Below are 62270 nucleotides of genomic sequence, written 5' to 3'. Positions count from 1 at the left end.
GTGTTTTGTTGTTGCACATGTCCTCATGGTTGTTTGTTAAGGACGGCGTCAATTCACAATCACTGGCCACACTTTGTGCTATGATGCAATTGCTCACAAACATTAAACAAAATGTAAACGTATTCAGACATCATAATACACCATCAAGGTGTCACGCACCACGCGTGACCATGCTGGAGAATGACCGATCAGACTGTGATGGGCAGCCACCGGCCCCGTCATGATTTCGTGATGAGCGCGGGTTGACTACGTAGGGTGCGAAAGAAGTTCAACGTAAAAAAAAAACCCACGGAAATACTGGGCGCGCCACGGAGATGCTGACTACTGCATTGACCTGCAGATGTGTTCGGCGGAAATGCCACCTCAGATATATTTGTATAAATGTATCAGAATATTTCTGAATACTGGAGGAATCCGATGAGCTATGAAGCTCTCTTTTCACAAATGGCCATATATATATAGCTACGCAGATAACACGAATTGCTTTCATTGGAAAGTATAACTTTTACACATGGTGCTTTGACAAATACTGCATTAGAAAGCAAACAAAAAAGGCCAATATGTGTTTATTATAAAGTAGCACCCCCAAGGCAAATAACACGATGCACCTTCGATGATGACCACTCGACCCTGGCGTGACAACGGTGGCCTCCAACAAATCCACGCGCTCGCAATAATCAGGATGCGATTGTACAACAACAACAAGCAGCACACACACAAACACTTACACGCAAACACACAAACACACACGTGAAGCGAGCTTGAATTGCACTCGGCCTTTCGGGATGGAGTGGGAAAGTGGGGGAGGTTGTATCATGCATTGCATACCAAACACAACATCGCTCCGATTTCCTCTCCCTCACTATCTCTCGCTCCCCTCTCCATCTCTCTCACCCCCTCCATCTCTCTAGCCCCCCCCCCTCTCTCTTGTCTCACCCCCCCCCCCCTCTCTCTTGTCTCACCCCCCCCCTCTCTCGTCTCTCACCCCCCTCTCTCTCTCGTCTCTCACTCCCTCTCTCTCTGTCACCCCCCTTCTCACCCCCCTCTCTCTCACCCCCCCCTCTCACCCCCCTCTCTCTCACCCCCCACTCTCACCCCCCTCTCTCTCACCTCCCCCCCCCCTCTCTCACCCCCTCTCACCCCCCCCCCCCCTCTCTCACCCCCCCTCTCACCCCCCCCTCTCGTGTCTCACCACGACGAAGACCAAAAAATCCTCTCCGCCGTTCATCCGCCACGTGACGGCGGCCCGGCCAATGCAGGCACGAGACCAATAAAGCGTCCGTCAATGTCAATGTCAGGCCGCTTTATTGGCACATTCCGACACTGCAACCACCACCCCCCGCACCACCCCACACCCCCCAACGCCTGCCTCTCCCTTTTGCTGCTGCTGATGATGCTGCTGCTGCTGCTCCCTTCCTCCTCGTCTCAGCAGCCAGCGTCCGGCAAAGCCAAGCTCGCACAGACAGCCAGCCAAGCCAACCCAAGCCCGTCCAGCTAGCCACATAACCATGACCTTCACCACATAGCCCCCCTCCCCTGCACAGACACACACATCCCCACGTGCCCCCCATCCACCCCTCCCCCCTCGCTCCCGCCCCCCCCCCTCCTCCACCCCCCCTCCCCCCCCGGGTTCACATGTGCAGATCCCGCGCTCAAATAAACACCGCACGGCACACGGAGGCGCAGAAACATGGAGGCGCTCGGCACCGCGTCGTTCCCGGGCAGTGGCCAATACCGCAACTGGGTGAGCCACTCGCCCCTCTCCTACTCCATCGCGGCCGCCGCTGCCGCAGCAGCAGCGGCGGCCGCTGCCGCGCAGCAAGCGCCGCCTCCGGGCTCCTTCTCGGAACGCTCCTCGGCGGGACACCACCAACAACACCAACAACAACACAACGACCACGACCACGGCGGCGGCTGCTGCTCCCCGGAGCCGGACAAGGCTCTGGGCTGTGGCCACGGAGGTGCAAGCCACCACCACCACCACGGTGGAGGGGGTGGTGGTGGTGGTGGAGGCCAACTCCTGCGGCCAGGCCACCCGCACGCGCCGCTCCACGCGTCCAACCCCGTGCACGGCAGGGCCGCCGAGTCGCCCGTGGCGGCCGGAGGGGTCGGTTCGTCGTCCGCCGCGGACGACGTGTTCTGGGCGAAAGATTACGGCTTCTACCACCAGTACCACCAGGGGTACGCGGGCGGGTACCACCACCACCAGCAGCAGCAGCACCAGCACCAGCCCGTGTCGCCCTACCTGGACGTGTCCGGCAGGGCCGACGCCGCGTTCCTGCACGCTGCTCACGACCCCCATCAGGCGTGGGCACCTCAGCCCGGCGCGTTGTGGTCCCCGCAGCACGCAGGTAACCGTGGGTGGGTGGTGGGTGGGGGACTTGGGGAGGGGTGGTGTGGGGGCTTGTGGGTGGGGGGGGTGGAGGGGGGGGGGCAGTGTGATGGTTCAGGGTAGTAGGGAGCTCGCTCCCCCTGCCACTCATCCACCACCACCAACATCACCACGCGTGCACTCTGAGTAGTCCCCCATTGCATCTGCATGGAGTCTATGGGGGTTTTCTTTTGCTCTCTTACCCGCAAGTTTCCTATAACCCCGCTCGATTCGTATAAACACGTATTCGCTTTTTAAACTATTACAATTTTAGTTACTTTGACTTTTGTTGCTGGGCGTTTTAAGTGGCGGCGGGGGCTGTCGCAACACTCCGTAATGCTGCCAATTATTAGTTTTTTTGTTTAACAAAAATAACATGAAACTAAATTTATAACCACGAGGCTGACGACGGGCGAACGTGACATCAGAGTCGAGAGCGATATTCTGTGGCAGGCCGGCGACTAATTGTAGACGCTAAGACGAGGCCGAGGCGGAGAGTCTGAAAGCCGAATTTGCACCATGAACGTGTGGACAATTAATTGAGCTGACCAAGCCGCATTTAGTGAGAGAGAGAGCGAGGGAGTTATTCGCCGAATCACGGAGCTTTGAGTTAAACTTGTCTACAACAGGATAAGTAACATTGACCTCCGGATGCATTCACTCGTGGGTGTGTTTGTTGTTGTTAAATCTTCGAAACCTTTATTACGCGTAATAATCCTACGTCGAATAGTCAATGCGTACAGCATTCACGTTTCAATGATTGACAAATTAAACTCGAATTTATAACGATGTTTCGTCCAAGTCAAATGTGTGTGTGTATATTTCATTTGAAATTTCTACGTTGTGAGTGTCTCGTAAAGTGTTTGTGTGTATATATATAGCGCGTTAACAGAATACGCTTCGTTAACAACGAATGATTAACTCCAATTTAGCCCCGTAAATATTTTCATGATATATCCTTAAACTAGTATTTTGTTATTGTTGCAATTATGCAATTTTAAGTCAAAATCTCACTAATAATATTGCGCAAATAATCCTCCACACTGAATTCATAAAACACCTGAGTTACAAAAAATCCCACAACACATATCCTGGACCTGTTCGTATTATAGAGGCAGCATAAGTGAGTGTGGGTTCGAATAAACGTGGGGGGGGGGGGATCAGTAGTGTAGTGGTTAGCGCACTACTGTACGAACCCGGCGACCCGAGTTCAATTCCAATTCCCGCTCACGACCAATAGCAATGGAGAATACAAGCAGCGGTACTGGGGCTCGCCAACGACGCTTGCCCCAACAGTCTGTCCAAGGCTATACAGGGGGATCTTTGTATTTGTATATATATATGTACGTGTGAAAATTACATCTTCCTACAAACTTGGCTCAGCCGAATGACCAAAGTGCACGAGTATGCTTCCGAGTGAACGTTAAAGACCCTTTTGTGTAAGAGTCGCGAACTGCAGAGGCCCTAATTTGCGTGTTCATTCATTTAAGAGGTCACTGCTGTCCACGACATTTGATGAACTCCGAAACAAAATTACTATTTGGCAATTTTTAATACGTATAAAAAAAAGAGATTCACAATTTTTATTCAGCTGGATATTTTATATAGGCGTTTCCGCTGTAATAACATCGCTTTCCAAGTAATTCGAAGCGCTCTATTGCGCAATGTTTCCACTCGTGAAGTAGTGTATCACTCGCATTGTTTGAGTTATAATGTTAGCATTTTTAACAATATGGTGTATATTTGAACAAACAGAAAACGCATTAGCACTGTAACCCATAACACCAAGTGCAGATGTTAATACATGACGAACGATTTAAACAGTGACTAGTGTTGTATACATTGCGTGAGTAGTGTGGGTATACCATGGTAAGTCCTGTTCGCGAGCATCCTATGAATGTCGGCACGGCACACGATGGCGTCGGTAGCCAACACCAAGCCCGGCCGCCTTTGTCTCCCTATTGGCGATGTTTACACACCGCATCGGGTACTCGTTTGAGGCTGAGTCGACCTAGGGGAGGCCCAGGACCGGTTCACATAACCGTCACTGTTGTTGGCCGTGAACGGGAATCGAACTCGGCTGGCCGGGTTCTTAGCGCAGTGCGCTAACCGCTCCCCCACCGCTCCCCACACACCCACATCGGTCCATGCACTGCGTTACGAACCCGCCGGCCCAATTTCGATTCCTGCTCGCGGCCAAGAACGGTGGCGAGCATCTGAACCGGTTCTGGGCCTCCTCTGGGTCGACTCAGCCTCAAATGAGTACCTGGTGCGGTGTGTAAACATCGCCACTGGGGGAGACAAAGGCGGCCGGGCGTGGTGCTGGCTGCTCCTCGCGAGGAACACTTGCCCCAACATTCTGTTCAGGCTATAGGCGGGAGCGGGATCTTTGTCTTTGTGATTATGTACACATATACTGCATATAAAACGTTAAGATTGCATTGTAGCCTGTAGAGTATATATATATAATTTGGATATTATTTGGGTCTTTCGGTGAAGGCACGTAGATAGGTTGAGTTTTTTGTTATTTTATTTTCTTTGAACCTATCTACGTGATTTTACCAAAAGACCCAAAGCATATGCATTCCTGCCGTCGCCAAAGCTTCAGGTCAAGATTATAATTTGGATGTTCACCAACACGTCAACGGTCTACACGCGCTCAAGCAAAAAACAAACAAGATAAATACGATGTCTAAAAAACAAGTTATGAACGCGTTCTTTCAAAATATTATTAGACCCCCCCCCCCCCCCTCTCAAATATGTGTAATTAAATGCACATTTCACATCGCATGTCCGGAAAAGGAGAGCGAGAGAAAGATATTGTGCCAAGCATTGCCGTCCCGTAGGCCTGGGCGCGTGGCTCTGGGTGTTTAAGACAGCCTTGACGAGTAAACATCTCTCTCTGTCTCTGTGTCTCTCTCTGCGTCTCTCTATGTGTGTCTCTGTGTCTCTCTCTCTGCGTCTCTCTCTCTGTGTCTCTCTCTCTCTCTGTGTCTCTCACTGTGTGTCTCTCTGTGTCTCTCTGTGTCTCTCTCTGCGTCTCTGTCGGTGTCTCTCTCTGTGTGTCTCTCTGTGTGTCTCTCTGTGTGTCTCTCTGTGTCTCTGTCACTCTCTCTGTGTCTCTCCCTGTGTCTCGCTCTCTGTCTCTGTGTCTCTCGCTGTGTCTCGGTGTCTCTCTCTGTTTCTCTCTCTGTGTCTCTCACTGTGTGTCTCTCTGTGTCTCTCTGTGTCTCTCTCTGCGTCTCTCTCGGTGTCTCTCTCTGTGTGTCTCTCTGTGTGTCTCTCTGTGTCTCTGTTACTCTCTCTGTGTCTCTCCCTGTGTCTCGCTCTCTGTCTCTGTGTCTCTCGCTGTGTCTCGGTGTCTCTCTCTGTTTCTCTCTCTGTGTCTCTCACTGTGTGTCTCTCTGTGTCTCTCTGTGTCTCTCTCTGCGTCTCTCTCTGCGTCTCTCTCTGTGTGTCTCTCTCTGTATCTCTCTCTGTGTCTCTCTCCGTCTCGTGATGGTCTCTCGGGGTAGCCCAGAGACGAACGTTGGGGCGCCTGTATCCTCTGCAACGCCAGAGACGAACACCCCCCCCCCCCGTGTCGTCTCAACAGACTGTTGGGGCAAGTGTCCCTGAGCGAGCGGCGCGATCGATACGCGCCGGGGTTGGTGGGCTGGTCAACTCCCCACCACGCCCGCGGGGAAGGCTTTGCCTCCTCCCCTCCGTGGAAGTGAAGTTAAGGCTGAGTCGACCTAGGCGAGGCCCTGTCTTGAGACCCAAGCGTCATCGCAGTGATTGACGTGACCGCCGCCAGGATGTTGGTTGCAAGCGGGAATTTGAGAGAGAGAGAAGAAATCTCGGAGCGCGAGTCGGCTCGGTCCTTGACATTGACTGTGGCCTTGTACCCCGTTTGTTCTCAGTAGTTACACAATCGACACGAACATGTATGATGTCGATACACACGTGGCTTCGGTAAAGTAAGTTGTACTTACGGGGCCGTGCTTCATTTGTGTTTTCGATTATTTAACTTCTATAAAAAAAAAATTGATCTGGCTGGGTCACGTACCCCAGCTTAAGCAGAAGAATACGAGCCACTGCCCTACACTACCGCTCCCCAATACCAAGACCCCCTGACGAAGCCTTCTATCCAAATGCCGAAGCCTCCACCAAAAGCCACGCGTTTGTTATTTACATTCAACACAAACGACGCTCATGATTATTACGAGTTATATATTTATTTTTATTTAATAAATCAATTTCCGCTTCTCATTGGGACTCCAACGGCGGAATGGGGGAAGGCTCCTTTAGTAGCACGGTGGGCGTTAGTTCACGAGGGTTCGTCCAAGCGAGCCAGACTCGAGCCGAACCGACACCGCGGGTCATCAAACCGCGTGCATCCCAGAGTCTACATTCGTCCCTGGGCCGTTCCCCGCGCTCCTCGAAGGACGCGCGGATCAATCGGGGTTCGTCAGGCGCAGACGTGGACATGCAAATGAATATAAATACAAATACACACATCTCTCTATATTTGTCAGCGTCTTTATTCTGTTGGTGCAAGTGCTGTTAGCGAGTGGCAATTCAAGGCGGGTACGGCTCACGAAGCGGTTGGGTTTCAAGTTCCACGCCCGGCCGCCTTTGTCTTCCCCCCCCCCCAAGTGGTGATGTTTACACATCGCGCCAGGTACTCATTTGAGGCTGAGTCGATCTAGACGAGGCCCGGGACCGCGTCATATAATCGGCACTGGTGTTTTGGGCCCGTGGGCTGGAATCGAACTCGGGTCACTGGGTTCGTGGCGATGTGCGCTAACCACTGCACGGCCGCTTCCCACAATACAAAAGACAAACATTGTGTGAAGATCCCCCGTATAGCCTTTACAGACTGATAGGGGCAAGTGCTGTTAGCGAGCACCTATTAAGGCCGGCACGGCACACGAGGGGGGGGGGATGGACGGCCAGCACCGCCCCCGGCCGCCTTTGTCTCCCTATCAGTGCTGATGTTTACACATCGCGCCAGGTACCCATTTGAGGCTGAGTCGACCTAGGGAAGGCCCGGAACTGCGTCACATTATAATCGGCACCGTGTGTCTGTGGGTCCGGAGCGCGGCACGCTGACCGCATCCCCACGACACAAAGACCCCCCACGCCCACTGCACGGCTTTGGCCGCGCTTTAGGTCGACTCGGACTAAAATCTAAAGAGCTGGGGGGGCCTCTGTTCATGTCGCGGACGCGTCGGCGCGCGTGGGAGAGTTTCCCCGTCGGAGTCGAGCCCGCGGCGTGCGTCCGAACTCACATTTGAACGCACGCGGCCAACGCGGTTGACGTGACCTGTGTGTGCACGCGCCTACCACGTGGAGTCAGCGCGCGTGCACATCGCACACACGCCGCGCGAGGTGCACGCGCGTCCCGCCTACCCTGTGGCCACGCGCCTCCAACCGGGAAGAGGCGACGCGTGGCGCCTGCTTCTGGTAGCGGTGTTGGGCCGCGCAAGTCGAGAGGGTGGTGGTTGTGGTTGTGGTAGTGTGGTGGTGGTGGTGTAGAGAGGGTGGTTGTGGTGGTGGTGTAGAGAGGGTGGTTGTGGTTGTGTGGTGGTGGTGGTGGTGTTGAGAGGGTGGTGATTGTGGTTGTGGTTGTAGTGGTGTGGTGGTGGTGTAGAGAGGGTGGTTGTGGTTGTGTGGTGGTGGTGTAGAGAGGGTGGTGGTTGCCGTGGTGGTGTAGATAGGTTGGTGATGGTGTAGAGAGAGGAGTGGTGGTGTAGAGAGGGTGGTTGTGGTTGTCGTGGTGTAGAGAAGTTGGTGGTGGTGGTGGTGGTGTAGAGATGGTGGTGGTTGCCGTGGTGGTGTAGAGAGGGTGGTGATCGTGTAGAGAGGGTAGTGGTGGTGTAGAGAGGGTGGTAGTGGTGGTGGTGTAGAGAGGGTGGTGGTTGTGTGTTGGTGGTGGTGTAGAGACTGTGGTTGTGGTGGTGGTGTAGAGAGGGTGGTAGTGGTGGTGGTGAAGAGGCCGTAATTAACATATATTTTGGGGGGGGACACATCTCCCCCCAATATTCAAATATGCTCAATGTCCCCCCTGTAAAGAATATAAAAGTAATCATAATTGCTATGCTATGTAAATTAAAATAACAATTTTCTAAACCTTGGCTACAAAATCTGGACTTGTCATCGTATAAATCAATGCATAGATTTATATTTATATGATTATGGTTGTACTTTATTAATCCCTAATCTCAAACATTACTTACAATGAAACAAGAACTGGTAAAAAAGTAAAAACAGAGCAATGTAATACAATACACTATTAGACATTATTGTAAAAAATAAATAAAAAATCCATCACATATGTTAGTGAATTTAGAAATATTTTTAGGCAGGAAATGGCAGGAAGTGAGTTTTCAAATTTAGATTTTTTTTCTGGGTTGGGACCCCCAGACCCCCTTGAAGATTTGGTGCCCCCCAATGTTGACTCCATGGTTACGGCCTTGGGGTGGTAGTAGTGGTGTAGAGAGGGTGGTAGTGGTGGTGTAGAGTGGTGGTGGTGTAGTGAGGGTGATGGTTGTGTTGGTATAGAGTGGGAGATGGTTGCGGTGGTGGTGTCGAGAGTTTGATAGTTGTGGTGGTATAGTGAGGGTGGTGGTTGTGGTGCAGAGAGTTTGGTGGATGTGGTGGTGTAGAGAGGGCGAAGGTTGTGGTGTAGAGAGGGTGGTGGTGTAGAGAGGGTGGTGGTTGTGGTGGTGTAGTGAGGGTGTTGGTTGTGGTGGTGTAGTGAGGGTGGTGGTTGTGGTGGTGTAGTGAGGGTGGTGGTTGTGGTGGTGTAGTGAGAGTGGTGGTTGTGGTGGTGTAGAGAGGGTGGTGGTTGTGGTGGTGTAGTGAGGGTGGTGATTGTGGTGGTGTAGTAAGGGTGGTGGTTGTGGTGGTGTAGTGAGGGTGATGGTTGTGGTGATGTAGTGAGGGTGGTGGTTGTGGTGGTGTAGTGAGGGTTGTGGTTGTGGTGGTGTAGTGAGGTTGGTGGTTGTGGTGGTTTAGAGAGGGTGATGGTTGTGGTGGTGTAAAGAGGGTGATGGTTGTGGTGTTGTAGAGAGGGTGATGGTTGTGGTGGTGTAGTGAGGGTGGTGGTTGTGGTGGTGTATTGAGAGTGGTGGTTGTGGTGGTGTAGTGAGGGTGGTGGTGTAGTGAGGGTGGTGGTTGTGGTGTAGTGAGCGTGGTGGTTGTGGTGGTGTTGAGAGGGTGGTGGTTGTGGTGGTGTAGTGAGGGTGGTGGTTGTGGTGGTGGTGTAGAGAGGGTTGTAGTTGTGGTGGTTTAGTGAGGGTGGTGGTTGTGGTGGTGTAGAGAGGGTGGTGGTTGTGGTGGTGTAGTGATGGTGATGGTTGTGGTGGTGTAGTGAGGGTGGTGGTTGTGGTGATGTAGTTAGGGTGGTGGTTGTGGTGGTGTAGAGCGGGTGGTGGTGGTTGTGGTGGTGTAGAGATGGTGGTGGTTGTGGTGGTGTAGAGAGGGTGGTGGTTGTGGTGGTGTTGTGAGAGTGGTGGTTGTGGTGGTGTAGAGAGGGTGGTGGTTGTGGTGGTGTTGCGAGGGTGATGGCTGTGGTGGTGTAGAGAAGGTGGTGGTTATGGTGGTGTAGAGATGTTCGGTGGTTGTGGTGGTGTAGTGAGGGTGGTGGGTGTGGTGTAGTGAGGGTGATGGTTGTGGTAGTGTAGAGAGGGTGGTGGTTGTGGTGGTGTAGATAGGGTGGTGGTTGTGGTGGTGTAGAGAGGGTGTTGGTTGTGGTGGTGTAGTGAGGGTGGTGGTTGTGGTGGTGTAGTGAGGGTGGTGGTTGTGGTGGTGTAGTGAGGGTGGTGGTTGTGGTGGTGTAGTGAGGGTGGTGGTTGTGGTGGTGTAGTGAGGTTGGTGGTTGTGGTGGTGTAGAGAGGATAGTGGTGATTGTGGTGGTGTAGTGATGGTGATGGTTGTGGTGGTGTAGTGAGGGTGGTGGTTGTGGTGGTGTAGAGAGGGTGGTGGTTGTGGTGGTGTCGTGAGGGTGGTGGTTGTGGTGGTGTAGTGAGGATGGTGGTTGTGGTTGTGTAGAAAGGGTGATGGTTGTGGTGGTGTAAAGAGGGTGATGGTTGTGGTGGTGTAGTGAGGGTGATGGTTGTGGTGGTGTTGTGAGGGTGGTGGTTGTGGTGGTGTAGTGAGAGTGGTGGTTGTGGTGGTGTAGTGAGGGTGGTGGTGTAGTGAGGGTGGTAGTTGTGGTGTAGTGAGCGTGGTGGTTGTGGTGATGTAGAGAGGGTGGTGGTTGTGGTGGTGTAGTGAGGGTGGTGGTTGTGGTGGTGGTGTAGAGAGGGTTGTAGTTGTGGTGGTGTAGTGAGGGTGGTGGTTGTGCTGGTGTAGAGAGGGTGGTGGTTGTGGTGGTGTAGTGATGGTGATGGTTGTGGTGGTGTAGTGATGGTGATGGTTGTGGTGGTGGTGTAGTGAGGGTGGTGGTTGTGGTGGTGTAGTGAGGGTGGTGGTTGTGGTGGTGTAGAGCGGGTGATGGTTGTGGTGGTGTAGAGAGGGTGATGGTTGTGGTGGTGTAGTGAGGGTGGTGGTTGTGGTGGTGTAGTAAGGGTGGTGGTTGTGGTGGTGTAGTGAGGGTGGTGGTTGTGGTGGTGCAGAGAGGGTGGTAGTTGTGGTGGTGAAAAGAGGGTGGTGGTTGTGGTGGTGTAGTGAGGGTGGTGCTTGTGAGGGTGTAGTGAGGGTGGTGGTTGTGGTGGTGTAGAGAAGGTGGTGGTTGTGGTGGTGTAGTGAAGGTGGTGGTTGTGGTGGTGTAGTGAGGGTGGTGGTTGAGGTGGTGTAGTGATGGTGATGGTTGTGGTGGTGTAGAGAGGATATTGGTTGTGGTGGTGTAGAGAGGGTGATGGTTGTGGTGGTGTAGAGAGGATGATGGTGATTGTGGTGGTGTAGTGAGGGTGGTGGTTGTGGTGGTGTAGTGAGGGTGATGGTTGTGGTGATGTAGAGAGGGTGGTGGTGGTTGTGGTGGTGTAGAGATGGTGGTGGTTGTGGTGGTGTAGAGAGGATGGTGGTGATTGTGGTGGTGTAGTGAGGGTGGTGGTTGTGGTGGTGTAGTGAGGGTGATGCTTGTGGTGATGTAGAGAGGGTGGTGGTGGTTGTGGTGGTGTAGAGATGGTGGTGGTTGTGTTGGTGTAGAGAGGGTGGTGGTTGTGGTGGTGTAGTGAAGGTGGTGGTTGTGGTGGTGTAGTGAGGGTGGTGGTTGAGGTGGTGTAGTGATGGTGATGGTTGTGGTGGTGTAGAGAGGATATTGGTTGTGGTGGTGTAGAGAGGGTGATGGTTGTGGTGGTGTAGAGAGGATGATGGTGATTGTGGTGGTGTAGTGAGGGTGGTGGTTGTGGTGGTGTAGTGAGGGTGATGGTTGTGGTGATGTAGAGAGGGTGGTGGTGGTTGTGGTGGTGTAGAGATGGTGGTGGTTGTGGTGGTGTAGAGAGGGTGGTGGTTGTGGTGGTGTAGAGAAGGTGGTGGTTATGGTGGTGTAGAGATGTTCGGTGGTTGTGGTGGTTTAGTGAGGGTGGTGGGTGTGGTGTAGTGAGGGTGATGGTTGTGGTAGTGTAGAGAGGGTGGTGGTCGTGGTGGTGTAGAGAGGGTGGTGGTTGTGGTGGTGTATAGAGGGTGGTGGTTGTGGTGGTGTAGTGAGGGTGGTGGTTGTGATGGTGTAGTGAGGTTGGTGGTTGTGGTGGTGTAGAGAGGGTGATGGTTGTGGTGGTGTAGAAAGGGTGATGGTTGTGGTGGTGTAGAGAGGGTGTTGGTTGTGGTGGTGTAGTGAGGGTGGTGGTTGTGGTGGTGTAGTGAGGGTGGTGGTTGTGGTGGTGTAGTGAGGGTGGTGGTTGTCGTGGTGTAGTGAGGGTGATGGTTGTGGTGGTGGTTGTGGTGGTGTATAGAGGGTGGTGGGGTGGTGGTTGTGGTGGTGTATAGAGGGTGGTGGTTGTGGTGGTGTAGTGAGGGTGGTGGTTGTGATGGTGTAGTGAGGGTGGTGGTTGTGGTGGTGTAGTGAGGTTGGTGGTTGCGGTGGTGTAGTGAGGTGATGGTTTTGGTGGTGTAGAGAGCGTGATGGTTGTGGTGGTGTAGAGAGGATGGTGGTGATTGTGGTGGTGTAGTGAGGGTTGTGGTTGTGGTGGTGTAGTGAAGGTGGTGGTTGTGGTGATGTAGAAAGGGTGGTGGTTGTGGTGATGTAGTGAGGGTGGTGGTTGTGGTGGTGTAGTGAGGGTGGTGGTTTTGGTGGTGTAGAGATGTTCGGTGGTTGTGGTGGTGTAGAGAGGGTGGTGGATGTGTTGGTTTAGAGAGGGTGGTGGTGTAGTGAGGGTGGTGGTTGTGGTGGTGTAGTGAGGGTAGTGGTTGTGATGGTGTAGTGAGGTTGGTGGTTGTGGTGGTGTAGAGAGGGTGATGGTTGTGGTGGTGTCGAGATGATAGTGGTGATTGTGGTGGTGTAGTGATGGTGATGGTTGTGGTGGTGTCGTGAGGGTGGTGGTTGTAGTGGTGTAGAGAGGGTGGTGGTTGTGGTGGTGTGGAGAGGGTGGTGGTTGTGGTGGTATAGTGAGGGTGGTGGTTGTGGTGTAGTGAGGGTGGTGGTTGTGGTGGTGTAGTGAGGGTGGTGGTTTTGGTGGTGTAGTGAGGGTGGTGGTTGTGGTGGTGTAGTGAGGGTGGTGGTTGTGGTGTAGTGAGGGTGGTGGTTGTGGTGGTGTAGTGAGGGTGGTGGTTGTGGTGGTGTAGTGAGGGTGGTGGTTGTGGTGATGTAGTAAGGGTGGTGGTTGTGGTGGTGTAGAGATGGTTGGTGCTTGTGGTGGTGTAGAGATGTTCGGTGGTTGTGATGGTTGTGGTGGTATAGAGATGGTTCGTGGTTGTGGTGGTGTAGAGATGGTTGGTTCCTATGGTGGTTGTGGTGGTAGTGGTGGCGTAGAGAGGGTTTGTGGTTGTGGTGGTGTAGAGAGGGTGGTGTTTGTGGTGGTGGTCAAGGCCTATGATACCATCAGTAGGCCTGGGCTCTAAATTATTATTCGTGCTTTCGGAGTCCCTGATCATCTGCTCACGATCATTAAGGACCTTCATGATGGTGAGCCGGCCCGGGTAAAACTACATCGCCGGGAGTCAGAGCCATTCCCTGTACACCTTAGCGTGCGACAGGGATTCTAGATTTGAAGGTTTCGTGACTGCAAGGAATCATATTCTTAGGTTTTTTCGGTAAAGTCACGTAGGTAAAACATCAAAATTAATGAAAATAAAATAAAATAAAACAAAAATCACGACGTTTCGGAGGCAACACAAGTCTCCGTCATCAGGTGGGACCGTCACAGCCGAATTAGCTGCATCAAGTGAGGCAATGATTCAAGATGTAATCCCTTATAAGCAAGTTGAAGGGGGGAGGAGAGGGGGGGGAGCTCATCAGAATGTGGTAGCCAATGAATGGAACGTATCGGGAGGGAGGGGGGCGGGGCTCAAAGACAGCACGGAGTGCTAAGTACAACGCATCGGGAGGGGGGGGGGGGCAAAAAAATGGACGACGGCTTGTACGCGGTTGCTGCTGCACAAGCCAACACAATGGACAGAGAGGGGGAGGGGAGGTCTGATACACATGATAGACAAAAGAACGAAAATGCCCATCTTTATACCAATGCTGGCTGAACAATGAAGAGAGTACTGTTAAAAATAACTGGAGAATGTGCGACAGGGATGTCCTTTGGCTCCACATTATTTAACATCTATTTTGACCACGTAGTTCGTGAAGCCTTCAATAGCTGCACCGGAGGAATTTCCATTTGGTACAGATACAATGGGAGACTGATCGATGCCCGGGTGCGGTCAAGAGATGGCTCCCTATTGCTAAACCACGTTATGTATGCTGATGATCTGGTAATTGCTGCTCACTCCGAGGAGGAGTTAGAGGCGCTGCTGCTGAACCTGGAGCTTGCCACCAAGAGGTGAGGCCATACCATCAGCCTCACCAAAACTAAGCACCTGCCTGGTTATTTTATACCATCGGACACTCCACCCCCACAACGCCCAATTGGTGATAGGGCAGTTGTGGATAGAGTGGAGATTTTCCCATACCTGGGTAGTGTGCTTATGACCGGCTCCGGTTTAAGAGCAGAGGTCTCACTCCGAATCAGTCGATCAGCATTATCTTTTCATCGGTTGCGTAACGCTGTGTGGAAGCTACCTGGTCAATCTCTCCGCACGAAGCTTCAGGTCTTCTCTGCCACGGTCATTCCCTCCCTTCTCTACGCTTGCGAAACGTGGACCCCCCTAATGGAACATCTTCGCCGGTTAGAAACATTTAGGCTAGCCTGCCTACGATCCATCCTGGGTTTAACCAGGCTGGATTGTGTGAGTAGCTCACAAATCCTGAGCTTCTCCGGCAGGCAAGGCTGCTTTGGCTGGGTCATGTAGCCCGAATGCCCAGCCACCGCATGCCTAAACAGCTTTTGTTCGGCTGGATAGAGGGGGCTAAACGGGCGCGGCACGGGTTGGAGAAGAGATGGAGTGATGTGGTACAGGAGGATGTGGAGCTGAGTGGACTTGCCGATGACTGGTACCAGCGGTCTCAAGATCGGCCTCTGTGGAGGAGGCTCGTTAAGGACGCTACTGGGCAGTTGGAGGCAGTCGCCCTCCAACAACAACGGAGGGCGGAGTAGCGACGCTCACAACAACGAGCGGGGCGCCGGGTGGCTAAAGCACAGCAAGTTGGCACAGTAGGGGGCACAGGTGGTGCATCAGCCAGTCATCTTAGTCATCTCAGTCAGTCGACCCGTGACACCTGGGTCTGCCCCGTGCCCTCTTGCCAGCGGGCGTTCGACACTTCACGTGGCCTCAAGGTGCACATAGCCTGGCACAAGCGTCGTGGTGACGTCACCGCCACTTAGTGGCGAATGGCGGTTGTTCTTTTAGAGAGGGTTGGTGGTTGTGGTGGTGGTGGATTGTTCCTGCAGTCGTCTTGGACAGAAGCAACCCGGACATAGAACGATCGGCACCCTGATAGGACACTTTGTCGACTCGCCGCTGGATGCCACGCCTGCCGCACACGTGACGCAGGTCGTGAGCGTAGTTGGACCATTCTCCACCACGTGACGTCCGGCCTAGTCGCTATCATCGTGGTGCCCGAGGTTCGCGTGTTACCTGGGCGAGCCAAGTTTGTGCCCCCCTCCACCACCCCAACTTTACCCCCCAGCGCCTCTACGTCGCACACCCCCCACTGAAACCACATTTATAAACGCACAGAAGTGCACGCAAATCATAGCCCTGCCGACAACTGTGTTCGATCCACAAAATCAATATCTAATTCTATATTTAATCCACGAATGCAAAGCCGCATTGAGCCTCGTGACTTGTGTTTTTTTCAAGATAGTCCTGCATGAGGATGTTTAGCCGATATATTTATTTTCACAATATGACCTTGGTGGCACTATAAAAATACATATATATAGGCTACTGCTGCAGCAATAGTGGCAATGGATACGAATTGAAGGCATTTTGCCTCTCCCAATCGTGACGGATTAAGGAGGCAGTGAGCCGTGTGGTTCCTCTTTCCCATGGCGAGGTAATTCCCCTGTTAGACTATCGGTCCTCTGGCCCACACAGAGATCTATACGTTCAAATTAATGAGGCGCCGCAGTGGAGAGATGTGAACTCCCTCGCCTGGTATGCAGGGTTCGTGAGATCGAGCCAAACCCTGATTGCTGTCGATTTGGAGTTTGCGTGTCTCTCTCTCTCTTCCCGTGGTCGCGTGGATTGTTTTTTTCGAAGGGCTCTCCGGTGTTTCACTCCACGTTTAGAAACACACGTTTTGAGTATCTGGCTGCTATAAATGTCCATAGGATAAGCCGACTTCGTTGAGCTATCATTTGTGGTCAGGTCGATTGTGATAAAACAGCTATGTAGCTCAGTGGGCCTTACCTAGTAAAATACAAACTAGCTTCATTGTTTCATTTGGCGTGTAACTTCTGTGGAATACCAGGGGTAGAACAATCGTAATGATAGCTCAAATATTATAATCATGATGATGATAACTTGATTGAGTCTCAATGTTCCTGCATCGGATGGCCCTACACTGGGATACTTGGCCACATTCTTTAAAGATATATTTTATATCGTTTCTTTGCTTTGTATTTACAAAAAAAAACGCTTTGCTAGGATAAAATTAATAAAAATCGTCCACGACTCGTGACTCGCGCTTTCGAGGGGATGAACGCTCAAAACTCCGCACAGACGGGCTCACGTAACCCACTTGCTGTACTGTGAATGTCTAATCGCATCAACATGAACCCACCAACCCGAAACACCACACCCGCCCGATCTGATCACATAGCTCGTAATGATAATGAATAATTCGCGTGCTTGCGGAGAATGTAATTCACGAAATAAATACACGGATACTCCTTAACACACATTCCTCGTTTCACACCAAAAGAGAAAATATATATATTTATAATAATAGGGTTTTTCCCCTTTTTTTCTGGCGACAAAACTGAAACCTTTTTACAAGGAATCATGTTTGCATTAATCACAATACTTGTGGTCAAAATGCAAACAAAAAACACACTCTGATAACATATGCATTGTCCTTGAAACTTATTGGTCCATACCTGAGACGACTTTCTTTTGAGCCTCGTTTCAATTGGTGTTAGACCAGAGGACGCCAAAAGGCGTACAGCTCAAAGACAACGCACTAGCAAAGTAATGAGGACTCGGAGTGAGCATCTACATCATTAGACCTCTTCTTGGTTCTTTTGGTAAAGTCACGTAGAAGGGAAGCAATAAAATAATAAAAATAAAACATTATTATTTTATTACTTCCCTTCTACGTGACTTTACCGAAAGAACCAAGAAGATGAATCCCGGCAGTCACGAAAGCTTTAAATCGAAAAAATTCATTAGACCTCCTTTGACAGTACCAAAATATAATACAAGGTTTATATATATATGTATATTTCTTACACAACCCACCAGCGGCATGGCCTTCTGGGAGGGCCTACTCTCAGCAGCAGCAGCGATTCCAAGGCCGTCAAACTCCGGACCGGTTTTGACGCGCAGTATCTCGTCAGCAGGGCTGTCTGTCTTGGCTCGAATCAGTTTCAAGTTTTTCAAGTTTCATTTATTAGGTATAGCCCTGTGAGCCATGCGGCCCTTAAGTCGGGTACAACCGCAACAAACAAAATATGAACACAGAACATCCCAAAGCGACGACGCGCAACAGAAACATCCTGGAATAAATCATCAAATATTCCAAAAAGAACGTGTTAAAACGCTGTGTGCAAAAATGACAATGTGGTGCAAGCCAACAACAACAACAACCATGAGACAATATAGATTAACCATATGATTGGGAATCACCAAAATAAAGCTATAAAAACAATGTCACAACAGTAATCATAGGAACTGTGATTTAAATTGAACAATACACGATATACATAACACGTACGTTGCGTTGGACGGGCGCACGCGATGCCACTCGTGTTTTCTCTCTCTCTCTGTCCCAAAATCGCTCGCGTGGACGCGGCTAACGTCGCCGCGACGTCAAAGTGGAAAACCAGCGTCGTCCGCACTTTTGTAGCGCGTGCCACGGCCGTCTGGAGGAGGCTCCGTTATTTTGTTGTCATTTGATGCGCATCTATTTGTATCACTCGAAGACCAATTTGTCTTTTTGTAAAAAAAACATGTGTGTGTGTGCGTGTGTGTGTGCGTGTGTGTGCGCGTGTGTGTGCGCGTGTGTGCGTGCGTGTGTGCGCGTGTGTGTTCGTGTGTGTGTGTGCGTGTGTGTGCGTGTGTGTGTTCGTGTGTGTGTGTGCGTGTGTGTGTGCGTGTGTGTGCGCGTGTGTGTGTGTTTGTGTGTGCGCGCTGCGCTACGAACCCGCTGACTCGAGTTCGATTCCCGATCACGGCCAACACCAGTGACGATTATCTGAACCGGTCCTGGGCCTCCCCTAGGTCGACTCATCCTCAAAAAAGTACCCGGTGTGGTGTGTAAACATCGCCACTAGGGAGACAAAGGCGGCCGGGCGTGGTGCTGTCCACCCACTCCCTCGTGTGCCGTGCCGGCCTTCATAGGTGCTACTCGCTAACAGCACTTGCCCAACAGTTCGTTACAGGCTATACGGGGGATCTTTGTCTTCATGTGTGTGTGTGTGTGTGTCAGGGGAGCGGCATTGTAGTAGTGAGCACGCTGCCCTCCGAACCCGGTGACTCGAGTTGAAATATTTGAGCCGCTCCTGGGCCCTCCCCTAGGTCGACTCAGTCTCAAATGAGCACCCGGTGCGATGTGTACACGTGGCCACGGGGGAGACAAAGGCGGCCGGGCGTGGTGCTGGCCTCCCATGCCCCTGATGTGCCGCGCCGGCATTCATAGGGGCTCACCACTTGCCCCCACAGCCCGTTGACGCTATAGGGGGGACATTTATCTTCGTGTGTCGCCGAACAGCACTTGCTAGACGAGGCTATCTTTGCGTGTCGGCCTAACAGCACTTTCCCCCAACGCTCTGCGCAGGCTATAGGGAGGCTCTTTGTCGTTGTGTGTCGGTGTGTGGGGATTACGCACGGGGGACGCTCGATCCGACAGCGGCGGCGGCTGCTGCTGCTGCTGCGGCTGCTGCTGCGGCTGCTGCTGCGGGAGTCGGAGGATGCGGCGGAGGAGTCGCAGGCGCCGCGGGAGTCGGAGGATGCGGAGACGCCCCGGGGGGGCAGCGGCGTGTGCGCAAGAAGCGCGTCCCCTACACCAAGGGGCAGCTGAAGGAGCTCGAGGCGCACTACGCCGCCTGCCGCTTCGTGAGCAAGGAGACGCGGCGGCTCATCTCGAGCGAGACGAGCCTCTCGGAGCGCCAGATCACCATCTGGTTCCAGAACCGCAGGGTCAAGGACAAGAAGTTGCGCGCCAAGCAGCGAGATTGACCATCGGAGGGGAGACCTTGCGACGTTCGAGCCACGGCGCGCGCCATGTGCGTGCGCGTGAGAGTTGTCCTCTTGCCCCAACAGTCTGTTGAAGGCTATACGGTTGGGGGGGGGGGTCTTTGTCTTTGTATGTGTGAGCTGCGCGTGATGGGGAGCGGTATTGAGAGTTGTTGGGACGACCTGCGGCTGCACTACGAACCCGGCGCGAACCGAGTTCAATGTCACGCTCACGGTCGCCAACCAACGCCAGCGGCGGTCGTATTGAGCCGGTCCTGGGCTTCCCTGAGGTCAACTCAGCTTCAAATGAGTGCCCGTGTGCGATGTGTAAAAAACCCACCCCAGCGTATGCCGTCTGGGCATTCATAGGTGCTCGCTAACAGCACTTGCCCCAACAGTCTGTTAAAGGCTATACGGGGGTATGTGTGTGTGTGTGTGGGGGCATGTGTGCGTGAGTGTGTGTGGGCATGTGTGCGTGTGTGTGTGTGGGCATGTGTGCGTGTGTGTGGGGTGGCGGTGTGGAGAGCGGTGGTGCAGTGGTTGGCGCTCTGAAACTACAAACCCGGTGGACAGAGTTCGATTCCCGCTCACGGCCAACACCCAGTGACGATTATCTGAATCGGTCCTTGGGCGCTCCCCTGGGTCGACTCAGCCTCAAATGAGCACCTCGTGCGATGTGTAAATGTCGTCACTTGGGAGACAAAGGCGGCCGGGCGTGGTGCTGGCCACCCCCACCTCCTCGCGTGCCGTTCCGGCCTTCATAGGTGCTCGCTAACAGCACTTGCCCCAACAGTCTGTTAAAGTCTACACGGGGGCATCTTTGTCTTTTGTGTGTGTGTGCGAATGGATCTGAACGTGGCCGTGTACCTACGTAAACCCGTATAAGCATACGCATTTTATATTTATGTATGCATGCATATAATATATTCTTATATGCATGCATGGTGTTGGGGTGGGGTGTGGTTGTAGATGTCGATATACACACGCGTCTCTGTATACATACCGTATACGGATCATCGTGGCTGGTGTGGGTGGATTTCAGGTGCTAATTGTTTATCGGTTCGAGATTTGCATGGACACGCCGCGACCCCCCTCCCGACTCCTCCTGTGTGCACGAGTCCATGGGGAGGGGGAGGGTGGTGTGCCACTCACACGCGCACACACACGAAGCAGCGCACAAGCTGTTACCCAAGGTTCGTCGTGCCTGTGACAGCGTTGGCTACACACGCGCGCGTGCAACAACAACAATAACAACAACAATAACAACAACAATAACAACAAAAAGTCGTGCACACACTCGCGCGCGGTGCGTGTGGTGCACGCGCGTGGAGAGTGTGTGCACGTGATCACATTGCAATACACAAATATACACGGACACACACGAAGGCAGACATGTACACAAATGCGCATACGCACGTGTGCAACAACAACAGCCACTGTTCGCCACTAAGTGGCGGTAACGTCACCACGGGCGCTTGTGCCAGGCTAGGTGCACCGCGAGGCCACGTGAAGTGTCGAAGGCTCGCTGCTGTTGGCAGGAGGTCACGGGACAGACCCCAAGTGATATGGGCTGACTGATGTGCCCGGCTAGGTGCAGGAGGTCACGGGACAGACCCCATGTGTTCCGGGTCGATTTCCTGACAGATGACTGATGCACGCACACAGACGTGAAGATCAAACCCGCGGAGAGAGGTGTCACAACCACAGACGCACAACAAATAAACGCGCGCACACACACACGGGACAATCGGCCTGCACGCACCAAGACACAGAATCGCACTCAACAACAGACGCGCTCCAGGGATCCCTCTCGTCAATGTCACCAGCGTAGACGAGACTCACTCCGTGGCACGTCGTGAAATGGATGTAAAAAAGTTAATGATGAATCGATGAAAGTTCGGAAGGAAAAGAAGCAAATGGTACGATACATGCGCTGCAGAATCACACGCACCAACGCGCGCTCCTCGTTGTATTATAAGTTAGTGTAAGAAGCTCTATGACGAACAATATAACAGCCACATCCAGTCGGTCTAATTAACTCTCTGTTGCATGTATTTAAAAAAACATTCCACGCAAATGTACCGCGTGCATTATCCAGTGTGGGCTTATTGTGTATTTACAGAAGCGAGCACGTGATAGTGATACTGCGTCCTCACGCCACGCGCATTAATTACTGCTTACACACACACGCACGTGTCGCCAATTAGTTACGAGTTCTGAATGACGGCGCTTGTAACGGCCACGGATTTAATTAGGAGAGAGAGAGAGAGAGATGTGATAATACTTTTTGGTTCTTTCGGTAAAGTCACGTAGGTAGAAAAACAAAATAAAAATATATTTTTCTACCTACGTGACTTTACCGAAAGAGCCAACGAGTACGGATTCCTGCAGTCACGAAAGCTTCAACTCAAGAATGTTGTAATACCTTCAATGTTTGGCTTGAGTTGCACCCCGCCCCTCGTTCCCCAACCCCCCCCCCCCTTACAGCCCCCATCCCAAAATGCAACAGCAGGCAATTGATTCGCGGGTATTTCTTTATTAATCGGTATTAATTTATCGTATATATATATACATACACACAACTGCTTTTGATATTAAAAGTGTACGTCTCAAAGTCTGTGAAATATTAGGGATATATTAACGACGATTGATCTGTAATTATCGATGACGTCGAGAGCGATGTCGCGCATTCCACGTGACACTCACTTTGAATGCGCCACGCACGAACGGATACATCGTAAAACATAAGTGGTATGATTGTTATTTTAAGAACCGCATATATATTATATATATATTAAAACGCAATTGTGTTTGAGCTATATATATACGAGCGTACAGTGTTACTTTATTTTAGTTACCACCACCACAAATGAAGGTTTATTGGGATATATTTACAAATTGTCGTTGCAATGATACTGCTATATAAGTGTACATAACCACACGTACGTCCGAGTAGTATAAGTGTCCGTAAATACACACACGCGCGCGCATTTACAAATCCTTTCACTTAACGGTTTCTATTTGGTGTTTGAACATCTTAACACAACAGGTTTTTTTTTTCTGCCAGAAAGGCTCAAACCTATTCGTATTTTATCATTTTTTTGATACTGGCAAAAAAGGTCCCATGTTTTTTAGCTGTTCATCCCGAGCGATGAACGCGCTGATGGTGGCATTGCCTTTGTGCCGTCCGCCTCATGGCGCTGTTCTCCGGCGTGACACTCGTGGTGAGACAAGGCCCTAAAGAAGGCCGCTGTCTCTGGTGTGACACTCGTGGTTGAGACAGGGCCATAAAGAAGGCCGCCGTCTCTGGTGTGACACTCGTGGTGACACAGGGCCCTAAAGAAGGCCGCTGTCTCTGGCGTGACACTCGTGGTTGAGACAGGGCCATAAAGAAGGCCGCTGTCTCTGGTGTGACACTCGTGGTGAGACAGGGCCCTAAAGAAGGCCGCTGTTCTCCGGCGTGACACTCGTGGTGAGACAGTGCCCTAAAGAAGGCCGCCGTCTCTGGTGTGACACTCGTGGTTGAGACAGGGCCATAAAGAAGGCCGCCGTCTCTGGTGTGACACTCGTGGTGACACAGGGCCCTAAAGAAGGCCGCTGTCTCTGGCGTGACACTCGTGGTTGAGACAGGGCCATAAAGAAGGCCGCCGTCTCTGGTGTGACACTCGTGGTGACACAGGGCCCTAAAGAAGGCCGCTGTCTCTGGCGTGACACTCGTGGTTGAGACAGGGCCATAAAGAAGGCCGCCGTCTCTGGTGTGACACTCGTGGTTGAGACAGGGCCATAAAGAAGGCCGCCGTCTCTGGCGTGACACTCGTGGTTGAGACAGGGCCCTAAGAAGGCCGCCGTCTCTGGTGTGACACTCGTGGTGAGACAAGGCTCTAAAGAAGGCCGCTGTCTCTGGCGTGACACTCGTGGTGAGACAAGGCTCTAAAGAAGGCCGCTGTCTCCGGCGTGACACTCGTGGTGAGACAACGCTCTAAAGAAGGCCGCTGTCTCTGGCGTGACACTCGTGGTGAGACAAGGCCCTAAAGAAGGCCGCTGTCTCTGGCGTGACACTCGTGGTTGAGACAGGGCCATAAAGAAGGCCGCCGTCTCTGGCGTGACACTCGTGGTGAGACAGTGCCCTAAAGAAGGCCGCTGTCTCCGGCGTGACACTCGTGGTTGAGACACGGCCCTAAAGAAGGCCGCTGTCTCTGGCGTGACACTCGTGGTGAGACATGGCCCTAAAGAAGGTCGCCGTTTCTGGTGTAGGCCAATCACTTTCAAGGACGATGCTTATATTATCAGAGCATGTTTGTCTGCATGTTCACCACAAGTACCTCTGGTTAATGCAGACAGTATTCCTTGCAGAGACGTTTCTATTTGGTGTTGGGACATTTTACCACCTGCTGTTTTTTTGCCAGAAAGGGTTAAACCTATTCTTATTCTTTCATATTTCCTTTCACTTATTCAACCAATTCGTAAATGCGTTGCCCCTGCCTGTAGATTCTATCGCGCCCATTGTGCACTCGTTGATAGGTTAGGATATATATACACGCTAAAGTAAAATAAAATGAAACGTATTGGATTTTATGTAATAAACGTACGACGGGTGCACGACGAGAATTCGTTTTTTGTTTTGCTCGGGAAATGTTTACGCCAACGCGTGTCCGTTGTGTTTTATTTGTTGTTGTTGATGATGATGTAAATACGACCCTGCGTTGTTATGAATTCGCTGTAACACGCGGCAAGCGGTGTTGTGTATATTGCGTGGATACGGAGTGGCGCAGTGCACGCGCATCGAAACGAGCGGCGATGAACGTTGTGGGGACGTTACCTTTGGCGAGTTGTCCTTGTTGCATCGCTGCTGTCATTTCAGCATTAACAATAAAACTTTCATGATTTCTCACCTACACCCATCTCGCTCCGCCGCTCACCACCCGGTATTATTTATCAAATGTGTTCACCTGGGTATTAATTTTGTGTGTGTGGTTGTTGTTTTTGTTAGCCCATTAAAACGTCGCCGATTGATTGCATGAAAAAATAAAAAAAATAAAAAAATACGCGCGTATCAAACAAAAGAAAAACTGAAGATACAAAAAGCATTATAAACACTTTTTTTAAATAGATCAAAAATGTTAACTTGTAGAATATAAACGCTGTTCACATGCACGCACCCACACACACACATATATATGCGTATACCCACACTGCATGTCTACACGTTAGACAAACACGCCCTGGTGATCAGCGGTGGTGAAGTATGGCCAATCGACCACCCATGGGTGCAACACGCGGGGAGGGGCGGAGGGAGGTGGAAACCATCATCCACCAGTGGATAGACAAAGGGTTGTGATTATTTTATTTGTTCAACACGAACACAGACGTCTCGAGTAAGGTAGTCTTGTTGTTAGCGAGCACCTATTAAGGCCGCACGATACAAGACGGGGAGGGGAGGGGGGTTAGACCTAACACGACACCCAAAGCCTTTGTGTCCCCTACTGCCGGTGTTGACAGAGCGCAAAGTACTCGCTGGAAGCTGACGTGACCTCGCAAGAGCCCTTGATTCACAGATTCACAGTGGTCGCGGAGTCACACTAGGGTCATTGGGTCAAAAGAGCAGCGCGCTCCCTTAATCCCCCCCCCCACCGTGCCAAAGACAAAGATCCCCCGTAGAGCCTTAATAGACTGCAGGGGCAAGTGCTGTTAGCGAGCAGCACCCATGAAGGCCGGCACGGCTCAAGCGACGGGGATGGGTTGCCGGCCACCACGCCCGGCCGCCCCAGTGGCGATGTTTCCACGTCGCAGGTACTTGTTTTGGGGCTGAGTTGACCTAGGGGAGGCACACAAGACCGGTTCAGCTAATCGTCACTGGTGTTAGCCCAGAATTTGGGGTCGTCGGTGTGCAATGGCGTAGCGCCACCGCTCCCCGCCCCCACTTCCACAAAAGACAAAGACCCCCCGTATAGCCTTAAAATACTGTAGGGGCATGTGCTGTTAGCGAACACCTATGAAGGCCGACACGGCACACGAGGAGGTGGGTGGCCAGCACCACGCCCGGCCGCCTTCGTCTCCCCAGTGCCGATGCTTACACGCCGCACCAGGTACTAGCTGAGTCGACCTAGGGGAGTCCCAGGACCGGTGCAAGATAATTGTTCACTGGCGTTGGCCCTGTGCGGGAATAGAACTTGGGTTACCGGGTTCATCGAGCAGCGCGCTAACCGCTGCGTCACCGCTCCCCGTCCACACTGCTGCTACGACTACGCCACACACGTAAAGAAGTCAGCACTTTTTGAGAGATCGTAATGACAACTCAACGACTGTACGGGATTATGACGATGATGCCGATGCACGCCATCACGGACGACGCAATGCGATCCTTGCAGAGCACAGGCCGCAATAGCTCGCCAAAACTCCACAGCGGGCAGCAACAAACAGCACCGGTGCGAAATCATGAGCAGCTGAACGTTGTACGCAAATTGAGTTTTGCTATCGAAAAAAAAGCCCCGAGTTGTCGCAATTTCGCAAATTTAGAATTAACACGCGTTCAGAGTATTCGGCTACTGCGATGCATTACCACGCGACAAGCCACTTCGTTGGGCTATCATTTGTGGCCAGGTCGCTTCTGAAAAAAACCTACACCGCTCGGTGGGCCTTACCTGGTAAAATAAAAAAACATTTGTTTAGTTTACGCGCAGCAACGCAATTTGTTCCACCGCAGTTTCTTCGGCAAAGACAAAATCCCCGCGTGCTCCTCTGGTGTTCTGTAAAAGTGTGCACGGCGTAGCGATGATCCATAATAAGGACGAGGCGCTCCCCGCGTCTCCCGTGATACAGTGGGAGGGCGGGGGCTGCCACCTCGCGTTTGCATCCGAAGGTCTATCGGCCCCGATGCATTGGGTGAGGTTTGCCGGCGAGAGAAGCTCAGCGTCTCCTGTTGGCCCGAGTCGAAGCGATTCCCCTGCCTCTCACGTGCAAATTTAGAGGGACACGCCGCACCCCCACCACCCCCAACCCCGCTCCGCTGGCGACCGTGAGCCAAGTTGTGGAAATTCCACATTCCCATGGCGAAAGGCCAGCTACGAGCAAAATCTTCATCAAGGGGAAGCTGGGCCGAATGGAAAGTTTTATTTGATTTTTCATCCAGGTCTCCCTAGCAAAACAGACTTTTGTCTGAATTGGCCCTCGCCTATGAGTAAATGCGCGTGTGGATCCGTCTAGGCGTCTAGGTGCGCATGTACGTGCGCAGCGGCAGAGTAGTTGCTAGCGCCCTACGCTACTGAACACTCGAGTTCCACCCCCCCCCCCCGCGACCAAAAGCAGTGGCGCAATAATTACAACTGAAACGAGTACCTCGTGCGGTGCGTCGACTTGGGCGGCGGTGAGACAAAGGCGACCTGGCGTGGTTGGTGTTGGCCAACCGACCCCGTCGTGTGAGCCGCGCCGGCCTTCATAGGATGGTCGATAACAGCACTTGCCCCATCGCAGTCTGTTAAAGGCTACAGGGAGAAGAGTCATTGTATTTAAACTACACCATTGTTTTAAAGTACATGTCTTACACCTGGTAAGGCCCCACTGAGCTAACGAGCTCTTTTTCAGAAGCGACCTGGCCACAAATGATAGCTCAACGAAGTGGCTCACCACGTGGACATTTATAGCAGCCGAATATTCTGCACGCCTGTTTTCTAAATGTGGAGGGGCTAAACGCGGAGGACTCGGAGAAAAATTCACGCAACCGCGGGGAGAACATGGAAAGTCCAAATATACAGCAGGCGTTAGGGTCTGGATCGAACCCACATCCTCCTGTATGCCAGGCGAAGTAGTTAAACGTCTCGCCACCTTAAAGCTCATGTGTATGTGAACCTACTTTATCATCCCGCTCGTATCCCAACGTAATTAGATTGCCTCTAATTTTCTTGCACCTGTGCCAGGCCAGGTGCACTTTGAGGCCACGTGATCTGATTGAGATGACTGGCATGTGCACGATATGTGCCACCTATTGTGCCAACTTGCTGTATTGTACCCGCACGGCGCTCCGCTCGTTGTTGTGAGCGTCGCTCCTCTGCCCTCCTTTGTTGCTGGAGGGCGACTGCCTCCAACTGCCCAGTAGCGTCCTTCACCAACCTCCTCCACAGAGGCCCATCTTGACACCGCTGGTACCAGTCCCCAGTAAGTTATCTCAGCTCCGTATCCTCCTGTACCGCATCAGTCCGTCTCTTCTCCAGCCCATGGCGTGCCCATTTAGCCCCCTCTGTCCGTTTAACACGTAGGCTTTCGCGACCAATATCATTCATAGTACAGGTTTTTTGGGGTTAGATCGCGTACATATAGAGTGTCCTCCCCACGGAGGTGAGTCAGTTTAACACGCAGGCCGACCCCTCTGTTCGACTTAACAGAAGCTGCTTGGGCATGCGGTGGCTGGGCATGCGGTGGCTGGGCATGCGGTGGCTGGGCATGCGGTGGCTGGGCATGCGGTGGCTGGGCATGCGGTGGCTGGGCATGCGGTGGCTGGGCATGCGGTGGCTGGGCATGCGGTGGCTGGGCATGCGGTGGCTGGGCATGCGGTGGCTGGGCATGCGGTGGCTGGGCATGCAGGCGACAGGAGCGAGCCAAGCGGCCTTGCCCGTCGGAGGAAGTGGCTGATGGGAATGTGTCCAGATCTCCGTTCACACACACACACAATCAGTCACGACTCTTCAGTAAAGTAGTAAACATTTAACCATTACATAGAAATGTAACCATTTATCTCAGGCCGGTGTGTGCTCTCTTGCCAAATAAGTCTCTTTAGTAATATTTATTTGAATATTGGATGTATCCACTGCATACAACGTCGCTTGAGTTTGCGTCTATTAAGCGGCAGTATCATTCAACAATTAGATTGAATTAATTGTTTCCACGCTGCCTATGGAATCAAATTCACGTAACAAATCTTACACCATAATCTCTAAATATGAATGAGAGGTAATACAATTTTGCAAAAAAAATGTGTTCAATAAATAGAAGCAGCATCAATCATTCAATAAAACCATGGGGACCATCCTCACATGCACCCACGTCTATAGTTCAACATCGTGCAGCCATGGTCAATCCACAAGCCACAGCGACCTCTCTGTAGATCAACAACAGCCCCCCGCTCACAAAGCCACCGCCATCGCAAAGTCATTTCGAAGGCCGAGGCGGCTCCCTAGCAGATGCGTGACATGTGTTCAAAAGTGGGGGGGGGTCTCTAATGACCCCCACCCTCTCCCCCCCCCCGGTGGCTCCTTCTCACGGCCCCCACCCTCTCCCCCCCCCCCGTGGCTCCCTCTCACGGCCCCCACCCTCTCCCCCCCCGTGGCTCCCTCTCACGGCCCCCACCCTCCCCCCCCAGTGGCTCCCTCTCACGGCCCCCACCCTCTCCCCCCCCCCGTGGCTCCCTCTCACGGCCCCCACCCTCTCCCCCGCCCGTGGCTCCCTCTCACGGCCCCCACCCTCCCCCAGGTGGCTCCCTCTCACGGCCCCCACCCTCCCCCCCCAGTGGCTCCCTCTCACGGCCCCCACCCTCTCCCCCCCCCGTGGCTCCCTCTCACGGCCCCCACCCTCCCCCCCGTGGCTCCCTCTCACGGCCCCCACCCTCTCCCCCCCCCCGTGGCTCCCTCTCACGGCCCCCACCCTCCCCCCCGTGGCTCCCTCTCACGGCCCCCACCCTCTCCCCCCAGTGGCTCCCTCTCACGGCCCCCACCCTCCCCCCCGTGGCTCCCTCTCACGGCCCCCACCCTCCCCCCCGTGGCTCCCTCTCACGGCCCCCACCCTCCCCCCAGTGACTCCCTCTCACGGCCCCCACCCTCTCTCCCCCCCCCCCCCCCCAGTGGCTCCCTCTCACGGCCCCCACCCTCCCCCCCCCGGTGCCCCCCTCCTTTCCCCGGTCTCCGTGTGTTTCGCGTCACCCACCCACCCACCATGTCCACGCCCTGTCCCACTGAGTGTCTCAGAGAGACTTGACCCGTGACCTCCAACCGCCCACGGCCACGCCTCGCCTGCCTCGCCTGCCAGTGGAGCTCGCGGTCGCCCCAGTCTCGTCTCCCACGCCGCAACGTCGCCCTCTTGTGGTCGCGCGGTGGGAGGAGCGGCCAGGCCAGCCGAGCTGGGGAGGCGGCCAAGGGAAGGGAGGGGAGGGGCGGGGCGGGGTGGGGTGGGGAGGGTGGCACGCGCGGGGGTGGGGGCCTTCCCCATCCACTCGGAATTCGCATCCGGAACGGAAGGAGAAGGGAAGGAAGGGGCGGAGGGAGCAGCGGACTGGGCAGGATGGAGGAGGAGGAGGAGGGAGGGAGGGAGGAAGAAGGAGGAGCTGGGAGGATGGAGTCGTGAGACGAGCTCGGAGAGGAGTGGGCGACAGTTTGTGCGGGCGAGGTGATTGGACGCACGCGGGGCTGTGTCATTGACCAGCGATGGGGCGATGAGGTGATGGTGACGATGATGACGCCAAGGGGTGGAAGGGGCACTCGGGAGATCGGCCACATTGTGGCGCTCCGCAGTCGCGCGCGGCTCTACCGGTACCCGCTTGGCGACGTCCCTGTCATCATGCTGTTGCGGCTTTTGAAACACTCGAATTTCGGCGGCCTCACACCGCCGAAATTCTAACTCCATGCGGAGTGCTTCTCGACCCGTCACAGCCCTTGGCCGTAGCCCCCACTGATGTCCCCCTCTCCCCCCCCCCATGTGTGCAGAAACTACTGACTCTTTTGTATGTAGGGTGTGTAGGAATATATATGTCGACACAATACATTTCTTGTCCACGTCTGATAGGGGGGGGGGGGTCCACTTTCAATAACGTTTTGATCCAGGCCTTCTGAAGGGCTCTCATAATTTAGTTGATGGATAAACGGATAAACGGAACCCCGGGGCTTTCATAAATAGATTGGGTTTTTTTCTGCTTTTGCAGAATTCAACAGAAATGGCTCTCGTTGTTATTTTGGTTTGCGACCCCTGAACTCTGGGATCGTGCGGGCGCGATTTGACCTTTCAAGGCGTCCAAGTCCGTAGCGCGCGACCTTGCTTCGATGGGGGCCACATCTCCGTGAATTGGCATCACCTTCACTTAGTCACATAGTCACTTTAAGATGTTTTGTGTTCATGTTTTTGTTTTTTGTTTGTTGCGGTTGCACCCGATTCAAGAGTCGAATGGCTCACAGGGCTATACCAAATAAATGAACTTGAACCTTCGGGCAGTGTTCTTCATTGCAAGGCCCGCGAGCCATTGGCGGGCCCCTGGTGGCCTTTAGCGCAGCCCAAGGCGTTGGGCCCTCGACAACACACAACACGTGACAACAGCCCCATCACCACCATCGTCATCGTGCTGATGTCAAACCCAACAATGGTTTCAAACGTGTGGCGGGACCTCACACACTGATGATGTCTTATCGGTGAAAGTGCGCCCCCCCCCCCCCTCTCTCTCTGAAAGTTAGTGAAGATCACTGCCGTAAACCATGATCATTTAGAGGGGGTGGCGGCGAGGAGTGGGGGGGGGGGTGAATCTGCACAGTAAAGGGGGGGGGGGCTCCCGTACCCCCCACCCGACCCCTTACGCCGTGAGACCCTAGGTGTAATCGTGAGGATAGGCGTCCAGTGATCACCTACCCTACTCTGTGCACGGGTAGGCGCTCACCCATGCATAGACTTTATATATATGTATATATGTATGCACTCCGAGTAGCCTATGCACGGGTAGGCGCTCACTGAATGCCGAGTGGCCCACTGTGACTTGTCTCATTGGGATTTACCGCGTTGTCAATGGATTAATCTGGTTAATAATGAAACGTATTGAATTGTGTATGTAACAAAATGCATTAAGCCCCTCATAATTGAAGGCGATGCTGTATGTCTCCATCAAATATCTGTACCTCCCGTCATGTGAAAAAAAAACTATTTTGAGAACCCAATAGCCTCCTCGGAGTGTATATCATCAGCAGCATTGATGCAATGCAGCCCAAGACAAACTCTGGACCAGTTTCAACGTACAAGTGTCTCATCAGCAGTTAGGCTTGCTTGAAGCAGATGTTATAGGCAAGAGACCTCTAGTCGAACTCGAAACCAAATCATAAAGAGATATTACACACTTCTATCCGATTTCTCACTTATATGCGCCACTACGACGCTCATGAGGGGGTGGTGAGATGTTAACTACCTTGCCCGGTAGGCAGGACGTCGCGGGTTCGACCCCGACCCTGACGCCTGCTGCTGTATATTTGGAGTTTGCGTGTCTCTCTCTCCCCGTGGTCGCGTGGATTTTTCACCGGGTCCTCCCGGTTTTCCTCCACATTTTGAAACACGCGTTTAGAGTATTTGGCTGCTATAAATATCTACATGATGATAAGCCACTTCGTTGAGCTATCATTTGTGGCCAGGTCGCTTCTGAAAAAAAGAGCTTCGGTGAGGGAAAAAAGTATTTGATCCCCTGCTGATTTTGTACGTTTGCCAACTGACAAAGAAATGATCAGTCTATAATTTTAATGGTAGGTTTATTTGAACAGTGAGAGACAGAATGACAACAAATAAATCCAGAAAAACGCATGTCAAAAATGTTATTAATTGATTTGCATTTTAATGAGGGAAATAAGTATTTGACCCTTCTGCAAAACTTAGTACTTGGTGGCAGAACCCTTGTTGCCAATCACAGAGGTCAGACGTTTCTTGTAGTTGGCCACCAGGTTTGCACACATCTCAGGAGGGATTTTGTCACACTCCTCTTTGCAGATCTTCTCCAAGTCATTAAGGTTTCGAGGCTGACGTTTGGCAACTCGAACCTTCAGCTCCCTCCACAGATTTTTTTTGGGATTAAGGTCTGGAGACTGGCTAGGCCACTCCAGGACCTTAATGTGCTTCTTCTTGAGCCACTCCCTTGTTACCTTGGCCGTGTGTTTTGGGTCATTGTCATGCTGGAATACCCATCCACGACCCATTTTCAATGCCCTGGCTGAGGGAAGGAGGTTCTCACCCAAGATTTGATGGTACATGGCCCCGTCCATCGTCCCTTTGATGCGGTGGTAGTTGTCCTGTCCCCTTAGCAGAAAAACACCCCCAAAGCATAATGTTTCCACCTCCATGTTTGACGGTGGGGATGGTGTTCTTGGGGTCATAGGCAGCATTCCTCCTCCTCCTCCAAACACGGCGAGTTGAGTTGATGCCAAAGAGCTCCATTTTTGTCTCATTTGACCACAACACTTTCACCCAGTTGTCCTCTGAATCATTCAGATGTTCATTGGCAAACTTCAGACGGGCATGTATATGTGCTTTCTTAAGCAGGGGGACCTTGTGGGCACTGCAGGATTTCAGTCCTTCACGGCATAGTGTGTTACCAACTGTTTTCTTGGTGACTATGGTCCCAGCTGCCTTGAGATCATTGACAAGATCCTCCCGTGTTGTTCTGGGCTGATTCCTCACCGTTCTCATGATCATTGCAACTCCACGAGGTGAGATCTTGCATGAAGCCCCAGGCCGAGGGAGATTGACAGTTCTTTTGTGTTTCTTCCATTTGCGAATAATCGCACCAACTGTTGTCACCTTCTCACCAAGCTGCTTGGCGATGGTCTTGTAGCCCATTCCAGCCTTGTGCAGGTCTACAATCTTGTCCCTGACATCCTTGGAGAGCTCTTTGGTCTTGGCCATGGTGGAGAGTTTGGAATCTGATTGATTGATTGCTTCTGTGAACAGGTGTCTGTTATACAGGTAACAAGTTGAGATTAGGAGCACTCCCTTTAAGAGTGTGCTCCTAATCTCAGCTCGTTACCTGTATAAAATACACCTGGGAGCCAGAAATGTTTCTGATTGAGAGGGGGTCAAATACTTATTTCCTTCATTAAAATGCAAATCAATTTATAACATTTTTGACATGCGTTTTTCTGGATTTTGTTGTTGTTATTCTGTCTCTCACTGTTCAAATAGACCTACCATTAAAATTATAGACTGATCATTTATTTGTCAATGGGCAAACGTACAAAATCAGCAGGGGATCAAATACTTTTATCCCTCACTGTATAGAGCAGCCCAGTGGGTCTTACCTGGTAAATAAAAAATAGTACATCGAGTTTTAGTTGAGCAATCATTGGGAGGAGTCTGTGCTAGTGGTGGTGGTGCACAAGTGGGGAGCGGTAGTGTAGTGGTTAGCGCGCTGCGCTACGAACCTGGCGACCCGAGTTCGATTGCCCGCTCACGGCCACCAACACCAAGTGGCTTTTATTTGGACCGGACCTCTGGTTTCCCCGAAGTTCGAAAACCATATTTTAAAATGTGATGGGTAGGCTTTTGATCCTTACCCATGTATCGATAGTTCAATGCTAATGTGCCGTTTTTGTTGAAGGACGACTGGGTGCTGTTTCGGTGTGATCTGGGACTGTTTTGTTGTTGTTGTTTTTTCGGTGCGTTGCCCGAGCTTGCATGTCGTATTGAAGAAAATTGGCAGGAATTGATGTCCGTATTTATATATAAACACCGTTCGTTCGTTTCTCAATCTGCTGGTCTTGGCGAGGGTCGTGGCAGCAGCGTGTTGAGTCGGGCAGTCCAGACCTCCCTGTCCCTGGCGACAGACTCCAGCACTACTACACTATACACTACTGCACTATACACTACTACACTATACACTACTATACACTACTACACTATACACTACTACACTATACACTACTACACTATACACTACTACACTATACACTACTACACTATACACTACTACACTATACACTACATTACTATACACTATACACTACTATACACCACTAATATACACTACTACAATATTCACTAATATACACTACGACACTATACACTACTACACTATACACTACTACACTATACACCACACTAATATACACTACTACAATATTCAATAATATACACGACGACACTATACACTTCTACACTATACACTACTATACACTACTATACTATACACTACTACACTATACACTACTACACTATACACTTCTACACTATACACTACAATATACACTACACTATACACTACTACACTATACACTACTATACTATACACTACTGCACTATACACTACTATACACTACTACACTATACACTACACTAATATACACTACTATACTATACACTACTATACTATACACTACTATACACTACTACACTATACACTACACTAATATACACTACTACAATATTCACTAATATACACTACGACACTATACACTACTACACTATACACTACTATACATTATACACTACATTACTATACACTATACACTACTGCACTATACACTACTATACACTACTGCACTATACACTATACTAATATACACTACTACAATATTCACTAATATACACTACGACACTATACACTATACACTACTATACACTAATACACTATACACTACATTACTATACACTATACACTACTGCACTATACAATACTATACTATACACTACACTAATATACACTACTACAATATTCACTAATATACACTACAATACACTACTACACTATACACTACTATACACTACTACACTATACATTACTATTCTATACACTACATTAATATACACTATACACTACTGCACTATACACTACTATACACTACTACACTATACACTACACTAATATACACTACTGCAATATTCACTAATATACACTACGACACTATACACTACTACACTATACACTACTATACACTACTACACTATACACTACTATACTATACATTACATTACTATACACTATACACTACTGCACCATACACTACTATACACTACTACACTATACACTACACTAATATACACTACTAAAATATTCAATAATATACACTACGACTCTATACACTACTACACTACACACTACTATACACTATTATGCTATACACTACTACACTATACACTACTACACTATACACTTCTACACTATACACTACACTATACACTACACTATACACTACTACACTATACACTACTATACTATACACTACATTACTATACACTATACACTACTGCACTATACACTACATTACTATACACTATACACTACTGCACTATACACTACATTACTATACACTACTGCACTATACACTTCTACACTATACACTACTACACTATACACTACTACACTATACACTACTACACTATACACTATTATACACTACGATACTATACACTACACTATACACTACTACACTATACACTATACTATACACTACACACTACTACACTATACCCTACACTATACACTACACTATGCTACAATACACCACTGCACTATACACTACTATACGCTACTACACTATACACTACTACACTATACACTACTACACTATACACCACTACATTATACACTACTATACACCACTACACCACAATACACTACTACACTATACACTACTATACACTACTACACTATACACTACTACACTATACACTACTACATTATACGCTACTATACACCACTACACTACAATACACTACTACACTATACACTACTACACTACTACACTATACACTACACTATACACCACTACACTATACACTACTACACACTACTACACTATACACCACTACACTATACACTACTACTACACTATACACTACTACACTATACACTACAATACACCACTACACTATACACTACTACACTACTATACTATACACTACACTATACACCACTACACTATACACTACTACACACTACTACACTATACACCACTACACTATACACTACTACTACACTATACACTACTACACTATACACTACACTATACACCACTACACTATACACTACTATACACTACTACACTATACACCACTACACTATACACTACTACTACACTATACACTACTACACTATACACTACTGCACTAAAATACACTACTATACACTACTACACTATACACTACTACACTATACACTACAATACACCACTACACTATACACTACTACTACACTATACACTACTGCACTACAATACACTACTATACACCACTACACTATTATACACCACTACACTATACACTACTACTACACTATACACCACTACACTACAATACACTACTATACACCACTACACTATACACTACTACTACACTATACACTACTACACTATACACTACTACACTATACACTACTACTACACTATACACTACTACTACACTATACACTACTACACTATACACCACTACACTACTATACACTACAATACACCACTACACTACAATGCACAGACTCTATCTCTACCTGGGGAGTTCCCCGGCCTCCCCAGGCCAGTCGAGCGACAGATTCTCGCTGCCAGCAGCGTGGCCCCGGGCCGGCTCCGGGGTCTGGCTCTTTAACAACAACAGCAGCAGCAACAGCGTGTATGTATATACACACTTTAATCATATACGTAGTTATTTTAGTTGTTCGCTTATCTCTTCTCTATTTTGCACTCCCCCTATCGTTGCTTTGTGTTGTTTGTTGCTGTGACCTGCTGACCCAATCCCACCGGAAGTCCGTGTAAAAAGAGCTTGGCGGCTTTTCGGATTCCTGCTCGCACCCTCAACGAAGATGCCGACTCTGAGGTCGGCAAAGCCTCGGAGCGAGCACCTCGTGCCGTGTGTAGTGAAACGTTGCCACTCGGGAGACAAAGGTGGTGCTGGCCACCCACCCCCTCGGGTGCCGTGCCGGCCTTCGTAGGTGCTGCTCGCTAAAAGCACTTGCCCCTACAGTCTGTTGAGGCTACGCGGGGGATCTTTGTCTTTGTACTTTGTGTGTACTACTCCTCCATGTGTATATACTGTATACTATGTATGTGTCTGTTAGCCGATAATATCAATGTCCAAATGATAAGCCACATGGTTGAGCTATCATTGGTGCCCAGGTCGCTTTTGAACAAGAAGTTAATGCCTCGGTGGGCTTGCCAGGTAGGACGGGGATGAATCTAGATTTGAAGTTTTCGTGACTGCAGGAATCCATACTCTTTGGTTCTTTCGGTAAAGTCACGTAGGTACAAAATAAATTAAATCACGACGTTTCGGGCGCAACACAAGTGCCCGTCCTCAGGTGGAAACAACCACAGCAATAAACAATTTCTGAAGTGGGCAAAATAAAAAACAAAAATTCTTGAAGTGGCTGTCTCCACCTGATGACGGGCGCTTGTGTTGCGCCCGAAACGTCGTGATTTAATTTATTTAGTACCTACATGACTTTACCGAAAGAACCAAAGAGTAAGGATGGGGATGGTTTAGTTGAATGTGTGTTTGGTTGACTTCTACTCCAGCCTTGTAGTTGGCACTGCTTCTTGATGTCACGTTCTGACCCACCCTGACCGGACATCTGTGAAAAGAGCTTCATTAGCTCATCGGCTCCCTCCAGTATAAATACACATTGTGATTTTTATACACTGGGCGCGTCACGAAAAATGTTATAACACTTCTGAGAATGTTCAATAACAGCACGAGAAATGTGGCCTCGGGAGCTTTGGAGACCACCTGGAGAAGATTCCAGGCTCGCGTTGACAACGATGGCGAACAAGTGGGAGACCCTTTGACTTTTTGAAGCTGTTAACATTACATTTGTTATCATGTCACATTGTATTATCCGTTCTTTTTCCATATAAGTGCTCAAATAATGCGTAAACACCCTGTGTGTATATATGAATAAACTAAACGATTTATATCTTACCAGGTAAAGTCCAGTGAGCGATCAACGAAGTTTTGTCAGAAGCGACCAGCCCGATAGCTCAACAAAAGTGGCTTATCACGTGGACATGTTTACACAGCGGCAAAAAAATATCGAAATGAAGTTCGTCTTCTTGGTTCTTTCGGTAAAGTAACGTAGAAGGGAAGTAATAAAATAATAAAAAATAAAACATAATAAAATAATTCTCACGACGTTTCGGCCACAACGCAAGCAGCCGTCCTCAGGTGAAGACCAGGTCTGTAGGGGAGACACCTGAGGACGGCTGCTTGCGTTGTGGCCGAAACGTCGTGAGAATTATTTTATTATGTTTTATTTTTTATTATTTTATTACTTCCCTTCTACGTGACTTTACCGAACGAACCAAGAAGATGAATCCCTGCAGTCACGAAAGCTTTACATCGAAATGAAGTTCGTCGTTTACAGCGCAAAGGCACGGCCACACGACACACAACGCAGGGCGCACGAGACTGGAGCGTCTTGGGGGGGAGGAGGAGGTGGCGGTGGTGGTGGCGGTGGTGGTGGTCGTGGTGGTGGTCGTGGTGGTGGTCGTGGTGGTGGTCGTGGTGGTGGTCGTGGTGGTGGTCGTGGTGGTCTCTTCTCATTCACTCTCAGTCGTCTCACCGTGCACAGGGGGTGACGTCTGTAGACCTCGCCAGGTAGCCCCCCCCCCCCTCCAGCGTGGTCAAGGTCAACGCGCACGCGCTGAAGTTCAAAGGTCGAACTGCGAATCGCTCGCTGTGTTCGTCACAGGCCGCGGGGTGAACCTCCCAGGGAAGTGGATAATGTCCACCACGGGCAGTGTCCACCACGGGCAGTGTCCACCACGAGCAGTGTCCACCACGAGCCGTGTCCACCATTGGGAGTGTCCACCACGTGCAGTGTCCACCACGTGCAGTGTCCACCACGAGCAGTGTCCACCATGGGAAGTGTCCACCATGGGAAGTGTCCACCACGAGCAGTGTCCACCACTGTCAGAATTGTTAGCCCGTAAATCGCGTGTTTTATAGACACATTTCACGATTTATTTTTGTATCCCGTTCATGTTTTACATCACCCCTTGGCTTGCTCTCTCTCTCTCCCCTAAACGGCATTCTCTCTATCAAACGTAGCACGGCAACGTATTTAACGACCCCTCTCTGATAACAACACAAAAATCCAACCTACCACGTTGACCTTGCCATCACGGACATTTTGCGATCGAGAGATTTAAAAAAAAAATCGCTCAAGAACGTCTCTGTCCGCGTTCGCCATCCGCTGCGGTAACGGATAAAGACATTTTTGTGTTCTTGTTTCAGGGCCGATAACCTCGAAAAGCCAGAAGATTGAAATTTCTCGTCGCAGTTCACCGCTCGCGCGAGCCATGTTCCGCGGGCGAGTTATATGGGCCGGATCGTGGAAACCCGTCGCCGAGTGATTGCCCACCCAACCGCGATAAAAACACGCGATTGATGCCATTTTGTGTTGAGGTTAAGGCCCGCATCGCATATTAGCTGTCCGCTCCGTCTGCCCTCTCGCTCGCTCTGCATGATGGCCCCGGTGCCGAGAGCAGCTTCATGGAGACACTGGATGGGGGAGAGTGATGTCTCTCTCCAGCGTGGGGCCCCTTTCCATTCATCTGTAGTGTAGTAACTCGGCGGGAGACGACTTCACGGGTAGCACACTCTTTATTTCACCAACTTCGTTTCACAGGTGACTAACACCCACTGTAGTATCTCGGGTGACTAACACCCACTTGGTTACTCGGGTGACTAACACCCACTTGGTTACTCGGGTGACTAACACCCACTTGGTTACTCGGGTGACTAACACCCACTTAGTTACTCGGGTGACTAACACCCACTTAGCTACTCGGGTGACTAACACCCACTTGGTTACTCGGGTGACTAACACCCACTTAGTTACTCGGGTGACTAACACCCACTTAGCTACTCAGGTGACTAACACCCACTGTAGTATCTCGGGTGACTAACACCCACTTGGCTACTCGGGTGACTAACACCCACTTGGTTACTCGGGTGACTAACACCCACTTGGTTACTCGGGTGACTAACACCCACTTAGTTACTCGGGTGACTAACACCCACTTAGTTACTCGGGGTACTAACACCCACTGAGCTACTCGGGTGACCAACACCCACTGAGCTACTCGGGTGACCAACACCCACTTAGCTACTCGAACACGGGCTCTTACGCCCGTAGCCTCTCGGAACACACCCAGCCGGGGTGTTCCTCTCGACCCTGGGTCCCACAGTCCCGACCCACATGGGCGTCGGACCACGGGTCCCACAGTCTCGCCTCCGAGCCACACAGGGCCCCGGTCCCAACAAGGACAGCGGGACTAGGGGTCTCAGGACACTACCTCTTCCCACCGTCTTCGATCTTCAACTGGTTAACAACAACCTCGAGTGCTCTCGCGCGTCACCCTTTATACACTCCCTGCGGACGTCGCTGAGAGCACTCATCCCATTTGACCAATCACCGGGCGCTGGCTACGATCCTGTTTTCCCACAGTGTCAGCGCGCCTCACCACTCACGCCGCGCCGCCCCGTGATCTCTCACTCCCGGCGCGCGCGTCCACACCACGCCCCCAACGCGTGCCCAACCCCGCACCCCGTGCCGCCCCGTGATCCATCACTGTCGGCGCACGTCAACACCACCACTACACATCCACCACGCCCGACTTCTCTGCGTGACATCGGTTTCTTTTGTACACGCTTTCTTTTAACTCACTCGGTCTCTTGTTGTTGTTGTTGTCGTTGTTGTCGTTGTTGTATCCTCAAATCTTGTAACTCAATTTTAACCCACTTCCCAATGTGGTATCGACTGCAAACGTGGTATACTTATGTCATACTGGTGACAATACTATATAATATCATTAAAAATACAATATATATTATTAAGCATTATTTTTATATGTTATGTTTCGGCGTGGGTTTAATTGTCCACGCTCAACTCACGTTGGCTGTGAATCAACACGGTCCCTTACGTCACGGCAAGCTTCGGGGCCACTTCCTGGAGTCGTGGAGTTCTGCCATTACTAGTACGGTACATTTCATTACAGCGTGTTTTTAAACACGTTATTTCTAATATGACTTACTTGACTGTGGTGTGCGGCCGCTTCTTGTTTCGTGTGGGGCTGCCGACGGATGAGATGCGGGAAGCGGCGACTGCAATTTCCCACTTGGGGCGGTCAAGCCCAGGTCGGCCGCGTGACCAGCAGCGGAGTGGCGCGTCGCTCTCGATGTGCAACTCGGGTTCTTGTTTTGTGTGGATCGGGGGGCATTGCCTCGTCTCGTGTTGCTGTGCTCTGTTCTGGATGACCACAGTCGCACACGACTGGAGAGGTTTTTTTATTATAATTTTTCAAATATTTTTAATATAATTTTGACATAAAAAAAAAGAAATGATTCGGATTTTTTTTTACATTTTTTCATTTTTTTCCATCTCCCACTCCATCTGGAGATGGCAGCTCTCACGCGGCCACACTCTGCCAAGTGAGAAAAACACCACCGACGAATGCCGTCAACGCGTCGGACCCAATCGTCGACCATCGATGCCCCGGTCTCCAGAGCAACAACAACAACACAAGCAACGACGACGACGACGATGATGGGCTGAGTTAACCCACCCGACAAGGATGTATGATCTCGCAAAGCAACTCTTCACGCTGAGTGAGTCAACCCGGCCACGAAACGCTGCCTAGAGGCTTCGTGTCGTGACAGTCACACCTCGCGGGGTTGTCGCGGGGACTGCGCGTGTGTTCAGCTGGCCGATGTCCAACACACCGCGTGCCTTTTACTCGTTCGTGGAAGATTAAAAGACGACGCAAGTCACCGGAAAGTGCGACTGTGGCCATGCAAGCCACAGATCGTGTAAACTCGCGCAGACGCTTCAGAGATTTTTTTTCAGTTTTCAGTTTCATTTATTTGGTATCGCCCTGTGAGCCATTCGGCTCTTGACTCGGGTGCAACTGCAACAAACAAAAACATGAACATGAAACATCTTAAAGTGACTGAGTGCAAACATAAAAATCCAGGAAAAAACAGCAAAGTCTTCCAGAAAAAGCATCGTATATCAATGCTGTGTGCAAAAATCCCAGTGGGATGCAAGTCAAACAATAACAACCACAAGACAACTTAGATTAAAGTTATCAGTCTAACTCTGTACTACAACGAACAAATATGGCTAAACCAAAACGTTTTCGAAATCACCAACATAAAGCTATAAAAACAATGTAACAGTGATCATAGGAACTGTGATTGAAATTTTACAATAAACGATATTCATAACATGTACTACCAAACTTTGCAGCCATTGCTGGCTCCATGAGTCACTCCATAACAGCTGGAGTATCAGTAGGAGTATCAACATTTTTCAATGCACCTTTAAAGATCAGCACACTATAATCAAAACACAAGATAATACTTTGCAGCGGTCATCCGGATACATGGACTCTCGGAGATACATGTGGACCCAGAGAGACATAGAGATTCATCTTCTTGGTTCTTTCGGTAAAGTCACGTAGAAGGGAAGTAATAAAATAATAAAAATAAAACATAATAAAATAATTCTCACGACGTTTCGGCCACAACGCAAGCAGCCGTCCTCAGGTGACCTACGTGACTTTACCGAAATAACCAAGAAGATGAATCCCTGCAGTCACGAAAGCTTTAAATCAAAAAAAGACAGAGATGTCACTAAAGATGCATTAAAGACAGGTCAGAGCAAACACGACACGAACTCTCTCTCTCTGTCTCTCGCTGCTAAAGCCCTCTCGTCGTAGCCAACAGCAGACCTCGACATTGGCATCTGGCTCCTGAACCACCTTGCTGTACTGCCACCACGTGCAATGATATTAGTTGCCGGGACATTGCGGTCAATCTCACGAAATCTGTGTCGGGGGGTGGGGGGGGGTAAGCACACACACACGCACACACGTACACCATGTACGCACGTGTGTGCGTGTGTGTGGGGAGCGGTAGTGTAGCGGTTAGCGCGCTGCGCTACGAACCCGGTGACGAATATTCGAACTGGTCCTGGGCCTCCCCTAGGTTGACTCAGCCTCAAATGAGTACCTGGTGCGGTGTGTAAACATCGCCACTGGGGAGACAAAAGCGGTCGAGCGTGGTGCTGGCCACCCACCCCCTCGTGTACCGTTCCGGCCTTCATAGGTGACCGCTAAGAGCACTTGCCCCTACAGTCTGCTAAGGCTATACGGGGGATCTTTGTCTTTGTCCCTGCATATGGTGTGTCAACGTCGCTCACCAGGAAGACAAAGGTGGGGCTGACCACCCACCCCCTCGTGTCGCGTGCCGGCCTTCATAGGTGCACGCGAACAGCTGTCTATTAGTTAGTTTATCTGTCTGTTGTCGATTTGGCTCGCTGTCTCTCTGTCGATGGCTAACAGTCTGTCTGTCTGTGTAGAACTTCTGTTGCACCGTACGTAGCCAAACGTGTTAACCGGAAGTGTGGGGGAAAAAACACAAACTTAAACACAAGAAGGCTATAACGGGGATATTTGTTGTTGTTGTTGTTGTTTTCCCCAATGTATGTTGTCTCCGCATCTCTCTTGTCTGTCCAGGCGCTCATCGTAGTCGGAGGCTTTCGCGACCAATATCATCCATTATAGAGGGTTTTTTGTGGGGGTTAGATCGCGTAAATATATAAATGTGTCGTTAAACCCGCCAACACCCGACACAGCGAACTAGTAAGGGTTGTCACGTAAACAGAACGTGGCCAATTCGTCACTAGTACAGCACCACCGGATGTGTTGGAGACCCACGCCACAACATTCACAATCTGAGTACGACGTTTCGCCAGTAATCACAGCTAGCTTCATCAGGCGACAGCCAGATTTGTAGAGAAGCCCACCTGTTTCGTTCCTTAAATGGAGGCGTAGTTTGTGCGCTCTTGTGCAAAGTGGGGGTGGGGGGGGGATAATGAATGGAACTTGCATCAATCCACTGCTGGATGAATGCCTCCCCACGAATGTTGTCTACGAAGATATCTCCACGGTGGGGGGGGGGGGGTCTTGTTTGACTATACTTCACCACGCCAGGCTATGCGGGTTGGGGACGTTGATGTTTGGGGAACGGTGCAGGAGGATGAGGAGGAGGGGGAGGAGGGGTGGGGGTGGCAGGAGAGGAGCGGCCAGAGAGGTTCAAACGTACGAATCGCCACGTGTGTGTTGACCTTGGCCGGGCATCGAACTCGTGGGTAGAGGTGAATGACAATCCCCACCTCCCTACCAACCCCTCCCCACCACCGGACACCCATCCCATCCCAATGGGTACCCGATCGTCCGGATCAACAGACAACAACAACGCGAATTCGCAGAGCACTCATGCGTTACAGCAACTGTCCCTGAATCACGTGCGCATGTACGTGTTGAACTTCCTTCGCGCCGTACGTAGTCAAACGTGCTCATCGGAGGGTGCGGGAAAATAGTATAATTCGCGCACTCATTGGGCGAGTATATTATTTTGGTATTTGTTTTTAACAGGCATATAATTCCATTGATACATCTCGTTGCAAATACTGTATTATGACCTTTGTAAATAAATGTAACAAAAATATTCGACACGTAAGTTTAAGACACGAATGCAATTGCTTTATTTGCGAGCATATTAGTGTTAACATAAAAACATTTAATACATGGGCGAAAAAATATATCCTGTAAATAAATGTGATTAATGGGTGGTTATAGAAATATATAATGTCCTCATGATGTTAAATATTAAAATAACGTTGCATTCCATCGGCCGATGCACTTTCTGAACTTTGTGTGTGACTGCGGCGTTGTAGAAATATTTGTTAATTTTCACATTTAATTCAAATTGTTGCGTTCGTTATTGAAGTTCACAATTTGCATTCCAAACTAGAATTAATTATATTGTGTGTAGTATCTACGCGAGAGGCCTGTGTGCATGTGTGTATGTATAATTTCCAGTTCGGTAATAATATTAAAAAATAATGATGGATAATTTATCTGCTCGGTGCTTTGGTAACGCGTAAACGTGATGCATGGTGCACGAGCGTTAATGATCACGGACCGTTTGGATGTCCATCAATCTGCAGCTCCACCAAGCACACGCCGGGCGCTCTGTGGCCGTGTGTACCTGTGTGTGTACCTGTGTGTGTGTACTTGTGTGTGTACTTGTGTGTGTACCTGTGTGTTTGTACCTGTGTGTGTGTACTTGTGTGTGTATCTGTGTATGTGTACCTGTGTGTGTGTACTTGTGTGTGTCTACTTGTGTGTGTACCTGTGTATGTGTACCTGTGTGTGTGTACTTGTGTGTGTCTACTTGTGTGTGTACCTATGTGTGTGTACTTGTGTGTGTGTACCTGTGTATGTGTACTTGTGTGTGTTCGTGTGTGTGTCTATAGGCCATGCAGCCCGCATGCCCAGCCACCGCATGTCTAAACAGCTTTTGATCTGCCGGATCGAGGGGGCTAAACGGGCGCGGCACGGGCTAGAGAAGAGATGGAGTGATGTGGTACAGGAGGGCGTGGAGCTGAGTGGACTTGCCGATGGTTGGTACCAGCGGTGTAAAGATCGGCCTCTGTGGAGGAGGCTCGTGAAGGATGCTGCTACTGGGCAGTTGGAGGCAGTCGCCCTCCAACAACAACGGAGGGCGAGGAGCGACGCTCACATCAACGAGCGGAGCGCCGGGTGGCTAAAGCACAGCAAGTTGGCACAGTAGGGGGCACAGGTGGTGCATCAGCCAGTCATCTTGGTCAGTCGACCCATGGCACCTGGGTCTGCTCTGTGACCTCCTGCCAGCGGGCCTTCGACACTTCACGTGGCCTAAAGGTGCACATAGCCTGGCACAATCATCGTGGTGACGTCACCGCCACTTAGTGGCGAATGGCGGTTGTTGTTGTCTATAGATAATTGGGAGCAGTAGTGTAGTGATTAGCGCTACGCTGCGCTACGAACCCGGCGACCCGAGTTCGATTACCGCTCGCGGCCAACACCGGTGATGATTATCTGAACTAGTCATGAGCCTTCCCCTAGGTCGACTCGGCCTCAAATGAGTACCTGGTGTGTTGTGTAAACATCACCGCTGGGGAAACAAAGGCGGCCGGGCGTGGTATTGGCAAACCACCCCCTCGTGTGCCGTGCCGGCCTTCATAGATGCTCGCTAACAGCACTTGCCCCAACAGTCTGTTCAGGCTATACGGGGGATCTTTGTCTTTTGTGTGTGCGTGGCGCGGTAGTGTGGTGGTTAGCGCGCCGCATTACGAACCTGGCCACACGAGTTCGATTCCTGCCTTTGGCCACCACCAGTGACTCTAACAAGCACTGCGGTCCTCTACATATATTGACATATAAATTGTACCATTGGTACCTCATTTGCCAGTAAAAAATATGATAATTGGTGTATTACCCTTTTATCTGGCAACAAAAAAAACAATTATCATATTTTTTACTGGCAAATGAGGTACCAATGGTGTAAATGCTTACCCCGAGATCTCATACTCTGATGGTGCATTGTCTTTGAGTTGTGCGCCTTTTGGCGTCATCTGGTCCAACCCATGTGAGACTAGGCTCTAAGGAAAGCTGTCTCGGGTGTGGACCAATCAACTTCAAGGACAGTGCATACATTATCAGAGTTGTGTGTTTTTGTTTGCATTATGACTGCAGGTATTGTGGTCTATGCAACAATGACTCCTCGTAAAAAAGGTGTCAGTTTTGTTGCCAGATAAAAGGGTAAAAAACCAATTATCATATAAATTGTACTTCAATGTATTAGCTCTAGTCGAGTTCGACATATAGACATGCAATTAATACGATTATTTATATTACCTGTGTCGGCAATATCCTTTACCAGGTGGTGCAATGTTGGGGCAATTTTTTTTTCTTCATATCTTTTAACTCGCACCCATATTCACCTGTCAATCACTTAAATTGCCCAACTGTTTGCAAAGTACAGTATCAACGAACAGTCTCCGCGCATGTTAATCAGCGTTCATTACGACGATTGCATCGGCAAGGTATGACATTTAAATTTGAATTGCGTATTATTTGTAATGGTGTTCATAATGTTGCCTTTGGCTTTGCATGTGAATACTGAGGCTCCGGGTAGCCTCTTGACCGTACGCGATACGCGCCTAGTGTACACACAGACACACACCGCACGTGCATCTGATCACTGTTACATTGCTTATGGCTTTATTTGGGTGATTTCGAAACGTTTTTGGGGTTGGCCATGTTTGTTTGTTATAGTACGGAGTTAGAATGATGGCTTCAATCTCAGTTGTCTTGTGGTTGTTGTTGTTATTGTTGTTTGACTTGCATCCCACTGGGATTTTTGCACAGCGTTGGTGTACGGTGCTTTTTTTCTGGAAGACTTTGCAGTTTTCTCCTGGATTTTTCTGTTTGCGCAAAGTCACTTCAAGATTCTAGATTTGAAGCTTTCGTGACTGCAATGATTCATATTCTTAGGTTTTTTCGGTAAAGTCACGTAGGTAAAACATTAAAATTAATGAAAGTAAAATAAAACAAAATAAAAATAAAAATCACGACGTTTCGGAGGCAACACAAGTCTCCGTCATCAGGTGCTTTCGTGACTGCAAGGATTCGTACTCTTAGGTTTTTTCGGTAAAGTCACGTAGGTAAAAAATAAAATTTATAGAAACAAAATAAATAATAAATCATGATTTATTATTTTTTTATTATTATTTTATTTTGTTTCTATTAATTGTATTTTTTTACCTACGTGACTTTACCGAAAAAACCTAAGAAAATTTAACCTGAAACGGCACGTGCACATGCAGACATTCTTGTGGCCACACGAGGGCCTACGCGGCAATGAGCCGCGTGCACTCGGCCGCGTGCACGCAGGGAGGGAGAGGCTCGTGTGTGAGATCCCTTCCTTCGTCCGCTCTCTTCTTTGTTTACGATCAGAGGATACAAGAAGATGCTCGGTGTAGTCGGCACTTTGCTTCGTTCATCATTTCGGTTTTTTTAATGCTTTGCTTTATGTAAACCCCTCGCCTCATTTTACGCTCTCTCTCTCCCTCCCTCCCTCGCTCGCACTCACTACGTCTGGCACACTCAATCTCTCACAATAACTTTCGTATGTATTTATGTTGAACTTCTTTCGCACCGTACGTAGCTGGCCGTGCAATTTGGAGGTGCGGGGGAAGAACAACAAACTAAACACAAAAATCAGTTCTAAAGAAATGAGTTCGTCATTCTGGACTTAGAAGTTCATAGCCTCAGTGTATTCCTCATATTGGAAGGAAGAGCGTTCCAGACGGCCGCAGAGGTACATCCGAAAGCACGCGGTGCAAAGCGACCGTCTTTGTTCGATAGACAGCCAAAAGCCGCTGCTGCTGCCAGGATGACCGCTGGGCCAACGATGCCAGCTTGACCTTCGGTTTTGACCCTAACGGAACTAAACAACAACAGTCGCCTTGAATGCCCTATGCCACCAAATATATCGCACGGCAGCGAAGAACATCATCATCGTCATCACTGTCATCATCACCATCAGCCGTGGTCAATCCACTTCTGGATTAAGGCCTCCTGCAGAGCTATCGGCGCTACACGTCACGATCCGTATCGCGCATCAAACACTATCGTTACGTGCAACTCTTTCGGGTATTTCTGCTCAAAACAATTTCCTTTCCCGGTGGAAATGTTTTTTTATTTTTATTCCGTCAAAGTTTGCATTTGCGACGGTTTAGATTTTTTTAAATAAATAAAAAATATATATATATCCATACTTTCACACGCGCGTGAATGATGCGTTAAAGGTGCACATTGTGTGTGTGTGTGGCCAGGTCGCTTCTGAAAAAGAGCGATATCGTTCAGTGGGCTTTACCTGACACAATACAACACAGCTGAGTCGCGTGCCTTTGTGTGAGCCTCACCTGGTTAGCGCTCCGCGCTCCAAACCCCGCGACTCGAGTTCGATTCCCGCTCACGACCAATATCAGTGACGAATACCTAAACCGGTGCTGGGCCTCCCCTAGGTCGACTCAGCCTCACATGAGCATCTGGCGCGGTGTGTAAACACTGCCACTGGGGAGACAAAGGCGGCCACGCGTTGGTTGCTACTCGATAACAGCCCTTGACCCCCATCGTGGTGAGCGCAATGGGCTTCCAAACCCCGCCGCCCGAGATTCGATTCCCGCACAAAGCCAACATGGGTGACGCAATGATCCGAATCGTTCCTGGGCCTCCTCCCTTGGTCGTAGTGGGAGTAAACATCAGCGACGGGGAGAGACAAAGGCGGCCAGGACTGGTGTTGCGTGCCGCAGCTCGGTTGTTATAGATCATTTCCGCTAGATGTGTACGACCCGGTGCCGTGTGGTTGATATGCTGTATATATATACTGTATGTGGTTTCGCAAGCGACAATAATTATGGGATACCTCCCCTGGCTGACGATGGCAATGTTGTGCGTTCTCTGTATTGTAGAAATGCATGGCGAGACTCTATACTCGATGCTTCGCTTACCGACCCACTGCGGAGCGCGCCCATCGCAGGTCGATTCACGGACCGTGGCTAATTCATCAATTAGACGCCAAAGTCGCGAATTGAAACACTGCGTAGAACTTGTACCCTGTGAATCCCGCAAACCCAAGTCGACTCAGCCTCAAATGCGTTTATCTTGTTGAGATTTGCGAACAATGAGCATTAGCGATTCAAGAAACACAAATGGGGCCGGATCAAGTTACTCCTGCCCAGTGCTGTCCTTAATAGGTGCTCGCAAAAAAAAAGCTTGAAATTTAAAGATTAAAACTAATCGGTGTGAAGTGCGCGTATTACTGAAGCTGGTGCGCGCGAATATCTGTGTGACCTTTGAGCCAGTTTCAAAATGATGAGAGAGAAAAAAATAAGAATGGGCTTTTTACCAATTTTTTTTTGGCCAGGAAGGGTAAAAGCCTATTCTGAATATATATATACCGGCATGTTGAGTTAATTGAAGTGTCACTGCGGGTACCGATATGCGCCTGAGAAATAAAATGTGGAGTGTTTACATCAACAACAAAAAATGCTAACGGAGAGAAAGGGAGGGGGGGAGAGCAAGGCGTATTTAATTTAAAAATATATACACGTTTTAATTAACGCCTGATACACTATACATGTGAATAAAACGACGCCCGTACACACCGCAAATGGGTCTCAAGTGTGGCGTTAGGATTTATAAAGCTACGCATCACGTCGCTTTAACGCGTGTCTCAAATCTGCAAGCGAGCGCGTGCGAGCGCGTGCGTGCGCGTGCGTGCGCGTGCGTGCGCGTGCGAGCGCGTGCGTGCGCGTGCGAGCGCGTGCGTGCGCGTGCGTGCGAGTGCGTGCGCGTGCGTGCGCGTGCGAGCGCGTGCGTGCGCGTGCGTGCGCGTGCGTGCGCGTGCGTGCGAGTGCGTGCGCGTGCGTGCGCGTGCGAGCGCGTGCGTGCGCGTGCGTGCGCGTGCGTGCGCAGCCGTAGCTGCTTCTTCTGCGTTGGCATTGGTGTAAACAAGCACAGTTAACAACAACAACAACAAAATACTCAACACATTCAACAATGACACTGTATGGCATTAAAGCAATATATTACATGCGACGTTTCGGGCAACGGACCTTCTTAACAGCACATATTATATAATGCTCTATATCTCTGGCCTTTCTGTGTGCTGTGACACAATTTTAAATGACTCTACCTCTCTGCGTTGAGAAGGGACATTGGCTGATACGCCGCCCATAAACTATGGTGTACTTTTTAAAGTCACAGTGTTATTTACGAATACAGCTATTAATAGCGTTAATTAAACGTATGTGATAGTATTATATTGTTTTATTTAACAGAGTTGTAGTGATTAAATTACAAATTGTGATTTAAACCCAGCAAGTTAACAGGCTACTGGCAAAATAAACACGCATAACTCATACAATGCTCCACACTAGGGCTGAACAATTTGGGGGAAATATTTAATTGCGATTTTTCTGACAGATATTGCGATTACGATTTGATTTGCGATTACATTTTTTTAAGGCAAGCTTCAGTTCAATATTCACTGTGTAATAGATCTAAAACATGTGATGGAGCATTACCACATGATACCATCAAAATATTAACTGCTCTATGTACTCGAATGCAAGGATGAGAACTTAAAAGATTTGAATTGCTTGCAACATGTATTTATTAATTTTTTAAAATTGAAATAGTACAATCAAACATAGAACAATTATTAAGTTAAATAAATAAAATTATAATTATAATACAAACTAAAACAATTCCAACAAGAAAGTAAGAGGACTTTTCAAATCGCAAAAAATCGCAGCCTTTGCGATTTGCTAATCGCATCGTTTCAAATTGCGATTTCGATTTGAAATCGATTAATGGTTCAGCCCTACCCCACACCCTGTACGTGTCGACTTGTGTGCGAGTGTGGGCCGCGAAAGCGGTCGCGTGGCGGTTAGCTCAGCTGCCCGACGACCCCGACGACCCGAGTTCGATTCCCGCTCACAGACACCAACACCACTGACAATTATTTGAACCGGTCCTGTGCCTCCCCTAGGTCGACTCAGCCTTAAATGAGTTCCGTATCCTGCTATGCCATTTGTAAACATTGGTGCTGGCCACCCACCCCCTCGTGTGCCGTGCCGGCCTTAATAAGTGCTCGCGAACAGCAATTGCAACAAACAGGCTGTTAGATTATACGCAGGATCTCAGTTTGTCTCTGCCTGTATGAAGGTAATCGTGGCTTCTTTGTCGATACATTACGTAGGTAAATGATATTGCATTGTGTTATATCGGCATATCGTCTGCCTAGCTTTTGGTTATTCCCCATGGCGACGTTCGTGATGATATTGTGTTACGTGCTATGCATGTTCGTGTCGCACGTAGGAACCCCAAATCTCAAAGAGAGAGAGAGAGAGATGGGGCAGCCTTGCCTATAAGGAACGCCGCAGTGGCGAGATGTTAACTACCTCGCCTGGTATGCAGAAGATCGTGGGTTCGATCCCGACCATGACGCCTGCTTTATATTTGGAGTTTGCGTGTCTCTCTCTCTCTCTCTCTGTGGTCGCGTCGGTTTCTCCGGGTTTCTCTCCACATTTAGAAACACGAATTTACAGTGATTTGTCTGGTATGAATTTCCACGCGATAAGCCACTTCGTTGAGCTATGATTTGTGGGCCAAGGTCGCTTCTCAATAAATTGCTATTCCGCTCAGTGGGCATTACCTGGTAAAAAAATATATAAAAATGTAGTTGCTTAGTTTCGTAAATAACCTTTGGCATCGAATCAAGTACGGCTTCACCGGAATTTCTGACGAGGCACTGCGTTTTGAAACCGGTCCAAAGTATGTTCTCGCTACATCAATGGCAGCTTAAGAAGATGCAGGACCTACGGGAGTTGCACACTCTGTGTCTGCTGTACACGTTTCAGTGCGTGTTGTATCGGTGCACGCAAAGCAGAGTCGGAACGAATCTACCTCGCCAACTTTCGTCGCTGACAGTGAACATATATCGTGCGCTGCACTGACGTTTCGGACAATGAGCCTTATTCAGAGCAGATTAGAGGACCACAATTGCATTGTCCGATATTATTGTTTATTTTTTTTATACAGTAACCATACTTCACCACGCTGGTCAGAGCGGGTTTGGTGAGTAGGGAGGGTGGGGATCGAGGGAGGGGATGGGAGGGTCAGATATCACACGCCGCTGATGTTAGCCGTGACAAGTTGTGCGGTGTGCTCACCGTAACAGCGCCCGACGGCGTCATTGCCGTGGTGCTGTGCCGATGCTGTGTTGTACGTATGCACGTTGAACTTCTTTCGCACCCTACTTAGCCAACCGTGTTCATCGGAGGTGCGGCGGGAGGACAACAGACGAGCTCGCGCCGTCCGGCGTCACTGTGTGCACCTAGCCTGGCACAAGCGCCGTGGTGGTTGTCATCACCCCCCCCCACCCCCCTGCTCACGCACCACCGATTATCACGGTTGGCTACGTACGGTGCGAAAGAAGTTCAACGTGCATACACACACGGCGGGGAGCCACTCGCTTTGACTCGCTAATTTATATTTAATTCGCTCGTCCGATGTGTTTCTTTGCTTGCAAGAGGAGACACGCTCAAGGTGTAACACGTTGGAGGTTTCCAGCTCGCTGGATGACGAAGTCGTCGTGCGCTCAAAGTGATGGGCGCACAAAGCGAAGCCGCACTCGGAGACAGCTGCCTACCGAGTAGCGCACACAGTACACACACAGTACACAAAGTGCACACACACAGTACACACACACACAGTACACACAGTACACACACACAGTACACACACACAGTACACACAGTACACACAGTACACACACAGTACACACAGTGCACACACACAGTATACACACACACAGTACACACACAGTACACAGTACACAGTACACACACAGTACACACACAGTACACACACACAGTACACACACACAGTACACACAGTACACACACAGTACACACAGTACACACAGTACACACACACAGTACACACACAGTACACACACAGTACACACACACAGTACACACACAGTACACACAGTACACACACAGTACACACAGTACACACACAGTACACACACACAGTACACACACACAGTACACACAAAGTGCACACAGTACACACACACAGTGCACACACACACACACAGTACACACACACAGTACACACACAGTACACACACAGTACACACAGTATACACACACAGTACACACACACAGTACACACAGTACACACAGTACACACACAGTACACACAGTACACACAGTACACACACACAGTACACACACAGTACACACACAGTACACACACACAGTACACACACAGTACACACAGTACACACACAGTACACACACAGTACACACACACAGTACACACACACACAGTACACACAAAGTGCACACAGTACACACACACAGTACACACAGTACACACACACACAGTACACACACACAGTACACACACAGTACACACACAGTACACACAGTATACACACACAGTACACACACAGTACACACACACAGTACACACAGTACACACACACAGTACACACAGTATACACACACAGTACACACACCCATTACACACACAGTACACACACAGTACACACACATTACACACAGTATACACACACAGTACACACACAGTACACACACACATCATACACACACAGTACACACAGTACACACACACAGTACACACACACAGTGCAGACAGCACACACACACAGTATACACACAGGACACACACAGTGCACACAGTACACACACACAGTACACACACAGTACACACACACAGTACACACACAGTGCACACACAGTACACACACAGTACACACACACAGTGCACACACACAGCACACACACACACACAACGCACACACACAGCGCGCACACACAGTACACACACACAGTGCACACACACAGTGCACACACACAGTACACACACAATATTACCCCACCGCATAGCCGCATAGGAGTGAATTCAAGCCGCATAGCAGAGCGAATTTTGGGGGAGCAATGGGATGACGCATATACAGCGGTGGCGCGGAATCGCACAAACCGAACCGGCGTAACGAGAGTGGAAACGTGGATTAGGTGATGCTGCTGCTGCTGCGTTGGCAGTGGTGCACACTCACACTTCAACAACAACAACAAACTCAACACAATCTTGATTTGAAGCTTTTGTGACTGCAGGGATCCATTCTCTTTGATTCTTTTGGTAAAGTCACGTAGGTAGAAAATAAAAGAAAGCACGACGTTTCGGGTGCGCAACACAAGCGTCCGTCATCCGGTGGGAAAGCATGCTTTGTGTTGCGCCCGAAACGTCGTGATTCATTTTATTTTATACCTACGTGACTTTACCAAAAGAGCTAAAGAGTATAAACTCAACACAGTTAATAACACTGTGGAATCTGTTTTGAAGCTTTCGTGACTACAGAAATCCATACGCTTTGGCTTTTTCGCATAGGATATAAATATATATAATCGAGGGCGTATTAGGCAATTGTCCTTCTTTATAGCAATGCCAATTTCTATGTGCTACGATGACGAGTCATTACCCGAAACGTCGGACATATGTTCTCTTCGTTTTAAGTCTCCGGGTAGTCATTGACGAATCCGTGTCGTTTTGTTTGTTTTGGGACGTGGTTGTCCGGTTGAATGCATGAAGGGGTCATCTGAGTGATCTCCTCCAGAGGATAAACTAGCGATTTTCCCGTGCAGCAGGCCACGCATCCCAATATAGGATGACAGAGCTGGGGCAATCCCGGGGTAAGGTGGCTTGCCCTGCCGCTCGTCTGCATTGTTGGCTTCCCGGCACCGCCGTTGCGCCAACTCAACAGACACTCTAATAATGTCACAAATAACGTTCATAGAATCGACGTCATTAATGTTCGGTTGGCGACGCTGGACCGGTAAACGTTCTGCGACCTAACGAGCAGCGCTACGAGGCGACTCATACAGCCAACACCAGCGCGAATGCCGCCTGATGCACGCTCCTCCCGGCACGAGCACAACACAGCTGTCAACACGACTGCTCCTGCAGGCCGACAGCACCAACACCGCCACTCGTTCCAGAGCTGGTATCAATAGAACCACGACCACCACCACCACCAACACTATTCCCAACGCGCTCAAGGACAACGCTGTGTGGCTCACCGCGCCAATACTCAACAACGCTTCCAATGCAACCCGTCGACTCTTGTTAGAAATCATCCTGGGGCATTAGCGTCACCCACCAAAGTTTGCTTCCACGTCGTGTTTTAGCAACGCGAATATATTAACGTCAACACAGCGCGACCGCTCCCAACGCTGCGGCTTATCAACACTGCCCCCTTAAACACGCGCAACTCCTTCTGAGAAGGCGACGGCTCGAGGGGGGGGGGGAGGACTTCATCCAGCAGTGGATTGACCATGGTTGCTGATGATCAGCGTGTTGATCGTGCTTTCGGGCTTCACGTAGAAACACGGTTCCACTTGCGGACAGAGTTAATGAATCCACCGTTGACTTTCACTTCGTCTTCATCCCTTGGTGTCCTCCCGTTCAGAGTCGCTGACGTCCTCTCCCCGCGCCTCCGATTAGCACGGTTGGTAACGTACGGCGAGAAGGAAGTTCACCGTACGTATGGAGATCCGCTCAGAGGCTTCCTGAGATGCCAAGCGGTGGAGTGGAAGTTTTGTTTCTCGCAGCTGAGCGCAGTGCAGGGCAGGTCCTCGCGGATCGCGTAACACAGTCGCAGACTGCAGCCGCTGTCATTCCTCCAATTAGGCACATTGCTTTACTCACATACGCTGCATTAAATAACAGATATACAGACAGCGTCAGAGAGACACACACACGCACACACATATATACGAACAAATAAATACGTACAGTGCGTGTTGTTTGCAAACAAAGTTTTTTTATCACGGCTGTTATTTCGCTTGTCACGTTTTACGTTTCCGGGGGTTAATTTCCAGTTCGGTAATAATATTAAAAAATTATGATGGATTATTTATCTGCTCGGTGCTTTGGTAACGCGTAAACGTGATGCATGGTGCACGAGCGTTAATGATCACGGCCCGTTTGGATGTCCATCAATCTGCAGCTCCACCAAGCACCCGCCGGGCGCTCTGTGGCCGTGTGTACCTGTGTGTGTACCTGTGTGTGTGTACCTGTGTGTGTGTGTACCTGTGTGTGTGTGTACCTGTGTGTGTGTACCTGTGTGTGTGTGGGGGGGGGAGCGGTGGTGTAGTGGTTAGCGCTACGCTGCGCTGCGATCCTGACGATCCGGGTTCGATTCCCGCTCACGGCCAGCACCAGTGACGAATATCTGAACCGGTCCTGGGCCTCCCCTAGGTCGACTCAGCCTAAAATGAGTACCTGGTTCGATGTGTAAGCATCGTCACTAGGGAGACAAAGGCGGCACGGACGCGGTATTGCCGGCTAACAGCACTTTCTCAAAAAGCCTGTTAAGGCTATACGGCGGATCTTTGTCTTGTGTATGTATCTATATATGTAAGTGTATCGGGAGCGGTAGCGTTGTGGATATTCCGCTGTGACACGAACCGGGCGAAGCGAGTTCGTTTCCAGCTCACGGAAAACCAACACCAGTGACGATTATCCGAACCGGGGCCTCAACTTTGGCACTCGCCCCAACGGTATGGCCGTGACTATACGGGTTGATCTTTGTCTTTTTGTGTGTGGCCAATGTCGTGACTATACGGGTTTATCTTTGTCTTTGTGTGCGTGTGGCCAATGTCGAGGTCTGCCGGCCACGACGAGAGGGCTTCAGCAGAGAGAGAGAGAGAGAGTGGAGAGAGAAAGAGTACGTGTCGTTTATTTTTCGCTGTTCCTACTCGTCCGTCGAAGTGGTGGTTCACGCTATGTTTTGGTTGGTAGCGCAATCTTCGCGTCACCTTTACCATCACAACGAATCAGCCACACCCATCCCTCTCCCAGTCATCCAGGCGAAATGCGCCGTCGTTAATTCGATGAGTGTCGAAATTAACCAATTTAGTTGTTTTTTTTGCCAAATGCAGTATCAACGAAAATCACAATGGCCGTCATAGAACCTGGGGCTGGACAACCCAAAGCAAAAATAAGAGACTTTTATCTTTTCGAATTCGGTAAAAAAAAAACTCAGCTTACGAGACGGTGACGGTGACGAAGCGGATCCTTTAAAAGAGTCGCGATGCTACTCCGCAAAGGCAGGTTTGACGAGCCCTGCCAGAGATCAACAACAATTTGAGTTGTTCGAGTTATAAATGTGCGTGTAAGTATTTGTTACTTTAAATATGAGAATGCGTGGAGTCGATCAACTTTACAGGTGACAATGAGGGCCCTTTTTTACAACGCCAGTTTAAATCGTTCGTTTTGATGGACACTTGAAGACACAATCCGCAGCGCTGTGATTGTGACCACGCAACCCAAACTTTGGACCCAAATAGAAAACCCATGAAGAAAAAGTTCCCCCTATATAGCCTGAACAGACTGTTGGGGCAAGTGCTGTTAGCGAACCCCTATGAAGGTCGGCACGGCACACGAGGGGGTGGGTGGCGAGCAGCACGCCCGGCCGCCTTTGTCTCTCCACACACCGCACCAGGTACTTATTTGAGGCTGAATCGAGGTATGGGAGGCCCTGGACCGGTTCCGATAATCGTCACTGGTGGTGGTCGTGAGCGGGGATCTAACTCGGGCGGCCAGGTACGTAGCGCAGCGTAGCGCTGACCGCCACACTAACCGCTCCCCCACCCTTAGATACCCATGGGCATGCGCATCCACTCATAGAGACACATAGCCCACTCGTAGAGCTGCGTCGAGACTTAAACGGATATACGAGCGATGCATTAAGGACACAAGGCAGAGGCGTGCGTTTGTGGCCATGCCACGCAAACTATGGACCCGAAAAGTGAAGCAATGCGGTCTGCGCTCCTTCAACAGAGGAGGAGGAACGGCAACACGACACGAACTCTCTCTCTCTCTCTATGTCTCTGCTGAAGCCCTCTCGTCGTGGCTTGGCAGACAGACCTCGACATTGAGGCTCATGGGACATCTTGCTGCTCGTTTTGCTGCTGCTGCTACCATCGTAGGCAAGCATATAATTAATCGTTTACCTGTTCGGATTGAGTTTGAACCTCACCGTTATGCGCATCCTCCGATGGACATTTTGGCCGGATATATTTTGGTGGATGATTGCGACTGAGGACGGCGTTTCTCATTCTCCGCACTGTTTGACGCGGGCGCCTGCGTCTCTCTTGCGAATGGACACTCGTCAAGAAGAGACAAAAAGACCCTCAGCTCGATCTAACGCAATAGCATCTATACCATATATATATACACATATTACAATAAGCGCTTATGCATGTTTAGTGTGTTTGACCGGTACAATTAACGTCATTCATTATGAGTCCATCGGGACCGTATTTGGCAAAAAAATATTAATAATTAGAATAAAAAATATCCCGCTTCTGTTACGAGGATTTGTTTGTATACAATGAGCGCATTGACCCTCTGAGCTCCCATACGAGTATACATTAAGATGTATATGCCATGTGACACGTGTTATTTAACGAAGTCGTGTGTATAATTGTGTGCGTACACACGAACGTGCGTGCGTATGTATCTTGCAATGCACACTGATTGTTACATTGTACCGCCACTTGATTTTAAAAAAAGTTATTTTTGGCGCTTTTTTGTTCGTGGCGCATAATCACGACTTTAACACCGAATCGCAGCACGTGGATAATGAAAAATGGACATTCCCCGAAACGTCGCATTTTAAATGTGTTTTTTTTCATTCCTTGAAGGGCCACAATGTTATTTGAGGAGCGTATAGAGTTTCTTTTTTATTTTTAAGATGTTTTTTTCACACATTTTACGAATGCGCGCTCTTGTGTAATGGTAATTTATGTCAAGTGTGCCTGTCGGCAATTCCAGTCGAGTACAACGCGTGCCCCTATTCAAATCACAATACGGATTGTATATATATTATATGTGTGTACCACACGGCACCTCGCAGGAGGCCCGTTTCAATTAGGAGCCGAAACCCGTCGCATAAACAACTCCTATCTGTATGTGTGTGTGCGGACGCGCGTGTGTGTACGTGTGTGTGTGTGTACATATGTGTGTGTGCCGAGGCGCGTGTGTGTACATGTGCGTAAGCGTGTGTGTGTGCGTGTGTGTACATGTGTGTAAGCGTGTGTGTGTGCGTGTGTGTACATGTGTGTATGCGCGCGTGTGCGCGTGCGTGCGCGCGTGCGCGTATTGCAGCCTCGCTCCGCGCGGCCCATATAAGAGCACAGAGGCTTGGCACGACTAAGCTGCGGTCGTAGCACGGCGCGAGAGAGAGAGAGAGGGGGGGAGGGTTTCGCCGCTGAGTCCTGCGTCCAGGGAGCGAGCGGGCAGAACGGAGCGCGTTCCCTTGCTGAGTCTTCCTCCTCCTGCTACTCATCATCATCACCACCGTCCCCCGTGTCCACCACGCCCGCCCAACCCCCCGGTGGGTTTCCCCATCGATGAGCGACGATTTCTGCGATTGGTCACGTGACCCACGGAAGGGGGGGTGGTGGTGGAGGTGGTGGAAGGGGGGGGGGCCTGAAACCACGGGGCCCGCTCGAGGTAAATCGCTCGTGTGTTTCCGTCTCATTTCCCCACCTCCACCACCACCACACAGCCTCCTCCTCCTCCTCCTACTCCAAACACCTCCCCCTCCCTTCCTCCTCCCGCTCCACCTTATCATCATCCTCCTCCTCCTCATCCGCCGCGGACGCCACCGTCACCGTCACCACCGCCTCCTCCTCCTCCCTCCTCCTCCTCCTCTTCCTCCTCCTTACGCACCGCGATCGCGCCCTTAGGCAGCGTGACGCGACGGGAAGGCTTCTCGCAACTCAAAATGTCCCACGCATCACCATGTTCGGCCCCGTGAGCACCGCAGCCGCAGCCGCCGCGTTCGCGCAGAGGAGGGCGGTGGAGAGCGGAGGAGGAGGAGGTGGCGGTGAAGGAGGAGGGGGAGACGGCGGCGGCATGGAGTGCGAGGAGCGCGGAGCATACCCAGGCTCTGGCCTCTTCCTCCCGAGCTACCGTGCCTACTACGACCTGGGCGCAGTGCCCTCGCTCCTCCAGCCGCCGGGTGCGCGCCCCGTCCCTTGCCCGTACTCCGCGGTGCCGCAGGCGAGGGACGCGGCCGCCTTCAGGGAGTACGGCCTGCACGAGACGGCTCGACAGTGGCAGCAGCATCATCATCACCAGCAGCAGCAGCAGCATCAGCAGATTCATCATCATCATCATCAACAGCAGCAGCAGCAGCAGCGTCGATACGTGAGCGATGAATTCGTGTTGCAGCAGCAGCAGCAGTTGCTACAGCATCAGCAGCAGCAGCAGCCACCTCCCGGGCCGCATTCTGCGCACAGCAGCAGCAACAGCAGCAGCATCAGCATCGAGGCGGCGTACGGGACTCATGGCGGAGGAGTCGTGTCGCTGGCCCCGAGCTGCAGCCCGTCTGCCGGTGGGGTTTTCGGCGCAGCAGCAGCAGCCGCCGCGCTGCAGATCGGGAGGAACGGAATCCTCCCGCAAGGGTTCGACCGCTTCTTCGAGTCCGCCTACATCGGCAGCGGAGGCAGCAATAGCAGCAGCAGTAGCAGCAGCAGCGGCGGCGGCGATGACCCCAACAACAAAGCCGAGGCTGCTACGAGCGGTAGCCTGCTGCTCCGGCAGCAGCTGCAGCAAGAGGAGCAGGAGCCGGGGGGCGTCAATCCCCTACAGCTGCAGCAGCAGCAGCGGCTGCGGCGAGGGCAGCGCGCAGCCGCCAAGGAAGATCGCGACAGCGGCGCGGAGTCTGGGAGTGCGGCGTCGTCACCGGCCGCAACCCGCGGAGCCGAGTCGAGGGCGGTAGGGTCCGGTACGTGCTGTGTCTCTGTGTGTGTGTGTGTGCACGTGGTGTGTGTGTGTGTCTCTGTGTGTGTGTCTGCACGTGCTGTGTGTGTGCACGTAGTGTGTGTGTGTGTGTGCAAGTGTGTGTGTGTGTGTCTGTGTGTGTGTACGTGGTGTGTGTGTGTGTGTTTGTGTGTGTGTGCACGTGCTGTGTGTGTGTGCACGTGGTGTGTCTGTGTGCACGTGCTGTGTGTGTGTGCACGTGCTGTGTGTGTGTGCACGTGGTGTGTCTGTGTGCACGTGGTATGTGTGTGTGCACGTGGTGTGTGTGTGTGTGTGTCTGTGTGTGTGTGTGCACGTGGTGTGTGTGTGTGCACGTGGTGTGTCTGTGTGTGTGTGCACGTGCTGTGTGTGTGTGCACGTGGTGTGTGTGTGTGCACGTGGTGTGTGTGTGTGCACGTGGTGTGTGTGTGTCTGTGTGTGTGTGCACGTGGTGTGTGTGTGTGCACGTGTGTGTGTGTGCACGTGGTGTGTGTGTGTGTGCGTGCACGTAGCCTGTGTACGTGGCGTGTGTGTACGTGCTGTGTACGTGGCGTGTGCGCGTCGTGTGTGTAAGTGTGGGCCCTCTACTTGGGAGAGACCCTCGGGGGGCTGTGGGTGGGGGGGGCGTCTCCACCACCCCCCACCACAGTGATGCCTCACGCTGGCCCACTCTGTGTAGAAGGCACATTTATAAGCTTATAACACTTTTACGACCCGGTTTCTTTTTAATGTAGCTTGTAGGCGCCGCGTGGGTCATTGATATAGTGAGTTGAATACTGTAATTTCAAAAGCTTAATACTGCTATTCATCACTTTACGAGGAAACATTTAACTATTCATAACGCGCGGATAGCAGCTCATAAAGTGTATCGTGATGATATCCCATCCGCGGGTTTCGACAACAAACCAGAGGCCCCTCGCTATTGTATTTACGCATGCGCGCATGCGTGCACTGTGCGTGTACTGTGTGTGTACTGTGTGTGTGTACTGTGAGTACTGTGTGTGCACTGTGCG

At 50.4% G+C, this 62270-nt stretch overlaps 2 protein-coding genes across 2 annotated transcripts in view; both read left to right on the top strand.

Annotated features, from left to right (window-relative positions):
- Positions 1-1690: 1690 nt before the first annotated feature.
- On the top strand, positions 1691-19246 carry LOC144939920 (uncharacterized). The gene is made up of 2 exons (XM_078866743.1): positions 1691-2372; positions 19011-19246. The coding sequence occupies exons 1-2, from the start codon at positions 1691-1693 to the stop codon at positions 19244-19246; spliced, it is 918 nt and encodes a 305-aa protein (XP_078722869.1).
- Positions 19247-60255: 41009 nt separating this feature from the next.
- LOC144939764 (uncharacterized) overlaps positions 60256-62270 on the top strand; it is a 6540-nt gene continuing 4525 nt past the window's right edge. The window contains exon 1 of the mRNA XM_078866729.1: positions 60256-61243. Coding sequence (XP_078722855.1) covers positions 60256-61243 — 988 coding nt within the window. The remainder of the gene's footprint in view (positions 61244-62270) is intronic.

This window comes from Lampetra fluviatilis, chromosome 1 (assembly GCF_964198595.1).
Source record: "Lampetra fluviatilis chromosome 1, kcLamFluv1.1, whole genome shotgun sequence".
NCBI classification, from domain to species: domain Eukaryota; kingdom Metazoa; phylum Chordata; class Hyperoartia; order Petromyzontiformes; family Petromyzontidae; genus Lampetra; species Lampetra fluviatilis.
The sequence above is the reverse complement of the archived record's forward strand: the minus strand, read 5'-3'. Positions and strand labels throughout refer to the sequence as shown.

Coding starts and splice junctions, on each gene's coding strand:
- LOC144939920 (XM_078866743.1), top strand. CDS start 1,691: ATGGAGGCGCTCGGCACCGCGTCGTTCCCGGGCAGTGGCCAATACCGC. Junction 2,373..19,010: donor TAACCGTGGGTGGGTGGTGG/GTGGGGGACTTG, acceptor GCGCCGCGGGAG/TCGGAGGATGCGGAGACGCC.